General features: G+C 40.8%; 4 protein-coding genes across 12 annotated transcripts; 1 reads left to right on the top strand and 3 right to left on the bottom strand.

Annotated features, from left to right (window-relative positions):
• Positions 1 to 3810: 3810 nt before the first annotated feature.
• LOC309594506 (protein phosphatase 1 regulatory subunit 3E-like) lies at positions 3811 to 6880 on the bottom strand. 2 transcript variants are annotated; one of them, XM_082320483.1, is made up of 2 exons: positions 5910 to 6880; positions 3811 to 5698 (listed from the first exon to the last, which is right to left on the bottom strand). In XM_082320483.1, exons 1-2 carry the CDS (start codon positions 6489 to 6491, stop codon positions 5294 to 5296), a joined length of 987 nt encoding a protein of 328 aa, XP_082176609.1. In that variant the 5' UTR covers positions 6492 to 6880; the 3' UTR covers positions 3811 to 5293. The 2 variants fall into 2 exon arrangements, with proteins under 2 accessions (XP_082176609.1, XP_082176610.1); XM_082320484.1 differs by having other exon boundaries at positions 5417 to 6880.
• Positions 6881 to 17527: 10647 nt separating this feature from the next.
• Positions 17528 to 33974, bottom strand: ATMIN (ATM interactor). 5 transcript variants are annotated; one of them, XM_082320480.1, is made up of 5 exons: positions 33768 to 33918; positions 28148 to 28273; positions 26963 to 27162; positions 25646 to 25988; positions 17528 to 25387 (listed from the first exon to the last, which is right to left on the bottom strand). In XM_082320480.1, the coding sequence occupies exons 1-5, from the start codon at positions 33795 to 33797 to the stop codon at positions 24158 to 24160; spliced, it is 1929 nt and encodes a 642-aa protein (XP_082176606.1). In that variant the 5' UTR covers positions 33798 to 33918; the 3' UTR covers positions 17528 to 24157. The 5 variants fall into 5 exon arrangements, with proteins under 5 accessions (XP_082176606.1, XP_082176604.1, XP_082176608.1 ...); XM_082320478.1 differs by having other exon boundaries at positions 17528 to 25988; positions 33768 to 33974; XM_082320482.1 differs by having other exon boundaries at positions 17528 to 25988; positions 33728 to 33774.
• A 1220-nt stretch (positions 33975 to 35194) lies between these two features.
• On the bottom strand, positions 35195 to 44401 carry CENPN (centromere protein N). Its single transcript, XM_082319834.1, has 11 exons — positions 44189 to 44401; positions 43785 to 43966; positions 42584 to 42629; positions 41761 to 41817; positions 41264 to 41340; positions 39488 to 39664; positions 38644 to 38745; positions 38023 to 38080; positions 37480 to 37592; positions 36713 to 36836; positions 35195 to 36414 (listed from the first exon to the last, which is right to left on the bottom strand). The coding sequence occupies exons 2-11, from the start codon at positions 43953 to 43955 to the stop codon at positions 36299 to 36301; spliced, it is 1041 nt and encodes a 346-aa protein (XP_082175960.1). The 5' UTR covers positions 43956 to 43966; positions 44189 to 44401; the 3' UTR covers positions 35195 to 36298.
• Positions 42607 to 59685, top strand: CMC2 (C-X9-C motif containing 2). Of its 4 annotated transcripts, none has more exons than XM_082319837.1 (4): positions 42607 to 42692; positions 51544 to 51680; positions 55980 to 56051; positions 58168 to 59685. In XM_082319837.1, exons 2-4 carry the CDS (start codon positions 51600 to 51602, stop codon positions 58240 to 58242), a joined length of 228 nt encoding a protein of 75 aa, XP_082175963.1. In that variant the 5' UTR covers positions 42607 to 42692; positions 51544 to 51599; the 3' UTR covers positions 58243 to 59685. The 4 variants fall into 4 exon arrangements, with proteins under 4 accessions (XP_082175963.1, XP_082175961.1, XP_082175962.1 ...); XM_082319835.1 differs by lacking the exon at positions 42607 to 42692 and adding an exon at positions 44586 to 44690; XM_082319836.1 differs by lacking the exon at positions 42607 to 42692 and adding an exon at positions 44720 to 44777.
• Positions 59686 to 66434: the final 6749 nt, after the last annotated feature.

Raw genomic sequence — 66434 nt, 5'->3', positions numbered from 1 at the left:
AAGATATTCATACACGATGGGGAAATCCTGGGTCAAAAATACTCTCTGCAAAATGATTTAAAAGGTGTATTTATAAGTTGGAGAAAGCAAAGAGTCCAACCAATAGCCAATGGTTTTATAGCTCAGTATTCACTTTGATCATGGAAGACCTACGTTCAAGTCCATACACTGAGTTAAGGACGTACTCTTAGCACTTAACTATTCCGGGGCAATTCTCTCATATACGCTGAACTTGAGAAAACCTTCCTACTGAAACAGGTATGTTTCCCTGAACAGGTTTCACTTAGAAAAATGTCACCATCTTCCATCTAAAAAAAAAAAAAAATACTGATCAGCTCTACATAAGGCTTTTTTTTTTTTTTAATTTTACAGCAAAAATGACAATATTTACTTCCTACCTTAAACTATTTATGTTTGAAAAAACCTTAATTTCAGTGCTCAGAAATATTTTCATTTCAGTAAGTAATCCTTTCATATATTCAGAACTGTACACATGAAGTGCATAGAGGAAACGGAATTACTGATGATTTGCCAAAAAGCCATGCAGTCTAATTGGAAGGTAAAAGTAACTTTCTTCAGTGAGCACTTGAATCTCGTGACACAAACTGTGCAGAGAGATTAAATCCATCCAAAAGTTTTAACAATATGCATTATGCAGCATCAGATAAATAACAGTAAAAGCTGAAGAGACCATGTCTCCACAAATAGATTTCATAAAAAACTAGAACTTCTGGTTTCAGATAGAATATATTTATATATCTTTAGAATATCTGTGTCAGAGGTCAATATATACAATAAACATATTTTGTTACATTAACTATAGTCACAGGGTTTTGGTTTTGTTTTTTTTTTTTTTTTTTTTTTTAACTTAACTACATAATTGTAGATGTGTACCAGGAAGACATATTTCTGACTGTAATATGGGAAAATATGATCAGATTCTTCCGGCTGCTACAGATGCATTTTTAGCTGTGCCAGAAACTCTGTATCAGGAATTAGAATTGATTACTATATTTTTAGTATAAGTCTCATTGTAATGACAAAGCCATTATTGGACTTTTGGTGAGAGAGCTAAGGAACACACGAGATTTCTTCCTAGGAAATGTTGAAAGGCACATAAAAATTTCAATATATATTTAATATGTTAAAAAGCAGTTCTGAGTATTTTTGTAGGCTACTTTACATTAAAATACAGAATTAGCAGACGTTTGCCTGTTGGCGCTATGGAAGAACGTTTCATGTCTCTGTAAAGAGATCATGCTTATGCATGAACAGACATTTGTTCATTCAAGTGATACATTTTCCCCTCACATACGCTGAAACAAAGAGTGTGCACTTATTCTCTTGTTTACCGAGATACCGAGGCACACACGTTCACATCAAAAAGTTACTTGCAAATGGTAAAAGGAGAAAAAAGTTACTTTACCTGAAATAATGTACATGCATTGAAAATAAGTACGACAGTTTCAGTTACTGATTTTATGCTAGTAAACAGTAATATGTTTAGCTAGCTGAAATTCCATTTACAGTCACTTAATTGTTCTGATTCCTGTTAGGATTTCTAATAATTAGGGTAGATTTCAAAAATACTGCCACGAAAGGCATAGAAGCACATGCAAAAAAACTACCAGCTTAAGTGTGAAGCAGCAAACAGACATTTGACTCACTGTATAAAGTATCATTATATTGCACATAAAATAACATGGCACATTTCATAAAGCTACAACTTTGCACAATAAATGACAGACACAGTTTTACATCTGCAGAGACACAAGCGATGAATAATTCACTTAGAAGTGAAGTACATGACCTAAGGATTATTGCCTTGCCTAAACCATTCTAGTATCACTTGGAAAGGAAGCTGGCATGGGTTCTATTCATGCAAATAAAAATACAAAGAGCTGACATTTTTTTCCAGAAAATGGTTGGCTTGAAAATTTTCAAATACTTTACTTTGTCTGTGAAAGTTCATTTTGTGGAACTATACTCTTTAGAAATGTGATTTTAAAAAGTTGATTTGCTCCTGCTCCCATTAAAATGACTAATGTCCCACCAACTTCAAAATTATCCTCTTCAACACAGGTTCTTCTCCTCAAAGTTGTCATTTATATAAATACTATATAAGTGTTACTTGGGATTTTTATTTCATCTCCATTTACCACAATGCTTTTAGCAAGCCACACATAGATAGCATGAGACTGAAATCTAAAGGATTGGAAACTGTACATGAAGGCTGCCAGTGGAGAAAATACTCACGGTCATTGTAACTGAACATGGTTTTGGAAATCAGAATAAATCTTGCCTGGAAATAAAGTAATGCGACAGAAGTGAAACGTGTAATCAAAGCAGTGCAGCTTTGGCATATACTACTGATAAGTTCCTATTAAAACATCTCAAACTTCTTACACAGGCTTCTCCAATAGCATTCTCTAGTCAAAGCTGACTGGGGACAACCTTACTTTTCCAGGCTTTAACAAGAAGGTGTTTATAAATGCTGCTAGAAGACTTTGTCTCTTACTGGATTTGCATATATATCATTAATAATCTGTGATCAAGTTCAAGCCCATAAAGTCACCCATGAAATTTAGTGTTGAGGATGAGCTTCACTGCTTGAAATCTCAGGAGCCTGTTTTGTGAAACATCCTGCTGGTATGCTACCCCCTCAAAAGGTTTAACGTTCATATTTGACCAAACAGGGCCATAAATAAAAAGAAAAGAGCAGTAATATCTGAAGAGTATTATAAAGCCATATCCCAATTCTGCCTACAAAATTTCAACAAAGAGCAACAGTAATTTCACCTAAGTCAAGATTAAAAAAAAAAAAACGTAATACAATAACTTGCCAGTGTACTTGATGGGCGTACATCCATTTAGGTATTGCAAATTTAAAGAGTTTAAGCCACAGTTGCTATACAGAGATTTTTAAATGATTAGAGACCTGCAGATGCTGCATAAATCAAACCACAATGAAAACTGCCATTCACTGGAAAACAATTTTGAAGTTCTAGAATTACAGTTATTCACTGTTAAAAATGGTTTTAGCACCGTTTGTGTTTCTAAAGCCATTAAAACAGTGAACAGGAAATCTTGTTAAACCTTTATAAGCAAAGTTGCAGCATCAGTTAATCTAAAATGCATAGAAACTATTTTTTTTTTCTCCAAGTGTTTTCAATAATCTACCTAACAGTCATTGGTTCACTATTTGGGTAAAAAAGGCCAAGCAAGAAGTGTTTTAGAAAGCTATAACACATAAATAACAAGATGTTTGGCTGTATTTCCACCAGATTTCAAAGTGCTTTCAAATGGAGACAAGTCCTTTTCCTTCTCCCCAGTATTAAGGCTCTTATAAAAAAATAAGTTTAACTAAAAGACACTTGGGCTTTCTTTATCAAATACACCACTTACTATGCTTCAATTGTGAACATTTTAAGACACTACTTCTGCAATTCTAGCTTTACAAATGTGTCCTAGCACTATATAGGATTCCTTCATTACAAGATCGGGGCCTTAATATGCTAAAATATGAAATACTCGGTACACGTTGACAGTACTTTTTTTTTTATATTCTGTTTCTATTAAAAACACAGGGATTGGAAAACTGACTGGGAAATTAAAACCAAGTTACCAATACTACAGAAAGTAGTCTTGCTACTATTTCTATTAAATCATAAACAGTGATCTAGAGAAATTAAATTAAATACTCTGTTCCCATCAAGTTTCCAGACCTCCCCCCCCCCGCCCCCGAATTTGCAAGTTTGATTATTCTGACTGAACCAGACCCTCAAGAGACGAAAGTGCTCTCAATTGCCACCAAGGTCAAAAGGTTCTACGAGAACATTACTCAAGCTGTTTGGGACACTTAATCCTTTCGAGGAACACAAAAATGCAGTTAAAAAAAAAAAAAAAATCACATTTCATTCCTAAAAAAGCTACAGAAGATCCAAAACATTAAAGGCCTGATCTTACAGCCCTTCATAATCAGAAGATCACACTGACATCGGTTTACCACTCTCAGAAGCCATATTTGTAGAGGTCCCTTTCCTGCAAACGCAGACACGCCTAAATCCTGGCAAATTAGCACCCAGATTTGGCACCAGCACAACCTGTACTCAGCTGAACTCCTGAAAAAGCCAATCAAAAAAGGAAAATACTATGTTTACTGCTAATATAATTTAAAACATACCTTTGAAAGCAGATGCCAGCATGCTCTGTAATTTTTATTGATATATTTTATATGGTAAGATATGACTTTCTGCAATTTGTTTGACTAAATTTAGCCAGCTTTGTAAAATCTGCCACTTACTGAAATTATTATGAAAAAGTTGGAGCATTTTGTTTTTCAGAAAGGAGGGTCCTGCACTGATACCTTAGCGTAAGAAATTCAATTAAACTGTTAACAGAAATAAAACTGAAAGTGTTGCTTGGGATGCAGACTAAAATTATGGATTCAACTCTTGCCATCTCTAGTTCCTTTGGTGCGATTCCATGTCTTTCCTGCTGACCTGAACACAAGCAGCTTTACGGGACCAATCCTATCGAAACAAACATCGCATCCTGACAAACCTTTACAACAACATACCACGTGAATTTTAAAACAAAACACTTACTTTATAAAATCTCTCAGTGGGCTGCATTTCAATTAGTATGTGACATTGTTTTTCTTTTCCAAATATGCTTAAACACATCCAACACAGTTCAAAAATTAAGGAGAATATGTCTTCGCTTTAAACCAATTAATCATTTTTACAGCGTGATGAAACACAGCTACACCTGGGGGCACCCGTACTCTTCTCTTTTTGGGTTCAGAGGTGTAATCTGTCCCTCAACCCTGCCCTGAGAGCAGGCCCTTAACCCTGCAGGGCACTCAACACGAGCGGGTCAGAGAGGCTCTGAACATGGACCCAGCACCTCGCCGGAGCCAGGCTTTGCTTAAGCAGCATCAGGCAACCAGTGTGGCTGGATGGGTGCCCTGTGACCCTGCCCTCCGTGTTTCCACAGCCTCGCCCTGTTGAGGCGACAGCAGATGACCCTGACCTCCGGCACCGGGGAGCGTTCGTGTGCGCGGGCGGGTCCTGGTCCTGACTAGCCAACTCTGCAAATGGCAGCCTGGCTGGGCAGCGGCTTTGGTGGTAGCCGGTAGATTGAGGTGGAAACCGCCCGTCGGCCGCACACCCGGCCTCCCTGCCGACAGCCCTGTGACAGCCTGGAAGGCTTCCCCTCGACATCGGTAGCGAAATAGGAAACAGAAATGATCCATCCGTAAACAGAATTCAGGAAAATGCCTTCCAGCCACCTACAGAGAAGCGGCTGGAAAGGAGGCCTGCGCTGGGCCGCAGACCCCCGGGCGGGCAGGGCGGCCGCCGAGGCCGGGGCGTGCCGGGCCCTCCCGTGCGGGGGCCCCGCCGGGCGCCCGCCACAGCCCTGGGCCCTCAGCGGCGGCAGGACCGGCCCGCCGGCCCCGCGGGGCTCCGCGCTCCCGCCCTCCGCGCTGAGGCGGCGGCTCCCTCCGGAGGCGGCCGCCCCCCGCCTCAGATGAAGTGGATCCAGGCGGTGCTGTCGGGGTCCTGCGGCGGGCCGGGGGCGGGCGGGCCGCGCTGCCGACCCCGCAGCCGGTAGTTCGCGCCCTCGTTGTTGTCCCAGTACTCGGCGCCGGCGACGCGGTAGCGGACGGCGAACTCCAGCGCGGCCTCGGCGGCGGCTGCGGCGGGGCCCAGGGGCAGGAGGAAGGCGAAGCGGTCGGTGAGGCCGTCCGCCGGGCCGCCCGGCTGGTAGGCGGCGGGCACCTCGGCGCAGCTGGCCCAGCCGTTGAGGGTGTAGCGCACCGACACGGCCTTCTCGTAGGCCAGGTTGAGGACGCGGACGGCGCCGCGCAGCCCCGCCGGCTCGGCCCGCACCCACTCCAGCCTCACCTTGTGCTGCCGCACCCGCTCCGCGAAGCCGGGGCTGGCGCCGGGCTGCGGCGGGAAGAGCGGCTCCAGCGGCGGCGGCGGCGGCCCGAAGAGCACCGGCTCCAGGTCGCCCAGCGCCGGCGGCTTCCTGGTCTTGAAGAGGTCGGCGGTGCGCGGCGGCGGCGCGGCGGGCAGCGGCACCTGCGGCAGGTCGGCCTCGCAGAAGTGGCGCACGGAGGTGAGCTCCAGGCCGAGGGAGTCGGCGAACCGCACCGTCTTGCGGCGAGACGGGCTCTGCTGCAGCGCCGGCCGCAGGCTGCGGTCGCCGGGCGTGGGCAGCGACTTGGCGCGGCGGCGCTGCGTGGGGCTGGGCGGCACGGCGGGCAGCGAGGGCTCCCGGCCGCGGGGCGGCGGCGGCGGCTTCTCGCCCGCCGCTTCCCGCACCACGGGCGTGGGCGCGGCGTCGCCGTCGGGGCTGCAGCCCCCCCTGCACTGCTCGGCCAGGCTGCCATAGAGGCAAGCGCTGCAGCTGAAGTTGCGCGGCAGGTAGAGCCGGGGCGGCGGGGTGGGCACCGAGGTGTGCAGCGAGCCCGCCTTATCCATGGGGCGGCCGGCGGCAGCGGCGGCTGTGCCGCTGCCTAGCGCACGGCCCGGGGCCGCCCGCCCAGCTCTCTCCCTCCCTCCCGGCGCTCCTCCTCTCGGCGGATGGCGAGGCGGTCTAGCGCCCGGTCCGCGGGCTCTGCCCCTCGCCGGGGCCCGGCGGGATCACCTCGGCGCGGTCCCCGTCGCGGCCGGCCCCGGGGGATGCCGGCGGGCGCATGGGGCCGCGGGCGGCGGGGCCGCGGCGCTCCGGCTGCCGCTGCTGCCGCGCCCGGTCAGGCAGCGACACACGCCGCGGGCCGTCCTTCCTCCCCCATGGCTCCGCGCCGTCGCCCTCGCCACCTTCCCTGCTTACACGCCCGGCTCCCCCTTCCCCAGTACCGCGGCTACGCCGTCCCTCTCCTCCTCCTCCTCGCTGTGTTCTGGGTCTTTCCTCGCGGATCTCATCCAAAAAGAGGAGGCGGGAGGGATTCCCCGGTGGAAGCATTAAAATTCATCGCGGCGCTCTCCCTCGTCCGATCCGTTACAGAAATAGCTGCTAAAAAGAAGAGGCAAAGCCGGGCTCTGGAAGATTAAAGGGGCCGGTAAGAAACAGCTGGCTTGCAAGTTGGATCTCGCAGTGTACATTTAAAGGAAGAAATCCAGCTAATCTGCTGTAATGCGTTTACAGTACATCTGCTGAATAAAATACACCTGCCGCAGCCCCACTACAGATTTCCATCTGTAGTAAAAGCAGCTCCAGGCTAAACACGGAGGGCTGATTATGAAACATAAACCGCGTTTGTTCTTTTCAGAAGAGCCTTTAATAATTGCCGAGCAATATTCAAATGAATTACAGTTTAATGAAAAGCAGACTCTGGTGCAGGCAGTTCAAGGAACTAAGACACTATTTTAGCAAGCCGCTTCATTCCAGACTTTCCTGTAATCTGGTACTCATTTTTAATTAGTAAATTGCATTAAAAACAATGATCCTGCCAGAGACGGAGCCTGACCTGTGTTGACATGTGATTCTGATTTAGCTTCTGAGCAGGAGCTTTTCACACCTTCATCATTTTATCTGCAGCACTTGGTGTTCCTTTGAAAGTCTCGGCAGTGGAAATGCGGCTGATGAGATTAAGAATGGGGGAAGTAAACCCGATAAGGACCAAGAGTTACAAAAAAAAGCCACCAGAACACGGGGAAAAGCTCCCCACTGTTTCATATGAGAACTATCAGCTTTAATTCCTTTATTAATAAGTATGAAAATAATTCCTAGGTCATTGCCACTGGGTTCCAGATCTTTTAAAAGACAGATGGTTCATAAGTAGGGAATGAAAAAATACGCCCAGCAGTGTTCAATTTGACACCATTATGCTTCCCAATGATTTGCCGTGTCATTGTCCTGCATTCACAGGATGATCATAAGTTTTGAAAAATCAAATAGTAATAACATAAAGGATTACATCTGAATTCATGAGCCCAGGATCTTAAAATTGTCTGGCTTGTCCTTTAACGCACACTACAGGAAAGATTCATTAGGGCTCTTTCCCATGCCTCCCTCCCAAAAACAAATATTTCAGGAAAATAACATGAACTCATGTTTGGTTTTCATCTACTCATACTAATTTGGGGGAGGAAACATATAGACCCAAAGAATTGTTCAAACAGGCTTTAAGAGTACATCCTTTTAAATTTTTTTTTTTTAGTTATTTCTAACTGTTGTAATTAAAATTTTCTAAGGATTTAACACTCATTTTTGCTGACATTAATTTCACTTTAGAAGCAGCAAACAGTAAGAACTTTATTTTTTACATTAATCTGCAAAGACTTTGCCGTTTTTAAACTATGGTGAAACTATCAGAACTAAGAAACTAAATTGGCTTAAATGTGACTACACATTCAGTGAATTTTGGGTACATCTTTGTGCTATACGCAGGGAACACGACTGTTTGCAGTAATTTAGCTTCTGCTGTACTTCATACAATAGGGGTGCCTTAGCAGAGTTCGACTTCCCCTCTTCTGGTAATTTTAGTTGCTTAACTTCTTCTTATCATAAACTTGTGTAATACTTTTGCTTTTTGGCTTTTTCAGGCCTCCTCTTTCCTCCCCACAACCTTGGTAATATTTCACAGAACAAAAAAAACCCAATTCCTTTCTTCACTGGTGATTGTAGGTGATGTAGTTCATGTAACCGAGTTGAAAATACAGATTCCCCGAAGTTAGTAAACCAAAGACTGGCATAAAAAATGGGAAAATCCTGTGATAAGAAAGAAAAAAATGCCAACATGGTAAGCTTGGGGCTAGTCAGGTCAAGGTGAGATGAGATGCAGAGGGACACCCATATAAACTGATTGACGTGATGAGAACACAGTTGAGAAATTTCGGTTGAGTTCAGCTCTTGTCATCATCAGGTAAAACCTGATGGTTTGTTAGCCTTGCAAGAGAATGAGAATACTGTGTGGGCACGTGGATAGTGAAGAAGAGGGTAGAGCGAGCCTTGATATAAATGCATGCCCACTGTAAATCATTTCACAGGCGATCCTGTGGAGGAGAGTGGAAGAAAACCATTTACAGGCTTTTAAAAAATCAGAATTAAATGGTGCTTAAGTCATCAAAACATCAACTCACCTGAAGGTGTTCACATTTTCCCCTGCAATTTCCCCCAGACACGGGGACACCTCAGCCTTGTCTCTGTTGAGCACTGTCACCATGTAAACTCCACCAGAATCCATAACACAGGTATTTCTCACTTTTTTTTTTTCTCTTGATCTGAACATTCCCAACATGTCTCTCTGAATCTAACATGGGAGGGGTGCTGCTGCTTTGTTTTTGCCTTCTTGCTCACTTGCCAAGGGTGAAGCTGTGGGAACTCTTAGCCACATCTTTCACTTCTGAGGGTGTCCTTGTTACTAGGCTGGTCTTCCACCTCTGACGAATTTAAGGCAGACAGTAAATGAAAGTTTCGAGCACTGAAATTCAACAAATACACACAGACATTCCCTCAAATAGCCTGCAGCCTTGTGCATCCTTCTGGGATGTGGAAACTGTGGTATGAGTTCAAAATGGGAAGCATCAGACGCCATTTGTAAAAGGAAGTTCTCTCGGTTTTGCCGACTGTAAATATTTGTACACAGCAAATGCTTAAATCCTTAGAAGCGAGCAAGCACTACCACACATAGAGAAACTATGGCTTAATATATGCAGTGGTAGGCACCCATACGCCACCCCCTCTCTATCTTAATTTAGTTCACAAAATTTTGAACATGTGAGTTTGAAAGGCTAATCTGTCTGTTCGTTTATGGTGCTATATTAAGGACATTACCCAAGGCTCTTTTCTAAATAATACTGTTAATAACAAAGCTGATAAAGAAATCGTTAGTACTGACCTAGCTAGCCCCTTTAAAGAAATACCTATTATCTTTTCACTGGAAAATAGTATTTTTATGACAAGATAATTTTGAAGGTGCCAGCAGGAATAGAGCAGTCATAATGTCAATTCTAGAGCTATACAGTGTTGCTCTATTATAGGGTAAGAAAAGTAGAAGGTCTTACATTACAATTAGCATTAACAGACTTAGGAAATGGCACTCCGGCATTGTTTTCATTCCTACAGATTCCTCTTCCTTTGCAGATTTAAACAGAATGATCATAGGATAAAAGTTTGTCCTAATAACATTGTCCTAATAACTTTTTGTCCTAATAACTTCCAGCTGACATAAAAAATTTTTAAGACAGCCTCTTGTTGTGCCGATGTAGCACTGAGTGACCCTGACATTTCTGCCGTGCCAAACTGCATTTAAAATCCATCTGATGCCGGAGAATTTCCAGCTAACCAGAGACGTTTGGTCCCCTCTTTTCTTAAGATTTGAATGATTCGCAAAGAAAAAGGCAAAACCGATGCAGGCAACAAACTGGGAGCTTTCTTCTGCTGCATTTATCAATTGTCTTGACTCCAGGTAATCTAGGAGAAAGCCGATGCCGGCGCTGGGGAGCATTAGGCAGAACTACGACGGACCCATTAATAGAGAGGAGTGTCTGAGCGCTGGGGCTTATCCAAAGTGGCCACAGTCACATGTCCACTTTAACTTTCCAGAACAGGTTTATTTTTAGTAACGGGAATTGTAGGAAGATAAAATGGATGTAAAGGCGAAGTGCGCTACGATTACATCAGCTTTCGAGATGAAGTTGTGACTCAGGATGTGAATTGGAAAGGTCAGCTTCTACTCTCATTTGTATCTGTGCAGCTCTCCTGAAGCTGATGAGCTATGTAGGTGTTACGTTAGAATATCATCCGAGAGTTTAATAATCATATATGACTACACGAGTCTGACAATGGTATTTACACTGACGGTTTGTAAGCCTTGCATGATGCACTTGTTCCGCATGCATATACTTTAAAAATACCTTCCCACACTGTTTCACATGAATGATTAACTCAGACTTTATGTATTTCCCCAAGAAAATATCTTAGTCACATCTCAGAGAAATGCCAGATCAGAATTAGGTAATATGCCTGAAGTATGTATAAAAAAAATCAAGTATTCTGTTAAAGAACAATGGTATTGATCTTCTGTACCAAATATTATCTTCACCTAACCAGGATACGCAGTCTGTATCTATTAAGATGCAAGTTGTGTGATTCACAGAGTTGTATCAACGACATTTGATGTCAAACAGAGATCAGTGAATCATTTCTGAAGGGCTGCACGTTCTGCTAGACAGAGATGTGACGCTTGGAAAGGTTGCTTTGTGGTTGGTTTTTGGTTTGTAGTGTTTTGGGTTTGTTTTGTTTTAAATATCGGGATCCAAATGAAGATATGGTATTAACAAGAAAAATCCTAAGAGTTTACCTCAGTTCATGACCTTGTGAATCTGCCTTACTGTATGATGAAGCTCACACACAATTTTATTAGTTAAGCATTAACTATCTCTGTTGACTCTAAGTGATTGGCTTAAGACTTCTGGAGAGAGCGTAAGCTAAAGAAAGCCCCAATTAAGACAACAGTGGAAAAAAACCCCCAAACAGATATATCTCATTTTGCGGAGAAGACGATGAAGGGCATTTAAAGTATTTTTCTTATATAAATTGTTCTGCTGTTTTTAAAAGGGTTGAATGTTTTTAATAAGAATTAAGTAACAGCTAGCAGGACTAGGACTCTTTCAGGCCTAGAACTTTTAACATAGATTGTCATGCAAATACCTGACTAAATACACATCAAGATGTCCCCAAATCCCATCTTCTGGTAGAAGTGCTTGTGACTAGTCTTCATGCCATCCATGTTATAAAATAACCACAGGACTTTCTAGCATCTGCAGGCGGTCTCAGTAGTGCTAGTTAATGATTTTAGACATAAAAATATGCTTGCCGTATGCCTGATTTTAATTTTTATATTTTTTTCATACTTAAAAGATCCATGGATCAGGCAGTGATTTATTGTAAAAGATTATTTAGATTCCTTATATTGTAAGATCAGTTTGTCTCCTCATTTTTTATTTGTTCTTTTAATCACCTTCCTCACAGTTTTTCTTTCCTTTTCCTTCTATTTGGTCATTTCCCATCCATTTTTCTCATACGCACTACTCTCTTCCTATTCATGTTTTTAAACCTCTGTATAGGCTCTCTCCTTCCTTGTGCCGCTTTCAGCACTCTCCTCGGTTTTGCCTTCCAGGCTGCCCGGTTCTGCCATTTCTCCCATTCTTGGCCGACGTCCGCCGTCGTTAGGCTTCAGAGTCCTTCCCCACCGGCCATCTTCCAGCCGGCCGCCAGCTTCACGGACACCAGGCTCTGCCACATCCACGCACATCCCAGCACCCACGGGATAACTGGAGGTCGGGCGGGCCCTCCGGAGCTCCTCCGCAGCGTCCCGCTGCCCGGGCAGCTCTCCCGGGGCCAACATGGCGCTTTCCCCTCACGAAGAGGCCTCAGGGCGGAGCCCCCGCCATTTCCTCACAGAGCGCTGCGGCGCCGCGTTGCCCGGGCAACCGCTGGGCGCGGGAGGGCGCCCCCCGCCGCCTGAGGAGCGGGCGGGAGGAGGCGGCGGGTGGCTGATTCGGGGGTGGATTTTTATAATCACTTTTACACCCGTGGCGAAGGAAAGACGTGAAGAAAAGCGTCCTCTGCTTTACCTTTCGCAACTGGCTGCATCAGAGGTGAGATTCATCTGTTCTCTCGGGATAAAACTGAAAACCCCTGTGGAGGGACTACCAAACGCCTCCGTTCCTTCTTTCGGTTCAGGAGATCTTTCACTGTGCAGCATTACAAAGTAGGACAAGCGAGGAATGACAGCTACTCGTTATTTTCTACTCAGAAGAAAACACAAATAGCACGAGTGTTCAGTTACCTCAGCAAAGACTATTTCTTCTACATTTTTCTTCTTACAATGCTCTGGTTTGTCTTAAATTCAACGTGTTTCTTTATTACCAGGTGCAAGGCTGGGGTAAAACTGATCCGCTTGCCCGCTTCCAGCTGCAAAACCAAGCCAAGAAATGCAAGGCAAACGAAACTTCCAACAACTGCCAGTTTTGCTTAGACGTGTTGCCATCTATTGACAACGGTATAGGTCAAGAAGCCAAGACCACAAGAAATCAATCAAAATCGGAAGGCCAGTTAAGCGTAGGTGCCATCGCTGATACGCCTTCAGAAAAGGAAGAGATTTCAACGCATTCTAGTAAGCCTGTTGTCCTACAACATACGGCATTAAAATGGAAATACATAACAAGTTACACTGTTGAAACATTCCAAGGTGAAATGAAGAACCCGCCAATAAAAAGAATACTGTATGTGGAACCTGGAAGATGTGAAAAATCCAGAACCTGTAAGGCATAAAGAGATTAATGCACTTGATGTGCTCGATCCAAATGGCTCTGAATCATTAAGTCTTCACAAGTACTTCCACCTGTGAAAGCTGCTACTCCCGAGGACACTTCAAACCCTTCTTGGAAGAATACAAAAGCCATTATCTCTCAGAAGATGCTCAATGGTACTTCAGCCGAGATTGCTTCCTGTAGTCACCACGCTAAAGCAACAGAGCAGAGGGGTGATAAAGGAGCTGACATCATGAATGATAAAGTGAGGCGAAAAAAAAAAGAAATTAATGAATCTTCGTTTATCTCAAGCCATACAAGGTCTCACTCCCGCAAGAAGATCCTGAGCAGTTATACTGGCACTGTGCTCTTACATCAGACAAAAGTATTGCAACCATTTCTAATCCTATAGCTTTCAAAAAGAACAGTCGTCATGACTGTATGCAGATTCAACATACAAATCAAAAACAAAATACAAAATATGATGACTTCTGGGGCTCTTTAACCAGTAATGTCAGGAGCAGGTATGTTGAGGTCAAGGAAGGAAATGAATAAAAAAATGCAGGAGGTTCCACTGCTTTCTGGACTACCTCCCTTAACAGCCAGCCACGTTGTGGGAGCTGCAGTGCCCTCTGGACTCACCTAACATTTCTATATTGTGATCTCATGCTTTTTGTTAAGCTTGTTAGACTATGAGAAAAAAAAATAAAATTTCCTTGTGAGCAATGTGGATATTTGTAGTTTTTGTAGATGCTATTAATAGCATTATAAGCTGATGAACGCCAATTACTTTCACGTAGGTTTAGTTTCTTCCTGACTATAAGATAGATTCATTAGAGCCTTAAATAGCTTATTCTGGGATGAAGTGCAACCTCTTAATTTAGATTCGCTCTGAGTGCCTACTGTAGCCTAGCACGGTAATTGGGTATTTGATGCTGCTGAGCACTGAAGCAGTGCCTAACTTTAGGAACATTCTTAAATCCATGCCTACTCCGCAAGGCATTTAATGATATTCTTAACTTAAACAGTGCTAAATCCTAGTGAGCTTCACAGACAAACATTTGCATACGTTCCTTGCTAATTTGGCACTTAAAAGAAACAGAAATTACCTGGAAAGCAGTGGTGGGACTGAGAGTTATTTAAAACTATTTTTTCTTACTCGTCATAAGTAGATTGATTTTTTTAATCCTGTTAATGTGTTCTTTGCTTGTTTCTGTCTCATATGTATTCTGTGCATTCTGATATTCACTTACTCGTTTCATCTCATACTAAATGAGGGACTTTCAGATCAAGTTCTCTTTCGCTTTTGTGTTAAACAAAAGCCAAAGTAGAACAGCAGTCTTTCCACAGATACATAGGTAACTGCAGTTCGATTCAGCATTCAGGGCAGAGATGCATTGCAACTTACCCTTCCCCTCTTTTGATGCTTGGATAACATTTTGGAATAGGGAAAGATAATACCAGTGCAAGGCTCCCAGTAGCATATGGTTTCCACTTTAAAACAGATGGAGGAATTCAATGTCTTTTTAGATTTCTTTCTTTACTAATAAACACGTGCATAAATGTAGGTTTTAGTAGTTTTCTGGTACCAGTTTGTTAATTGTGTTCATCTTCAGGTATCTCAACATCAGAGCTAAAGAATAATCACCTTCTAGAGGCATAGTTTCAGTAAAGCAGGTGATACGTATTCTAAGCATCTAAATAATTATGTGGTTATGCCTTTCAAAAAATGGAAGGATGACATGGCTTCATCTCTTCACCCAATACTCACGTGAAGCAACCTCTAGAGAAGAACACAGGAGCTGAGTGCTAGTGTTAAATAACAGCTCCAAGAAGTTTGCTTTGGCTCCCAATGCACATTTTTCTGGTAATTGCATAGGGAAATCTGGAAATCTTTTAGAACACTAATTTGTATAGAAAGTACGTTACGATTCTTTAAGAAGCGTATCTTTAAGTTGAGTGGCGTATCAGCTTGAGGTGCAGAGTATGAGCGTTGTCGCACTGGAGGTTACAACAGGTCCAACCGTTTTCTGGCAGCAAATCTGATTTTTCAGGCGACGGTACCTCTGTGTTGGAGGGAGGAGTGCCACCTACTGAACGGCGAACGAAACAAGCACCTATGCCAGAATCGGCGCCAGGCTGCTGGCAGGATTACCGTCTTCTGCGTTCCTTCACTCTACCTGAAGAACAAAAGCTAAGCATTTCAATCTGACACGGCGGTAATTTTTTGTACGGGTTTGGTATTTTGTTGCAAGTCAAGAGGGAAAGTTAAAAGGAACCTACTAGGAAGTTATAAAGATCTATTAAAAAATAGGTCATTATAGCTGATACTATGATCTATATGCATCTTTTCTCTCTATACTCTGGATATCTGAAAATCTCAGCCAGCGACTATCTGGAGTCAAGCTCTATCTTGGTCGTTAATTTTCAGGAAACAGGTTTTTTTGTCGTAGTAACTCGTCCTCACTGCTGCTGAATTGTGGTGCTACAGTTACACAAGCGCAGTGCCATTCCGACAGAACAGAGACACCCTCTAACACACCATTTTCTTCCCTTCTTTGTAACCCTTCCCCCTGTGGCGGTATCTTTCCTAATCCCGTGCTTCCTATTTACATATAAAATGCAAGCTCTACAAAAGAAGCGTCCTTCACAAGTAGCCCCAAGATAAATAAATCCATATATACTTGTTTCAGTCCTGTTTACCACTAACCAGAAAATTCAAAGATATATGTGTCTGTGAAAGTAGTAACATTTTCCATAGTCTAGGAGGAGAGAAGATAGTCTCTCCCATTCAGACAACTGAAAATACTGCTGCTTCAGTGAGAAAACTGAAAAATGAACTGCATTACCAAGTAACAGCAAGTAAAGCCAAACATGTTCGTTATAGTAATTGTAAGTTGCAGCTATTGCAGCCAGGTAGTAAATTCTTTAGAAAAAAAAAAGTTTAAATTTGCAGGAAAAACGATAAACTTGATTTCCACGTTTTCCAGTGTTTCATGCCAGATGAGATTTTTGCTGCCGTTTTTGAAACTGTCAAATCAGACAGATTAGACAGAGGTTTTACTACAACCCGATACAAGATAATCTTTCTAAGAACCACACTCGCAGATTATTGCCACAAGACCTGTAGCAGAAGACCAGAAAAGCTGCTAAGTAGAGGCCTGGCACCTAAAGAAACGAATACACAACACTTAAGCCATCGTAAGCTCAATCAAGTTATGTGCCCTTGAACACACTGGGTTCTCCTAGCACAGGAAACGGCAGCTGCTTGTTTACGTGTAAATTCTCTCAAGAATAAAGCCATTCCCGTTCAAGGAGAGGAAATAAACTTAAGGGCTAGATCAGCTAGAAGTGCTTCCCGTATTCAAGGTGCCAAAACAAAACAAGCGAAAAGAGAATTGTTGACAACAATGCAAAAATACCACGATGGAACACCTGAAAGTTAAATCAACATTTTTTCCCCTTTTGTTTTAGGTCCAAACTTCCAAAGGACTGATTCCAGAGGATGCACTGTCAAATCCTGGAGCCAGAAAGAAAATCTGCCTCCAATTCCATTGTTTTGACAGACAACAATCAGCTTGCCAGCATGCAATTTCTTTAAGTGAAGGAAATTCAGGAAGTAAGCACAAACCGGTCAGGGATGCTTTCGCTGCCAGCAGAAGACATAAGTGAATTCCCAGCAACAGCAAGCAAGAAAGTAGATAAAAAATACATGAGGCTTCCCAGATCTCTAAACAGAATTATCTTCTCCTCGATCAAGAGTTAAAGTTTGTCCTGCCTTTCTGACTGTCTACCATTTGTGAAAGTTTCATGAGGATCAGTCTGTTAAAGTATCTGACTTTTGTCCATGGGCCAGATCTGTTCTGAATAATGAAAAGCCCGGAACAGCAGCCTAAGCTAAGCCGAATCATTCCTACAACAGGAGCAGGGCCGTTATTCCTAAAAGGACAGTCAGCATCGTAGATGTTTGACTCTCTCATAATTTTAAGTGCTCTGAACAGGAATTCATTTTCTAGATTCTTACGACATACTCCCCTCTGGAAATACCTTCCATGTTGTGGTACCACTAGGGCTGAACGCTGCCTTGTGCGAATACTTACCTCGGAGCACGACGGGACTGGAAGCAGCGGCCTGCCGCGTGTCAGAGAACGCTCCCTTCGCGGCTGCAGCCGGTGTAAGGGTACAGATGAACTTTGAGTCAAGGAGCATCTGCTCGCTCACCTACGCTGAGTTCTATACACAAGATACACGGGTAACAGTAGCAATCAGCGTTTTATATCCTGCAACTAACAGAAAATGGTGGGATCATGACCAAGCCACTGTACATGGAACTGTACAGGAAGGAAAGGGACAAAGTATGATCCATACCCCACATCAACCTACTCTAGCTTTTTTTTTTTTTTAAATATTCATAGTGGCAAAAATTTTCTCAGTTATATAAAATACATTGCAAAATAATATTAGCTGTTAGAGAGGACTAATTTTCTAGTAGGATACTTTGAAAACTAATCATCATAAGGCAGCCGGATTTCTACTTGACCTTACTTATGACTCTGGAGAGCTTGAAAATTACAGGAGGGGTGGATGTTAAGGTAGAGGAAGAATACAAAGTAATCCTTCTGTCCCGAGTCTGTTCTGGAAGAAAGGCATCTTTCAGTGAGCTGCAACGGTGGAGGTATTCCATTGTGCATGCAAGGTAATTAAAGATTATCGTTTGCATGCACGGCCGAGAGGTTTGAGATGGGGCACCGCGAGCGCAGCCAGCCTGGATGCTGCCGGTCAGAAGAACCCAGCCCCGCCTGCGTGCAGCGGATTCCGCACAGAAGCCCAGGCGCAGGCTCGCTCACAGCAGAGAACCTCTCGGATGGATTTGTTTCGGGTTTAGGAAGTGCAGCATCTTGACATGCCGATTACATTGGTGTTGCGAGTTTAAACTTCCTAGGATTCACTGAGAAGTGGGACTACACAGGAGAACTTTTGCCACCTCCGGAGATGAAGGACTGACATTGTAAGATAGTTTTAATTTACAAAATCTCTACCAATTCAGAGGACACCTCGCTGTCAAAAGGAAAGATGTTACGGAGCAATGGGTGGTGCTTGCCAATAGGCACTGAATACCCCACCCACGCCTCTGTAGGCGGGAGATCACAGCCATTAAAACAGAAGGCAAAAATTGACTGAAGTTAACTTTATTCCAAAATATGAATAATTTACAGAACTAAATAAGTGCTTCATTTGTGAACAAAACGTTTCAGTACTTGTGAATAACTTACTAGTAGCTTTGTATAACACTTCAGTTTCCAACAGAGGAAAATATGAAACAGTATTTTGGCACAAGGTTTTCTCTGCATGCATTAATACACTTAGAAGTTTCACAATTACTAGGACAACATTCCTTCTTTGGGATTGTCACTTGTAGAATAGGTTTAAGAAATGAATGCTTGCTTTTGTCTGCTCATTGCAAGTTTACTGGCTTAAATAGCAAGAATTAAACACGGACATCCTTTGAAAACTAAATTTGTCCACTAGATCAAAACCCCACCAGTGATGAGAAAAAAAAATATTTTAAGGACGTTTCTCAGCCTTAATGAGATGAACTCACACATGCTTTGGGAAAGACTCACCCATGAGATTTATTACTCATCCATTCCAAATAATTACAAGTTTAAATTAGATCATAATCAGGTGTTGAATTCTGTAAACTGAAAAAAATATGGCTATCTTTCATATCTTGCTTTATCACAGATGCACTTGCAAGTATCTGTTGATAAAGTACTGTCAATCTAGCTCTGCATGCAAGTGCTTGAGGCATGCATGTAAAGCAGTAGTAGTTGTGAAACGCACAGTTTACATCATCACAAGTCATCTATTATACCCCATTGCTAGTTATGCTGAATATACTGCTGTAAAGGCAGCATATGAAAAAGAATCAGAAGTAAAGGACTTCTGTTACGTAGCTCAGCAGTTCCTGCAGGAGTCTCCACCGTTTCAGGCTGTCCCATTACATTTTCGGTGAAGTGGAAGAGTCACGAACACGAACACACCCCACCCTGACCGCAAGGCGACGCAGAGCTGACCAGTGCAGTCCCTGGGTTCTGTTCATTGCATAGCAATGGCATTTTAAACAAGACAATTCCGTCATGCTCTAAGCAGCAAATCCTTCTAGCACACGTTTAAGTTGACATCAACTGGTAAAAACCAACAAGAAATGGAAGATGCATGTTTGCAGCATGCGTTGAAGCTGGCTACCGTTGAACAACCCTATCCTCATGGTCTTCATATACAGTTATTAACGGAAGTCTGTTTACAGTGGTCCTATTCTGCTAGGAACACAAGCATAGCAGCACCTTAAACCAAACATGAATGAAAAAGCTTGCAAGGCCCAGAACGATAACAACATTTTGGTGTGAATGTATTTGGAACAGTAAATTGTACATTAAGATCACGTTTAAAAAACCCAACAGGTCAGAAATAGATTAAAGCAAAGGAAGCTGTACAACCTCAATGACAGAAGCACGTACATTTGGTTCACCTCTGAGTTGTCATTTCAGGAACATATTCTTTTTGCAAGTTGAGCACCCTATGTTGATTCAGTATGTATTAGTCCTATTGACTTAGTCTCTATTTGAAAGGCTATTAAAAACCCCTAACACCCTAAGATCCCAAGCCTGCCAACACTTATATCTCTAGCCAGCCTGACAAAAAACTCAATTCAGATCTGACTAAGCCCATGAGCATGTGTTAGCAGGGTGAGGATTTGAAACAGTGGAAGGCAGTCATCTTTTTTCTTTGTTCTGTTGCCTCTACGCAATCGAGGTACGTGTGACTAACGGGGAAATTCAGCTGCTTGTTTGCAACACAAAAAAAATGACTGCGTGCGCGCCTTGGAATAAAAATTTGTAAGGAGCGTTAGTTACATACATTAACTTACAGACACTGATCGAATTGTCCAAAACTAGACACGATCTCACAAACCTTGTTTTACAGCTGTTTAATTTACAACTGCAAGTATATATATATATATATTTTAAGATTTCATATCCTTTGGAAGTGAACAGTTTCTAGACACAAGCACTTTGCATAGCTAAGAATACGTAGCGTTAGTAAACTCTGACTTGAAACTACCAATTTCTCTATGCTGCCGTGAAGAGTTGGGGGAGGACTCCCTCCCTACCCAAAGCAGAAGGAAGTATTTCCAAGGGTATTAGCAGAAAGAGATGCAAATACAGCCAAAAGAAGAAGAAACATACATCTGCTGTCATACAAACTTCTAGCGTTGTGACAAACAGACATGGAAGGCAACAACACAGACCTCTCATTTTTCAGCTGTTTTGTGCTTATGTCCTCATAGAACTCGTGTCCCGAATTTGCTATGTTTCATTTCTTTGATTGTTTATTTTTTTTACATACTAAAGAAAAGCTCAAGTGAAACTACAAAACTACTAATTCAATTTGAGAGTAGCATTACACAGGCATCCAGATCAAGATCCAGCAATTACAGCGTAACAGAATTAAGCAGGAAATGCAAAGAGTAAGTACAAGTACCATTAGTATCACTTCCAGATAAAAATTTGTGCTAAGAGGCTACGGAGAATCTGATGTCATGTTTTGTGTAGCAGCTCGAATGGCAGTAGAGGATACAAAAGAGAATAAGCAAAGTAGTAAGTCACTGCTGAGCAATACTTACAATAGAGACAGTGCCTTGAAAATCAAACCAGAGAAACTGCAGAAAAAGGGAGATAAGTATCATTTTAGTACTACCATGAAATAGTTCTGACTGAAGTTTATTTTTAAAGCACCATCCAAAACAGAAAATTAACCGTTTTAAAGAACTTGTTCAAATTTCCAAGAATTCGTAATAGTCAGCGACAGTGTTTCAGATCAGGTTTCATTAGGTTTACTGTGGGATTCAGCAAATGATGAACTCTGGTTGCAGTCTTCACATTTTCACAAAAATACATAATAAATCCAAAGCGAGTAACATATGCCAGCAACACAGGATCCAAACCTGTTTCTAACTTTTATGAATAATTTACAGAGAACCACATTTGTGAAGAAAGAAGTTAATTTTGGTAAGAATGAGCCACTTCCCTAAGACAGGCAGGCGTATTTAATAACTTCTTAACACTGCACTTCCAGTAAATAATTTCATGTTGTAGTACTGTGTTCACCTAATTAAAGTTCAAATCATTTTAAACCCATAGGATGAGGGAAGGGAATGGTATTTGCATGTTCTAATAAATCACACAACGCTCATAAATACTTTTAATTACAAAGTACACTAAATGAGCAACGATTACATTCTAAGATTGCATCCACACAAACCTTAGGTTTTTTTCTGATAGTCACTGATATTAAGAGCTTTGGCTTACACCATACGAAGGTGACAATTCTCATTCTGATCTGTAAACGAGTTTCAAAGTTCTTTAAATGCTAGCTGCTCTCTCAGATGGCTACAATTCAAAGCCTTCTGTAATTCTGCTCCTCATCACCTCAGATTCCCTCTCTTGCAGAAAAAAAAAAAAAAAAAGACCAACTTTCTAAATTCAGAGGTAATGAACAGTTTCTCACTTCTGCCTTCTACAGCTGTGGAAAACGCAGTTTTCCCCAACCAGATTTATAGTAACAGCTTCTCTTTCATGCGTCGGTACAAACAACTTGCACATGGGAAACACAGAAACCTACGTAGGAAGAAATGTTCGCTGGTGTTCCAGCCAGGGGAAGAAAGGAAAAGGAAAACCACTTTAAAACCTAAAGATGCAACATTCCTAGAAAAATACTGCACTAGAATACATTAACCTGATTTTGTCATTTATCTTGTTTCCCAATGTCAAAGTAGGCAGGTCAGTATGAATCAGTCATATCTTCAGAAGAAACAGAATTACAACCGATGCCTGCCTTTTTGTACTATATCCCACCTTTAAGATCAGAACTCTAGGCGTTGTGAAACCTGGGGGGCCATGCCCAAAGCAGAATTACTGTACTCCGCGGGGAACCGCGAGGTTCCTTTCTGCAGGTTCTTCAGGCAAAGACTGCAAGTGGCTGAACTCACACCTAGAACTGTTGAAAAATTAAACAGGCAGCACAGCTGTAGTTTCAGCAGTTTCTCAGGAGGAAAATACGAGTTTCAGGGTTAATCTACAGAGATTATTCCTAGTAAAACAGAGCCGCTTACCATATTAGCGTGTTAACTATGGCAATTTGAAGAGTGGTAGGAAGAGACAAAAAAAAAGGTATTGCTCATTTTCGTCAAAACAAGCTGGCTGCAATGGATGAGTAACTTAACTCCCACGTCCTTCAGCTGAGCATCTGAAGCATAAAGCATAGCGAGTCTTCAAGAGCTAAGGCTTGGACACACGTTTACTGACGGGCTGCCTAGCAAATACGCAGCCAATACCTCTCCTCTCACAACAGAGGAGGAAAGTCTGTTACAGGCCCAGGAACTTGACACGAAGAGGCTTCTCTTTTCATTTACAGTAACAGAAACTAAAACTTGTCCAGGACAAAACCAGAGGCCTCCGTTTTGCAGGTAATAAGAGATAAAAATTAGTTAAGGCCAAATTCCAACATACATTCACAACTGGCTTAATTTTTTTTTTCATGCAAATGAAAAATACTATAAACAATGGTACGAGGGGCAAGATGAACATTAAAAAAAATTCCAAGAAGTCCCATGTTTCTTCTCTGAAAAATCAGTTTGTTTGAATTTGACTATACTCAGAAAAAACTCTCTAAGAGCTGCAGGAACTGAGGGCTGCAGATCAATGTGCAAAAGCAAGGTACAGCTGTCCCGAAAGGGCTGGAGCTGATCTCCCAGCTCTGTTGTACTGATTCCAATTGTTTTTAGAAGCATGGAGTCCAAAACCAGAAGTCTAGGTGAGCAAGTAGTTTAGAGAATTTAATTTCCCATTTCATTTCTAAAGATTTCTGCTAAGGTAATAGAGGTATATAAACCACTGTGACATTTCTCAACTTATAGCTTAATAAAGCTAGGAGAATTTCAGTGAAAACAAATTATTCCAGTCTTCGAGGCACACACATTGTAACATTTGCATCTTACAGACAGAAATGATTTAAGCAAATCCCTCCTGAAGAGTCTAAAAATGTTAGTCCCATTCATTACACTAGCTAAAAGGAAGACATACTAATTTCCCTACAATTATGTATTCCAAGTGCTCTTCCTACCCTTCAAAGGTCATCAGTGCCACTCAGGAGGGGGGGGGGGGAAAAAAAAAAAGTACTGCTTTCTACATATTTTTAATAAATATATTAAAAAATTCAAGAGTCCATATGTGTCTAGTGTGTTGGACAGGTATTTGGAAAATACCAGCTTATGCAGGAGAAAGAGCCGTGAAGGCATAAAGTAAAAGAAGACAATACCGCTTATTATGTTCATGCGGATTTAAAGTACAAGCTACTAAAAAAAGTAAACAGAAGTAGCTTACACTAACAGAATCCTCCCCCGTAAGTTCAGGGAAGCATCTGAATTCGACAGGTCAGGGTTTTGGTCCAGCACGTTGGAACCCTATATGTAAGCCAGGAATAGAGAGAGATATATATAGAACAACTTTCAAAGTTCTTCCATTTCAATGAAAGCAGTATCAGCTTTGTAAAGAAGTTTGAGGAAAAAAACATAGGCACCACATAATTTTTTTAAGGTTCAAATGTACATTAACATGTTACAGCTCCCCTTCCCCCCATTTATACACACATAGCTTATGTAAAGTTACATATTCGATAGAGTACCTTCAGCATGAAAAGTCTCTTAGGCCAACTGCTCACAATAACTACATTCAGTAATGCAAAGCGGATAACTTGGTCAAGCCCTCTCTCCCACCCCAATAACTTAATTTCAAACCACAGGCGACAGTTCTGTTACGCAGTACTCAATGGCTGGGCTTGTCAGAGCTCTGAAACAAGGAGCACAGCTCTTCACAGGTCTGTGTTTCTACTGAACTGAACTGGGACTCCATTGTATTCCAGGCTAAGTCAGCCAGAAGAAAGTCATCCATTGCTGTCTGTGTCTCGTTGCTGGTAAGGAATAAACTCCCTAGGTTCTCAAAGCAGCTATCCATAGTCTGTGTTTCAGCGCTACTGAGCTGGACTTTGCTTTCAATATTCTGAGCAGGTATGTTTTTAGTAGCCGGATATACTTCGGTCTGGGTTTCCGTATCAGATGAGTCAGTACTCATGGAGAAACTAGACTGCTTCAGAATACTTCCTAAAGGCAGATGGGTATTGCTGTCCAAAAAGAAATTCAAGTCCGTCTGCGTCTGTGTATCAAACATCTCCAAACCTAAGAAGTTAGAACTGCCTCGGCAGCTATATGATTGAGTGGCACTATCGGAAAATAAGAAATCAGTCTGAGTTTCAATGTCCAATGACTCCAAAACTGGCTCAGAGTTTAGGGTACCAAGCTCGCTCTCTTCGGTCTGAGTTTGGATATTGGATGCTGAAAAGAACTCTTCAATGTCAAAGTCTATTCCCGTGCTCTGTGACGGACCAGAGGGCAGATGCGTGTCAGCATTAGAACTCGTTTCAGACAAAAGGCCACGATTATCCAGTGTCTGGCCAGACATGTTTCCCGAAAAGATGTTTTCCAGATCACTTAGTAGGTCCATTGTCTGGGTTTGATTATCCATCGTATTTTGAGGTGGAAGTATATTAGTCTGTGTATTGAAGCTGATAAGAGACTCAGACTTCACCGTATCTTGATTCAGGCTCTTGCAATTACTCCTTTGCAGCAAGGTTTGATGTATATTTGCAGGCATTAAATTGTTCTCTGGAAGTTCGATGTGAGTAGAAACATTATATGATGAATGAACACCGTCAAAGATGTCACTGCACATTACAGCCTGGTCCATTTGCACTCTTCCGTCAATACAGTCCTGTGTCCTACTGGTTTGAGTCTCTCTAGAAACGCCACCCGTTGGAAAACAAACCTGACTAAAAGCATCAGTCTGAGCAGCTATGGACGAAGTCAGTTTGGAAGCCGGCAGCAGCGTTTGCGTTTGTACGCTGATAGGTAACGAAACCTGCGAACTGAAGGACAGATCTGTCTGAGAGCAAGAGGACACAGAAGAATGGGGAGTCCAGGCTGCAGCCGGTACAAAGTTCTGGGAAATGTAAGATAAGTCAGTCTGTATATTTATTGAAGAAATTTTATTCTTGTGACAAACATTCCCCAGCTCCTGCCCTGTGTTATTCGATGTAACCTTATCCCACTCAACTTGTACACCAGTACTTACTGGCTCACGATCGCCAGAATTTGTCACTTTTGAAACAGGCATACTATCTTTAAATACAAGTGTTTCTGCCTCCAGTGCCGGAATCAGAATTCCTATAGATTGAGGCAATAAATGAACAGTACTTACAACTGAACCTTGATTATCAACAGCCACTACAGCAGGTTTGACAGAAGAGTCTGTTGCAGATACATATACAGGCAAGTGAGCAAGCTGCATCACTGGAAGTTTAACCAAAGCCACCTTGGGCTTTGGTAGAAGCATCTTCGGTGTACATTTTGGCTGCATTTGGTTCGTGAAGTTAGAACTGCAGGAGCCTTCAAGAGAAGCCACGAGTTTCACTTCGGAGGACTCCAGTTCCTGAGTGCCAGGATTATTATTGTGTGTATTGATGAATGCTTCTTTTGCTTTCTCTGCCAACTGCTGATTATGTACGGAGGTTTCCATTTTCCTTTTCTTACTAGGAGGATCCCTGTGAACATGAGAGCAATAATTTATACTCCTTTCAAGCACAAAACATCTGCCTTCCATTCTTTTGAGTCATTGCACCAAAAATATAAACTGAAGTCACAGATGAGGTTGGGTGTGAGAAGACAACTAAGCCGGATTAAAACAAAAAGATTTCATGAACTTCAGTTTTGTAAAATTTCATTCCTCGCTCTCCCTTTAAAGAAAAAAAAGGTTACCTCTTTTACGGAGGCCTATTTCTAAATGGAGGTGGAAGTTGAGATGGTTTCCTCCCCTTTGTACATTAAGCACTCTGATTTGAAGACGTTTAATTTGTTACTCTGATGCTAACTCAGACTGAGTGTTGAAGGGACAGCGCTTTTAAAATTAGTGTACAGGTAAAGGTCTGTCATGGAAACTGAAGACACAATTAACACTCCTTCACACAAAACTTAATTTTGCAGCAGTTTTCCCAGACAGACAGGCTAGGCCTCAGGAAACAGATTCCCCTCTATGAAATATATGTACACACTAAGACAACTATAAATCTAAACATGCATATACAGGCATTAAAAAAAAAAAAGAATCCACTAATACTTGCAAAGATGACTAGACTACAAAAGAACATAAACTGAACTGCATTCCACACCACAGTTACCAGCTATAAACATTTCCAAATTATCTCTGCTCTCACAGAACCGTAAAAGCAGATGCAACAAGAACCACTAGCATTTACGCCATGCAGTGCAGTCTCATCAGGACTTTTTGTTTTATATGTCCAGAAACCTGATCTTATTCATTAGACAATCATCATTGCCTTCAACAAAACAGAAACTACTAAAAGCAACAGAACAAAGAAACTGCAAACTGCTTTACAGCTAAAACAACGTGAGCCTATTTCCAATTTAATCAACAGAAAGGAGACAAAAAGCCAGTACATGGGAGACAGAGGACTTGGTGATGAATATAAGTCTCATTACTTAACTGCTTCACTTTTACCTGTGTTCTGCAGGAATTTCATGGCCAGTTCTGTAAATATGAGACAGTAATGCTGTTCTGCTGGCGTAAGGGCACCCACAAGTACACTGGAAAGTCTTGCCACAGACCTCTATATGCCGTTTCAAATACCATTCTGTACCATAGGAGTTACTACATTTATCACATTTGTGCTTCTTTTCAGCATGCATTTTCATAAAGTGCTAGAATACACAATGAAAAGCAAACATTAGCCTTCAGCTAAGATAAAAAAAAAGAAAATCATGTTTAGGGGAGACATCAATATTTGCATTTTTTTAGTTGTTAAATAGCATTGAAGAGTAGAATTAAAATTTTTTAAAAAGTCTCATTAGGAATAAGTTACAAGCTTAAAGAAAACAACAGAAAGAATCTAAAGTTTGCAAATCTGCTTGTGCTATGTGCAACTTAAAACACAGAAAAACATTTATGTGTCCTGATGCTATTGGAGATTTCCTATGGACATTAATAAATCTATAGATTTGCCAAAGACCATACCAAGTATATGTTGCAACACGGGCACAGTCCTGAAGATCTACAACTGAGCAAATAAACGGTCTCAAGTCAAACAGGTCAAGGTCAGAGCAAACACTATAATTTTTCCTTTTCATTTACGGCACCAAGTACTAGCCACTCATCTCCTATGGTCTCCCCAGCTTATCACTGGCAACCAACAGCAGAAGAGTGCTTTTTTTACTCACTGATACAAAAACCAGCCTTACGTGTTTTCTTAAACAGGTAACTAGTAAACAAATGCGTTTTGGTACTAAAGCAGAGAAAAACTCTTAATTCTTGACCACTTGAAAAAGCAGTTTAAAAGCATCAGCCACATTTTAAACCTTTATTGGTTGCTACTGTGATCCCCCCCCCCCCCCCCCCCGCTTTGATCTTTCTCCATCTTTTTGATTTGTGGAGAGGGGCTGTCTTCTAGTTTAGCAGAACCTACTCGCATCTGCCTGCTCAAAAGGTTCAAGTCCTCTAATATCAAGACGCAGACACGCAAATTCATTAACCATATGCCCATATGGAGTTTCTGCATACAATTCTCCAACTTCTGGATACATGCTGAGAGGCTTTGCTCATATCTGAATGAAAAAGTGTACGCTCTCTGGAGTAGAGACAGTCAGGACTAAATCAGTATGAAAATAATACTTTAGGAAATAGGAATACCTGTTTTACAAGAGAAAATTGGGAAAATGGTCTGTTTGGTCCTCTAGGGCAGCCTTCAATAGGACAGCAATAGAATTTCTGTGAAGTTTTCAAACCCTTCCTTATTGGTGCATTAAGTTTTCCACCCTGAAAAAGAACCAGTTGAGAAGTTGACAATTCTACAGATTTGCACATTAGAGACAACATTCAGAATACACATCAACTTTGGCTCACTGAGTTTACACACCTCGATGAGTTGAAGGCACTTTCCTAAGTGATTTGGAAGTTCAAATGGAGTTTTTCCACCTTTGTGGATGCTACTTCGCAAATATACCATCAAAATTACCAAGTGAAATTACAACAAGCTCTACAGAGTGGTGGTACTGTACTATTTGCTTGTACCAAGATACTCACTGCCCCAAGCCAATTATAACCGCCTTTTGTGTTATTTGAGCCAAAAAGCTTTCCGTACAGACACTACACTACACTGCCAATTCACTGTGGTTTTACATGTTAGTAGTAGAGTCTACTCGAAGCTCCATTGAAATTAGTTACACACTGTGTAACACAACACTCCGCTGACGTTGGAATTCTGTTGGCACTATTTAGAGTTTACTTATAATAAAATGAAAAATGCAGAGTACACTCTGCCACTTAATTCAGATCATAAACCAAATCTTACTTAAGTCTGTGAAACCAAATCTTACTTAAGTCTGTGAAACTAACAACTGGTATGCTAATTCTGAACCTCCAAACATTAAGCAACTGGTACACCTGTGCTTCCCATGTGATCTGCCTCAGCGACCACCACATCTACACTATAGAAAAAAACAACATAGCTTGCTCAAAGAGGACCTCAAAAATACATATAAAAAGGACACACTAGTGGGATTGTCCAGATCGTTCAACCACATAGAACCTATTCCTATTGACACAGCCATGGAAACCAGACAAGACATACCTCTCTAGACATGTCCTATCTGAAAGAATCTCAGTGGAAATGTCAGGCATCTGCGTCTAAGCAAAAAATTACAAATGAAGAATTAAAAATCTGATGCTCAGAGTAGCTTTGAGTCTCCTTACACCCCGAGACCGAGTAGGAGGCCAACCAAGTCCCCAGAGCCAGTTACAGGAGTCCGCGATGGCATCCCCAAGATGATTATGCAGGGAAGAACTACCGGAGCATGCCCTGTTTGAGCTCTGCACCTGATTCTCCTTAGCGTGAGGACAGTGACAGCAAGCAGCAGAATGTTGATTTTACACCAGTCACTCCCTAACTACCTTCTTTAGGCAGATCTCCAACCGCTTCGTGTTTACACAGGTTAGACCAAACAACGCACAAAGCGCAACAGTGGTCCCATGTGAGGCAAACAGAAAGTATGTACTGCCGCTGCCAGAACACGAAGGGGTTCACTGCTCACACCCCCGCTTCTTACCTAGCTACAGTTAGTCACAACCCAACAACTCTGTTCTGAGCTACTCGTGCCTTGCTTCTGAAGTAGTCGTTTCGTTTGCACTTCAGGACTACCACGAAGCAGATGAGTGGGGCACTTCAATGATTCTGTTTTTCCTCAAATCACCTCTCAATCTAAGATAGTCTTGTGTAAAATGTAATCCCTTCAAGCAATATTTCAGTTATATTTCCACATACTCTACGCTGCTACTCGCTGACATTGCCGCAAGTTAATTTTTATTAATGACATACCATACTCAAGGAAGCAAAGTTTAGAGCCTCTCAACCAAAATGATCAGCTGCCATTTCATCAAGAAAACCTGGAATAATCCTCTAAAAAGGGAGTTTTCAGGTAATGTTTTAGCTTTCCAAGCATCTTTATGTACAGCAGTTTTCCCCATGGACAGACCATTCATAAGCAGGTCTGTTTTATCTCTGCTGAATAATTACTGTGATTATTTTTGCACCTCCTAGAGCCACTGCCCAAAACAGGAACATGACTCAGAGAAATCTAGTTGTTCCAGCCCCACTACCCCTAATTACACTTTTTAACCCTGAGTTTACCCGGAAAGACTTTGACCAGAGGCCAGTTTCAAAGTCTTCGGGAGAAAAAAAAATGTGCCTGTAAGTCAAAACTATGTTTGGTCCCCCCCACTACAGACAAAACCAATATGCCTAGTAAGCAGGAATGGGAGTTACTTATTCCCAAGTAAGGAGTTATTCAAGTGTGTTACATTTAATGTCACAACCCAACAAATGACAGGGCAATATGGGAAATATGTTCAGGCACTTAACAGGTAAAACACAGTCAGGTTATTTAAAACTACTTAAGTACGAAGGTATAGAATAACACCAAGTGTTTAAAAACTACATAAACACAAGGAAGATGCTTTTTTAACAGCTGGAACATAGACTTCCCAGGCACAAATCACAACCAATTTGTTGTGACAAGTTGGGAGATATTCTACACATATAAGTAACCCTATCCAGACAGTAATCTTGTTTTGACCATCTTCAGAGCCCTCCTGTCTCTAAATGGTTAATCTTACATCTTCTCAAAAACCCGCCTGGCCAGTCACATTTCAGACATTCTCACAAGTCCTTTCCTTGTATGTCTGATTTTATCTTCCCCTGTTTCTACAACAGCCACCCACCACAATTACTGGTAGAAATTTGTTCAATTAACTTCTCACAACGCAGACGCTTGCATTGTGAGGAATACTGACACTGGGACAGGGCTTGTGGCAACCCCACAGAAAACGGAAGGCAACAACCCTTGCTGCTGCTTTAGTCAAGGTGAACTTAGGGACGTCTTGCTTTCCTGCAACAGAAAGGCTTACTCCAACGCATTACTTTAAAACAGTAAGTTACAGTAGACTGTAGCCAACTACTTAAAAACATTTTTTCCAGCAGGAGATCATGCATTTCTTTACTAAATAGCACGGAGAGAAGTGCATTTATTCTTATTATAAGAACTATTGTGGTAGTGTGACATTTGCATTTGGGTAAGCTACCCCAGGGGGAAGCTACCCCTTCCAGGCCACCACCAACTACAGCCTCCCTGCTATCATAGGAAGCCACAGAATCCTCTCCTTTACGTGAACTCCTCTAGCTTCATTTTTAAACTACACAGAAGGCTTCCCCTTCTCCCCATAAAATAATACAGACAAAAGACCAAAGAATTAAAAAAAAAAAATTCCAGCCTAATATATTAAGTGCCAGTTTATATGCACTGTTCTCATTTTTTATTGGCTTAGCTAAGCTAAGGAGCCAGAAAACAAACATTTATGTATCAACACTTCATCATATCTTCTTTTGTTAGGCCAAACAAGCCAAATTCTTCTAATTTCCCTTTGTCAGACACACTTGCCATTCATCACCCTTAGCAGCCCCTTTTCTACACCTCTTCTGGGTTCATTTTAGCTTATTTGAATCAGACTCCTACCCTACAGCAGTGACAGAGAATATCCTCTCGACATGTTGTAGGATCACCCTCCTCTCAGCAGCATTTCCCTAAATGCTCATACATGCATGACCGAATAGCTTCTGCAAGTGTTTCCCATCTCAGCGATGTCTGTTACAAACCAGGCCTGATCAAATTTTTTGTTATCACTTCACAAGCCTATAGCCTTGTACTACTGCACTTGACTCTGTACAGCGTGAGCTTGCTTTCCTACGTACATGTCCTTCCTCCGCAGCGACAACACCTCGTAGTTTTTGGTATCAAATGATCCTACTGGTGCTACTTTTATTAATGAAAATTAAGCAAGTCAACCTCTCTTCAGCACTGCTATGTTCTCTCCTTCCCCAATAGCTTCTTACATCTCATTTGCAAAGTTGCCTCTTCACTAATTCCTCACATTTCCCTAACAAATGCAATCTACTAAATTCTTTTTGTCTTGGGAATCAGTTATCTCTTAAAGGGAAATACTAATACTAAAATATTAGTCCAAGTCCATTTCTTTATGAAGAAACAGAGTAACACACACCTAGATTTATATCTTTTAACCTTCATATCTTTATCCTTTCATTCAAGATGCATTCTCAAGCAGTGCATAATACTGAAGATATTTTATCTAAGACTTTGTACAGAAAAATTAGCCTCCCTTAAGCCTCAATAACATTTTACTCTCAATTACAATGTCCTCGGAATAAGTCAGATGTTCCTGAAAATCTGCATCCATCCATGTTTCAGTATTTATTCCAGCTATCACAAGATTTAATAATTAGGTGTATGAAAGGTGTTATAATTCTACAAGGCACCAATAGTTAATAGCTGGCTAGGCAGCTGGCGCGAAAGCAGCGTTTCCTCACCCATCACACCCCGAACAGGAGTGATACAACCCTCTAGCTGCAGCCCTCGCGGGCTGCTGCGTACGCTCCGCGGACAAGCTCGCACCGAAACGACTGCCTGCTGAACCCGAGCGAACGTCTTCAACTTCTGTTGTACCGCCACTCACACCTACGCGCGAGGTATAACACACACCACAGTTGTTAGTGCATATTAGGAAATGAAATAAAACAGAGATATGAGATTGCAAATATGCTGCAGACTATTTCTTTTTGTTCATCACAAATGATCCCCCGTAACACACGCTTGATTCTGTAATGAGCCATTTCACACAAGTACGTTTATTGTTTGCCCACTGGGGCTGCATTTTCAGCATGCAGCTATGAATGCTGCGCCTGAAGTTTTCCAGGAATAGGATTTGTCCTCACACACTTGGCATTACGATTTTGAGAAGAGTAAGGACGTCTTTCCGAAAGGCCCACACTCAAATATACGCTTGCTGAACTGTGGCTCTCCTCCCCCCCAGTACATGCTGCGTTTTCTCAGGAGTACTATGGTAATGAGGGCTTGTTTCCAAAATGGCATCCATCTAGGGTTTTTTTTGGCTCACAGACATTTTTAAAAAACAAACAAAAACCCCAGCATAACAGCACTCAGCGTTTGGATTACGACGGCTTGCCAACTGCTAAGGGTAGGAATCGCAGTATGTTTGCATAGCACCTCACAAGCGGGGCTATACTGTCTTACTGCAGAAAGACAAGCAATAAGCAAATGGAATAACAGAGACTGAGTCCCGAAGAACTTTAAGCCGCCTTAGTTACGTTTAACGCCGGTACAAAATTGGTTATTTTCTGTAAGCGATTTTAGTGCCATTCTCAGTACAACCGGTCAGACCGCGCACACGCACGCACCCGCGTGTGTGCACAGGCACCCGCACAGGCTTTTCACGTGGGGGAGATTTAAAGAGGAGACCAGGAGCAAGGCTTCGGCGCTCCCGCCTGCCACACCGCCACCGCCCGCCCCTCAAGGCCAGCCCACCACGGCCAGACCCTGCCGTCACCCCGCGGGCCGCCCCCCGGCCCGCCCACGGCCGCGGGCCCCCGAGGGGCCTCGCCTCACCGCCGAGCAGGAGCGGACCCCCTCACCCGCCGCGGCGGGCGGGGGCCGGCGGCCCGCGGCGACTCCTCGCAGCGGGGCGGGGGCGGGGAGGAGACCCCCGGCGGGGCGAGGCCAGAGCCCCGGCGGGGAAGAAGGAGCTGCGCCATTACAGAGCCCCGCAGACCCAGGTGAGGGGCGGGCCCCCCGCGGGGCTGAGCGGGAGGAGGCGCCCGGCCGCGCCGGCCTCGCCTCGCCTCACCTCACCGCGCGGCGGGCCCGCGGCGGGGCGGCGGCGGTACCTGGAGCGGGTGGGCCTTGCTCAGGTGCATGTTGAGGGCCGGGCTGTTGGGCAGGACCTTGCCGCAGCCGGGCACCGTGCACAGGATGTTGGTCCGCACTTGGGACAGCTCGGTCACCGAGGGCCGCACCAGCTCGCCGGCGGGCGGCAGATCCCCCACGGGCACGGGCGCCGGCGCCGGGGGCCGCCCCAGCCCCCCGCCACGCCGCCCGGCCGCCGCCGCCGCCATGTTGCTGTCAGCTGCTCGGCCCCCCCACTTCCGGGGGCGGCCGCCAATAGTCACGGCCGCTGATGAATATTCAGCAGGGGCGTGGCCCGGCCCCGCCCCCCACGCCAGCGTGCCGCCGGGAGGAGCGGGGCGGCCCCGCCGCCGCCTCAGCGGCCGAGCGGGGGCAGGGGAGCGCTTGCACGGCAAAGAAAAAGGGAATAATGGCGTAGACGTGAGAGCACACGGAGGCAGAGCGTGTGAGAGCGCTTGTGCCAGCCTTGCCCCGTTACCCGCCCCTGGGTACCTGGGACCTCTCCACAGAGCGGGGATTCTGCGTTTATTTACTGAGGCAGACTTGCCTTTTACAGAACCAGTGGTAACACACGGGAGTTTTTCCCCTAGAGCTTGGCCAGTTAAAGGAAAAAATGTACGTTACCGATGCGGAGCCCACCCGTAACTGGGGAAGAGCCATGCGATGGCGTGCGGCTGCCGGCATGGGCCAAGGCCTCGAGTTCCTCATCCGCATGCGTTCTGCTGATGGTGATTAATGAGTACGTGCCTGCTTGCCTGGAACTGCTGCATAGTTCCTGTAAGAGCCTTGGTTACAGGAGGTTAGACATGAAATGTGTGCCTGAAAATCAGACACCAACTTATGGGTTGCTCAAGAGGGAATGGAGACTGCCTTTCCTAGAACCAAGAGGCAGAAACAGGCACTAGGCCAGGTATTTGCCATGTTTTGGAGTATTTTGGAACTTCACGTTTATGGTAAATCATTATCATCTCAGGCATTTAAGTTTTTTGGAAGAGAGCATTAGGAAGAATAAGTTGCAGAACGCAAAATGCATACTGGAGTCTGAACGGGGCTGACTCCTAGAAGGGGGGGGAGACGTTCAGAGCCAACCCTTAATGTCTATCGCACGTTTTGTGTATCACACAAAACCTGGAATTGTTTCAGAACCCTAACATTATGTGAAGTGTTTTGTCAAACTAACATTTAAATCGCACAGGTGGAAGTTGTAAAAATACATCGCTAGCAGATAGTCCTAAACTAACTTCTTTTTATGTGTGAGTTACACAGAGATGCTGAAAACCAAAACAAACCAAAAATCAGAACATGGTAAGTCATGTATCCAAGTCAGGCCAAACAAACTTCTATGAGAAGACTTAATTTACACATTTATTTACAGTTTGAAACCCAAAAACATTCCCATACAGCCTCTCAAAATATTTACACAAAGTACATACACAAAGTTTCCATGTAATAGAATTGAAGAAACACTCGTACACTATAACTGAATCTTCAGATGAAATCCATCTCAAATTAGAAATGATGCAGCAAGTTACATTAAAAAACCCTATGTAATTACCAATTACAATTTACCAACTCTAAAGAACTCCAATGCAAAGCTGCTGTTTCCATTAGTGAATGTTGCCATCTTGATTCTGCACTCTTTATGTCCCCAAGTACAAAAATGTGGTAATGTGCAAGGACTGCAGAAGGATCAAATCTTAACTGGAATATTGTAAAACATGGACTTCCTCAAAAGAAAATAATTGTCTGTTTTACTGTATTCCTCTAAGATAAGTTTTTTTTTTAAAGATATTAATACCAGCAGGCAGATTTTTCTTTTTTTTTTTTTTTTTTAAATTTAAGTATTTGTTGTTAGCTGTTGCCCTTGGTGAGTAAAAATTCTGGATCTGAATTAATATCCGTTAAAGCTGGATGGAAACTTCTTACTGACACCTGTATTCCAAGAGTCCCTTCTTCCCCATGCCCTGTAATAGTCTTTGAATATAATCTTCATCTACTAAGATAAAAACACGCCTGACCTGCAGAGGGGTAGTCCCACTTATTTGAATGGGACTATTCACGTGTTTAAAATGGGGCACATACTCTGTTACGCTGCTGAACTGGAGCTGAAATAAGGTGGCCACCTAGAATATCTTAGCCATCTACAGCTGTGATGGGACACTGAATAGCTGCAGCTGTCTTACTGCATCTTTATTGAGCTTCAGCTAGCTTTAACTTCACAAATACTATTAAAGATACAGCTAAGAGCAGTCATCACATTTAAATTTAACATAAGCACTATCTCTGTTTACAACTTTGCAGCTAATGGGTTTTTATTACTTAAGGAAAGGGCTAAATCTTCTGTTAAAGACCAATGTGGAGAACTAATTCAAAGAAGGCATAACTTGGTAAAAACTTTAAGATATTATCAAAGAATAAGTTATTTTTTAAAAATCTGTTTTAAAGTTTATGTTCATTTAGGGTAATACCAGTAATAAATGAGTTGCATGTTTCTCTATGAATCAGTTTTAAATTAAGGGCTTACAAAGCTTCCTGGAAAGACACCTTTTTTCTCTCGAATTTTAAAGTAATTTCTAGCTTTTTGTGGTATACATGTAAGTAGTGGTGAAAGTGGTGCATCAGCCATACCTGGAGAGAGAGACAGATAATTATAGCTTAACTCCACCAATGTTTACTGTTCATAACTGTTATAAAACTAAAACCACAGCTTGAGTATCTCTGTACAAACTAGTAATTCTAAGAACAAACCGGTATGTATTTAGACATTAAGTTTTTATAGTGGAAACATTTTTATTCTGCTAAATTTCTACGTACTTCTAAACAAACTGGGAAGGTTCTCCCTTATGCAAGATAGAAGCAGAATGTAAGATGACAAAAATATTTAACTGCGGATTTTTCCTCCATTGTATAGAGTTGGAACACTTACCTGCTGGTGCCAAGGATTTCAGCGATTCTAAAAGGTGTGGACTAGAAAACTTGACCAGACATCTGAATGGTTCTTTTTTATCCAAAACATCCATTTCAGGATCACTTTTAAACATCGTCTCAAGCTGTTAATACAAAATTTAACCAGGGAGTATAAGCAATGAATATATTTTATTTATATGTTATTATTTAATCATTACATTAAAAATGTAATAGGTAACAAGACTATCTTATTTGTCTATTGTTTGTAATGTTAACATGATTCCAGCTGGAGGAATATTTTAGTAAAAATCAGAGGGTGCCACCATGTGGTAAACAGTTTTCTACTGAAAGAGGCAGCTTGTTCAGAAATATTGTAACACATTAAGTAGCTCTTAGAATTTCCAATATATCTGTTCATCAAATAAAATCTGTGCATCATCCAAGAAGTTAAATTATGGTGTTATATATAGCGTGAGCTTTGTATGCACTTCAGATAACCCTAATTTCTCATGCTTCACCACACTGCCGGTGTAAGTCTACCTTTATTACAAAAACAAGTCAAAATGCTTAGTTCACAAGGCTGAAAGACTGAAACATGATCTAGTAGTCTGACCAAATCTCAATGCAAATCTGTTTCTTAAAGATACTTTAAAATTATTTATTTTAAAAATGCCCTCTCTAAAGTTTTTTAAAAAAATCTAACATTTCTTCAATTTGCAATTTAATGCAGCTACCACTACACTAAAAAAATTATTAAGACAAAACAAAATTTATTGCTTTTACTACCTTATATTGTGCAAATTCGAGTTTTGGTTGGGGACCATCACCAAAAACTTCCCGATTCACTCTCTCTATTCTTTCTTTCTCATTTTTGTTTTCTTGAACTATCCTTACATCTGCTGCAGGGGAAAAGAGTAGGGAAGAGAAGAGAAAAAACAGAAAGACAACTTTGTCAGGTGATACAATACTGTTTTTCTGATCAGGTGCTTACTCCAGTGAAAATCTGAAAATAATAAAGAATTCATCATGATCTTTTTTTCATAAACTAGTTGTCTCCATCTTTTATACTTTCAGTTCTTACCAAGAGAAGAGCCCAAGCTTATATGAAAGGAGATACTGGGCATTGGGTATTTTTGGTTTCATAACTGTGTCTAGTGACAGTCGTGGGGAAACACTGACCTCTCCTAGCGACAGCCAGTGTTACGGCACCCCACCAGGGATGGATAACAGAATGGGAATGTAACATACGGACATTTCCTGATATGAGTCTCATTTCAGAAGCCAGCAGTAATGACATTCAAACTGCTGTTTAATTTAAAATATACATACCACTTTCTGGTGCTACATTCCTTTCTTGTAGAGGTCTCGGATAATAAGTTTGGAAGTTCTAAATTGAGAGAGAAAGAAAAAAAGATTTGAGTTCACTTTCACTTTTAGAGGCTGTAGCTGAAAAGAACTTCCCAGATTTTTTTTTTACTTCCATTCTGAAAGTGAGTATTCTTCCAATTTTTAACAATTACTAGAGGTCAGAAAGCCCAGCTTTATTTTGAGAAAAGAATGCCCATCCTATGATATTTGTGAACATTTCCCTATATACAAGTTTTACTTGGACGAGCAGAGGAAGTGCCCATTCTAATAGCCTTCAAGCCATTGCTCTAGGAAGCCTAGTGAAACGATGCTAAAAAATCCTAGGACTGCATTGTTCATACAATATTTAGACTGAGTTTAACCATCAGGAATAACAATAATAAAGAGTAGGTGGTATACCAAGTAATTACATCCCCATTGTCATGTTACCTTAATGAAAGGCTGTCCACCTCAGTAGCTCAATATTATTTTAACTTGATGGTCTCTTGGAAGAGGTGAATTTTCCCCCCCGCTAGGGCGTGAGAACTAGGCCTGAAACAAAAAGCAAGACTTATCTTAGGGTGTACTGGCAAAGTGGCTCACCTGGCTATATCTCTTAAACACAATATCTTTAAGGGAGTTTAAAGAATGACTTCGAAGCTCCATTTCACGGATGTCGTGGTAATTGGAAGCAACAACCAGGGCCTTTAAATAAAAAATTGAAATTGTTTTAACATCAGTCTTAATCATCACTGTGTTTATAATCTGGAAAAAAAATTAGTATTTCTAGACATTGCAATGTTTTTGTTCCAAGGTAAGCAACTGCCCTTTAACTAGCAGGATTCTCATGTCTGAAAAAATGTTGAGTAGACTGTTAATTGAGCTTAGGTTAACATTTAAAAGCATTCACATGATTAACCAGATAAGCCCTATAGCCTTATCAGCTGTAAAATAAATAAATAAAATAAATAGATTCATAAAAGAATTAAATTACTGGTGCAGAAGTCTGCTAAATAGAGGAAAAAAAAAAAAAGACAGACTACCAACACTGATCACGAGTTGACAGAAAATGTCTTTTAAAACTAATTAATGGCATTCCCTGATGAGCTCATACATTTAGTTCTTGAAATTAACTGTGTTGATGTAACATTCTTCAACTTCAATGAGACAATTTAACTGAATGCTGCCTAACACTTGGTTAAGAAATTAGAACAATTCAAGGTCAGCAAAATCTCAATAAACTGAATTTATTCACAATGCACCATTCCAGAGGTCACAAAGATTCGTTTTTGCCCCGTTTTTATCACGAGCCAAAGGAAAAATATGACTACGTAAATTAGTAAATTACATTAAGCGACGAATCTTTACCTATCCTCTTAAAAGCTATCACAATTATAGCTCTACGTAACTGTGGTGAAGTCAGGGTCTACACAGTTTTATTCTGTACCTGACATAGCAGAGGCAAGTTGCTCTTAAGCACTGAGACAGAAACAAAGACGTAGGGAGTCTGTGAATGGTATACAACATAGCTGGTTTTGTACTGGTTTGGTTTTCTATATGGTGTTCCCCAGGCAATTCTAATCCAGATTGCATTATCTTCATATTCTCTAAAGTTGATGGTGACCTAATAGAAAAAGAAAAGCTTTTGATTTACCAGCACATTCAGGAGTCCAGAAAGATTTTGTAATCTCTTAACCCTGTGTTCACAAGACCCAAACATAATTTAGTACCCCACTGCTTGAATAAGAAACAAATCCCACTAGTGTGGTTAGGATTGCATTTAAATCAAATTTCCACAGAAAAACAATAACCTTACAAATGGGAAAAAAAAACCAAAAACCAACAAAACATCACCTTTCAAACTCTAATATGACTTTCGTTCCTGTTGATGTACATTTTCTTCTGAAGGGTGAAAATAAAAAAATCAGCTTATTACAAAAGCCTTGATTCTCTCTTTTGGGAAAATAACAACACAACAAAAAAGTGTCTGTTTAGACGGAGGGCTAGAGGCAGTATTTCCAATATGTCCAATTTTTGAGAGACTAAGCTTTGGATCAACTTGTCATTTTAGATCTGACTATAATATTTATCACTGCTGAAGAATAGACGATCAGAAATTTGAAGAAGATTCCCTTTCCTGTTCTTGTAGATTTGCTTCTCGGTTACTTCTTTTTACCTTGACTCAATCTGGGTGACTTTAAGAGTGGGAAAACTTCCTTTAGGAGAAAAAAAACAACAACAAAACAAAACAACAACTCCCTTTGACTGAGGCACCTGTAGTCAAGCTTTTAGTGCGACTGGGCCATAAACGGTTTAAATTGCTGGACCAGCATCACTTCTCAAAGTTTTTGTGGATTTTTTTTTAAAAAATGAAAATATTGCAAAACTTTTTTATAATAGTTATATGAACTGCAGCTAATTATCTGTTAGTCTAGTTTGTATTTGTTGCCCTCTATTGTTGTCAGCGGGAATCCTTTGTGCGTCAAGAAGTGATACAGCTAACTAGCCAGAGGCATTTTCTGTTACCTTGCTTAAATGAAGCTGGTGAGCTAAAGCAAGAAAAGGCTTCTGCAAATTGCTTAGTAAAAGAGTGAGATGATAGTACCTCCTTCCCATTTTTTTCCTACCATGCTCATTTCTATAGCCTAGAAACTGCTTCTTGCTATTGACAGTGGTTTTTCAGTCATTATAATGTACTGAAATACCAGGGCCAAGTTCTCACAGCCATCTCAAAATATCATTTCACAACCAGAACCAAAAGGAAATGGATACAATTTTGCTACTAATCTAAGTCATAGGAACTGAACTTCCTTGTCCTGCTTACTGGCTACTTCAGATTCCCTCTATACTCTGTTTGATCTGATTTTTGTTGTTTGTGTATTGTTATTGAGTAATAGGACAGAGCAATATCAACTTACCTAGGCAACATATACACTCAAATAGGGCAAAGATTGGATAGAAAACATGAACATACTGTTTTTCTTGAAGCCTGTCATATTTTAAGGCAAACTTACATTTTATTTCACCTAGCATAATTGTAAAGTTGCTAGAACAGATAAGCAATACATTTTTCCTGTTTCACATGCAGTTCCTACCATTCCCAAATGAATAATTCCATTTAATTTTTGATGCAGACTATAAGAAAAAAAACCTCACTAGAGTTACGAAAACAATCTACTGACACCAGAGCTGCATAACAAATTTAGAATGGATTTATTCTTACATTTTTCAAGGCTGACCGAAGTCGTCTTTTGAATTTTTTTTTGAAGTCTGTTAAGTCAAAAAATTCCGTTTCTTCTCCTGTTGCACAAGAAAAAAAAAAAAAAAGGAACTGGAGTTGTTTTTATAAGAACTAGTTCGGAGATGTTTTTACAGTTTTGCTGAAGCAAAATTAGGCAGAAAAAGCTGAAGTTGCATAGCCTTATACGAAAAGCTGTATATTAAGTTTGAGCCGCATTATTGCTATATAGAGAAAAGGTTAATATTTAATTAGTAGTTACTAATTTCTAATAATTGCTTGAGAAGTTAACCGAAAGTATTCTAAAAACATTAAAGATATCTCTATTGAAAAATCCATACTAGACTAGAGTTAAATGTTAAAGATCTCTCTGCTGAAAAAATCTATACTAGACACTATTTGTGTTTAAAATGTATGATATGAGGCAGCGCTGCAGTAAGTTCCTGAGAACTGTGAGATTACAGCAAGGAAAGACATTTTACCTGTTTTGCTCATCTGGTAAACACTCCACACTCTTTTGTTTGGGTAGATGTGGTTGTCTAAGAAAAACAGGAATTGGTCAATAACATAGTGTATCATCAAACGGTAATTAAAGGGACGAATAATTTTACAATACTTTTATGACCAGGTTATTTCAAAAAGATAACTTCTGATAATGCAATATAATATATTCAGCATTCTTAAACTACCACTCATAATAAAGCTACAAGCAAAATAGTTTTTTATTAGAAGAGATGGGAAGATCTTTTTTAATTCAGTTAAGCAACTAATAAAGGGTATCTCTGAGGTTCAATGTTTAAAGAAGGATTTTACCTAAAATGACCGAAACTTAGTCTAAACTCAAACTAAGAAGTGCAGACTGTTAAAAGAAACCTTGAGATTTAAACTATTATATAATCAAGTTGTGAATTAATATTGGAGTTAAGAGTTCTACCTGGAGTATTTGCCCATAATTTGCCCTATGGCATTCCCTGTTGGAGCATGATAGTACTGATTTTAGGGTTTGGTGCATACTGGAGACAAACATCTCTCTCTACATTTATAACTGTGTGCTGGATGTGGCTTACCACAGTTTACATCTATTTAGACTTCAGAAGAAGCAAACACGCTTTTGTTGATTTTGAGCTTTTGATTTTTTTTTTTTTTTAAAAAGGTCAGATCCACTAAGATTCATCATCTAAAATGTAATCTGTTTACACCAAATGCATCTGTACATCACTAGGGCAATTGCTATGTAATTAAGGGTGTTACCAAGTCACTCAGAAAAAAATATAAATATGCCATTTTTATTAATTTTTTACTTACAAATTATGTCTAGGACAGCTGCTTGCTTTATGTCAGCAGAGTTTTCCTGGAAAGAAGAATAACAGCGCATGGTGAACTGCAAGTCCAGAATGCTCTACCACACTGTTCAGTAAGTAAAAAAAATCTCAGTATTGGTAGCTTAAATTACATTGCACTGAAGTCCACAGCATGTACACTCTCCTCAAAGACACCACACCTGGTCCTAACGTGCACACAATACAGTTTTAAGAGATCAATAACAAAAGCTATTTCAGCAAGGTTTAAGTGTTTCTGCAGAGGCAGCAAGAAGAACATTGTCCTTATAATATGATGTACAGACAATTAGAAAGTAAAATTAATGGGTATTCATGACATTATGCAACAGTGACTAGAATTTCACTGTCAGGAATTCTAACATGCTTGGGTTCCTCCTTATTTAACCTTTACAGCATGAAAAGATTTTTAAGAAACTTTGTAACACTACTTATTACAGATAAGAACGTTTCAGAAACAAATGCTATTTTAAAATGTAACGTTTGCTATTTTACAAGAATCTTGTAAACGTAACAGTTTCTTGCCTGCAGTTTGATCTATACCCCATGTAATTCGTCTTTGAGTATGAAATTCAAAGGGAATGATACAAAAAGCTATAGAATTTAAGAGATAACAGTAATAACTGTATCTATCTGGGTTATGATACTATATATAAAGACTCTTAGTACACCAAAATCAGAGTACATAAGGAAATCAGAAAACTTTTTTTGATTACAGTACACAGAATGGAAGTAGTTCTGGCCAAGGAAATTTTTTTAAAAAAATCTGAAAAGTCTGAAAGATATAAACTACTGCTATCATTACCAATGCTAAATAGATTTTAAATTAGCACTATGTAATGAGTAGATATCTCAATCAGTGCCTTTAGTTTACAATTTAGAAATACACCCATTTCTTAAAGGTTTAACATGCTGAGCTTTTATCTACCTTGTGCAACTTAGAGCTCAAAACATTTACTTCCATACTCAGTAAGGGTCAGTCCTGCACTCCTATCAATCAGACAAAATTGATGGTATTACCAACTCAGCTTTACATTTTTAAGACTACAAACTCCTGTTTGATGCTGTGTTATGGCCAAAGAAAATTCATTTCTTTATAAGAATGTTTTTTGATGGTGCTTCAACATGCATCCTGTGCGTCCAGGCAGTTTCCCAAAGGAAAGTATTACCTCACAAAGTTGAACAACATCTTGAGAAATGTTTTCCTTTATCTGATGGAAGTTTATGGTTTGCAGCTGTGTCTCGGAGAGAAAGCCCCATTTCTGTAGCATTGTCTTGATTTCATCTCGTGGGATTTTTAGTACAGTTCTTCGGATATACTCAGCAACAGTTTCATCCATGATGAAGCCACCTGAAAAGTTGAAACGTTAAAGAAGACCAAGCCACAGGCAGGCTCAGGAGACTTGATTCTTTTGTAAGGTATACAAAACTGCAACTAGGCACGATTAGCAGAACACTGGCATCAGTCCTAAGCGTAGCACTGCCACAGATTCCAGCGGACACCGACGACAGCGAGTTAAAACGCTTTCTACAATAATTTTTCCCCAAGCCCTGAGTAGTTTCCCTCACTGACCCGAGGCTTGGTGCGAGCTTCTGTAGAGAGATGGGGCGCTGGCCCTCACCCAGGGCTGTTACTGCCTCTCCGGTCCGATGGGTGTCCAGGGGGCCTCAGACAGCGGGCAGGAAGGCGAAGGGAGCCGCGTAGCCGAGCGGAGCGCCGCGGCCCTACCTGCCCGCCGCACGACGTGGCAGCGGCCCCCTCCCCAGCCGCCCGCCGAGCCGCACACCAGCCCTGCCCGCCCGCCGCGCGCCCCGACAACCGCCGCCCGCCTTTCGAAGCGCCCAATCAGGCTCCGCACGGTGCCAGAGCCGCCCAATCACAAGGCGCCCCGCCTCCCGCCCCGCCCCGCCGCGCGCCGGCGCCGTGAGGGCTCTTGCGGCGGCTGCCGGGTGCGCTGAGGCGGCTTCCGGTGGGGCCTGCCCCGGTCACCCGCGCCTCCTCCCGGCCCTGCGCGGCCGGCGTGTCGCGCCCGCTGCCTGCCTCGCCTGGCTGGGCTCGTCCTCTGGCGACTGGAGTAAGTGCGAGGATGGCTGAGAGGGGAGGCTTTGGCCAGACCCGAGTGGGCAGTATTGCTCCTTTCTATCCCTAAAGGAAAAGAGGGGTACGTGGGGAGATGCCCTCCCCGCCTCACCCCACCGCCTGCCCTGGGGGAGCCGTGCCCTGCCCTGCCCTGCCCTGCCCTGCCCTAGCTCGGGGCCGGCTTCCGGGACCCTCTGTTCCCCTCGCATCCTCCTTCAGGGCTCAAGGAGGGCTTTTAAAAGGGCTGTTCTGAGTGGGAACGTGGGGCTCTCCATTACGACTGTCGTGAGCTTGCTTTTCCTTCTGGCTGTGTGTATCCCATCGCTGTTTTAAGGACACCTGGGAGCACTGAGGAACTATAGACTGAAAACAGTATGGGTTAGTTCAGTGGGCCTCTTCTCCTGCCATAACTGTTGATAACAGTGTAGCCGCCACTTTCACCTGATAGCAAAGCTGTACTATGCTAACAGTATTTACTGTTTGCCAAGTCCTACGTGCCTTTCTTGAGGAGGTCTTGCTGCTCAAGGGATGAGGTTCTGTCTTTTCCATCAGGGGAGCACGATCCTTTTGATCCCCTTCTCTCAGAAGTGGAAAAGCAGTTCTATAGTAAGCAAGAAAATTCTGCTAGCAGTACTAAATTTATAGTGTTCTTATCTGCTAGATTGGGAAATTTAATGCAATAGTAATGAAACAAAGCCTGGTCTGGTGGATGCAGTTGAAGTACAAGAGCAGCTTGCAAAATGGGAATTTAGCGACAGCACCTCATCTTCAGTGTGCTTTACTTTTATACTGCCTGGGTCTTGTCATTCTTGGCTGTATATTCACCATAGACAGAGCAGGAATAGAAAGAGATCGCTTCAGTAATCTTTTGTGATAGAATGCTACACTGTGCAGTGTGACTTGCTGCATATTATAATAAAAATATTCCACTAATTGTTCCATAACTATGCTGATGCTTGTTCTATGAATATGACCTTAAGTAATTGCCAGAAGGTGAAAGTGCCCTATTGTGCTTTACTTGATCATTTATTTTAGCCAGAAATAAAACTGTAGAAATTATTTGATATTCAAGCTGGTGTTCAACTTGCTTTATTCATTAGCACTAACGCCTTCTTAACTTGCTTTACTAACTATGAAATCAGGTATGATGTAGTTTTATCAGATGCTTACTACTAAAAGCAGCAGGTGAGCGCTCCTGCTGATGGGAGGGATGTTGAATTGTTGGCAGAAAGTGGTCATGTAAAAAGACAGTTAAAATCAGTATGAATCTTATCAAAGGGGTTTTTTTAATTATTATTCTTTAGATTCAGGGAAAGTAAATGCCATCTACATAATATAAAAACATTTTAATAGTAGACATAATTCCCTCCCCCTTTTTTGTTTCCTTACTCTTTACTAGTCTTCATAGATACGTATCTAAATTATTCTCCCCCCCCTTCTAATATGTAATATTGGAAAACTAGTGCATAGTTTTCAAGACTGAAATTCAAGAGGTTGTGACTAATTTTTATAAGATTTAGCTAAACTTGGTTTATTAAAGTGAAGGTGTCTGGCTAAATTTCTTGGAAACGTTGGACAGTTAGGGGTCATTCTCAGTGTGCCTAATCACAACCTTAAGGATAGCAGCATAGAATGATACTTGAATATCCCAATCTGGAAGATGTCAACCATGTTATTATAAGCTAGAAACAGAGTCCTTAGTTCAGAGTTCCCTAGGCTTTTTGAAATGGTGTTCATCACCTGTGATTTCTCATTTCACTGTATGACTGATCTTGTGGGTATTCTAAGCTGTTATCATAAAAAAAAATTATAAATTGTGTATGAAAGATAATACTAGGAATGCAGAAGTTCTGTTGAAGTGACATGAATGATATCTTCAGGTAACACCAACCAGTAAGGTGTGGAGCTGAATCCTTCTTTATGCTAAAACGTTGTATAATCTTACAGGAAACACCCATGATTTAAGTAAACAAAGAGCTGTTTGGTTTGTTAAGTATTTTTCTCCAAAGCCAAATAGAACAATACTGTGTAACTGAGAACTTATAACCAAAATGTCTGGTCTTACCTAAATTAGACAGTGAAATGAAGTGCAAAAGTAAATGTTACACATGGTGAGTGAGCTTTATAGGAATTTGCAGATCTGTTCGCCCTTCCCTCTGTTAGTACATGTTCTCATTTGCATGGTCATGCTGCCGCCTTGTGGGTGTTACTGGAGAGTATGCAGCAAATGTCTGCGTTTTGTAGTACTGCAGAAAGCAAGCTCTCTCTTTCTGGTTAAGGAGCCTAACAATTAGTCAATGTAGGTGTTCCGATGCAATTTTTCATCTTCAGGATTGGTAAACAAGGATTTGCATTTTGCTTTGAGAAGTCATTTTTTCTGAGCAATATGTGAATTCATGGGTTTCTTTTTCCTGCTGACTTTAGAAACTTGAAAAAAATTAAATTACTTTTGTGTGCAACTTTTTAAATGGAAAAATGAGCAAAACTTGGTTTAGAAATACTCTAATGTGTTTTAATGAAATATAGAAGCATCGTCTTAGGCAAACAATTATCTAGATTTAAACCTTTTCTTTCATTGTTGTCCCCCAAACATGGAAATATTAAGCATTAAGCTAATCAGTGAGACTACAGCAAGCTAATTTAGTTTTCTTCCTGCATCAAGTAACTTGTTAGTTCATATTTATAGGAGATCCTAGAAAAGAAGGAAGGAACTTCCCTGGACTCCTGACATGCTGATCTCCTGCTTCATTTGGGAAAGAAGTGGGAACATATCAAACCCCTTATTTCTCCACATGGCTAGGTCCTTTTACTGCTATTTCCCTTAGGGAGGTCAGGAGGAGAAATTAGCACGTGGAGAGAAACAAGCACTTCACCCTGGATTTTGGTGTCTAACAGGAGTGTGAATGAAATGCATACAGTGCTCTTGCCTGCTCTTTTGGGACAGCCTTTTGGTTTCTGCCTACTTGCTAGGTTTCTACAGTTTTATTGTGAATTCCGTAATACATGTAGGTTCCTTTTGCACATTAATATTAAATATTTAATGCACTGAATGGGTGTATAGATAGGCTTTCAGATTAGGGATGAGTGTCACTTCTTGATAACTTATATATTGATTCCTGTTAGGACATCTTTAGCAATTTGAAATGCTTAGTGTCCAGGATTGCTTATGCAAGGAATTATAAGTATAATTTTTCTAAACAAAAATACTAGCGGTGGAAATTCAGTATCATTGTCAGAGAATTTCTAAGTTTAGGCTTTTGATTTAAAAAAAAAAAAAAAATCTGGTTTATGTTGGAAACCATAAAGCCAGAACATCCCCTGTTTTCCCCACTTTAAGATAAACTACACAGAACATGATACTGAAACCAGACCATTTCTGAATTCTATTTTTTTCCCTGAAGGATAGTGTAGATTTAGAAACTGGTTAAGGAAATTGAAAGATCAATCATCTTTATCCATGTCCTCTACCTTTGGAGGCTAATAATTTATAGAAATTTGCAGTTAGTTCTTAAGGCATTTCAACCAAATTATTTAGATACATATGTAGTGTAATTTTTAACATGGAAGGAAAAACTGCGCAGAATTCAAAATCTCATATAAAATACATTAAAGGGCAGACCATTTTTGTGCAACCCAGTGAAATATGTCAGTGCCTTTACATTAAGAGTTCATCTAAATGCTTCTCTCCAAATAGTCACTTCAGATATTAATGTTTGCTTAGCATTTTGCAGTCCATTTTCCTCCTAAAGTAATTCCTGTATTTTCTTAATATTGTTCTTCTACTTTACTGCTAATATTTCTTCTACCGCAATTGCACGTTTGCCTTGACATTTTTTATCCAGCATTTGTTAGTAGTTTCCTCAGAGAAATTTATATTGCTTATTCCCAATCTTTTTCTGCAATTTTTTTTTTTTTCAGTATTTTTTCATACTTGGATTCCTTACAGCTACTACCTATATAAAATTTTGTCCATGAGGACTTAAATTCTGCTAAGATGGCAACCTCTTATCTTTATTTTAGGTTAGAACATTATTAAAAGGAAACTCAGGAAACAAATAGCTCATCCTGTCCTTTTTTCATACATGTTTTTGTTACTCTTGAAACTCTTTCATCTGTCAGAGTCATTCCTCTCCAGCAAAAATATTTTAGCCTTCTCTGATCATTTATAAATCACTGTCTAATCTGACACTCCTAAACATAAATGTATTATTGAGCACTGATAACACTGTTCAGTCATGAACTTCAAAAGTACTTAAAGGCTCCAGTTAAGCCTTCCGTGACGACTGTAAGATGTTTTGTTACTTTAATCCATCGTAGCCTACATGAGCTAAGTACCATATCTGGTAATTGAACTTGAAAGATTTTAAGATTGAATGTTATTTGAAAATGAATTTCAGGGGTACTGATCTATGAACTGGTGTGACAGTTAGGACCTCTGATTTGTAGCATCGGTCCTGCAAGAGGTGCCACTGGAAAATTTATTCGAGTCGTTAGGAGGCTTTTAATTGATGAAATACACTGTCACCTATCTATTTGTGGCATTGATAGCTTTCATCTACTTTCTCTGAGAATAATTTTGTAAACAATGGCAGTGATTTAGTAATCTTGGTTTAGAAATAACGACTCTTCCCTTGAAATGCTTTCTGTGACTTTCTGGCCTGTGCTGATGTGCATGCTACGTATTTCACTAGGGCACTGGTCTTGCTTTCTCCTTCTGAGACAGCCAGCTCAGATGACAGTTTCAGGAAGAGCAGTCGGAGGCTGAATGATGAAGAGATTTAATAATCAGCTGGGTTCACACATGTTAAAGTAATGCACAGTCATTGAGCAGGTCACCCTCTCAAGGGAATGCTAACTCTAGTGCTATCAAAAAATATCTACTGATAAATTTAAAACATATTGACTTTGTGTGGCATGCAATCAAAAGCTGGTGGCAATAACACAGCAGGGTTCTTAATCACTTTGCTGTTACAGTCGTGCTCCTGCTGTCATATTTCTCAAGGTTCATTTGTTAATTTGTTGAATAGAATGCTTAAGCAACTTGTACGGTTTCCAACTTCTTCTGCGCTAAGAGTATATATAGTGTAATATTAGACTTCCAGATAGTACGGGGGAAGATTTTTGAAAGAAATTACTACATGGGTTTGCAATACTATGTGGAACATACTCTCATGGCTTTCAAGAGGCTTTTAAATCTGTTTAGATTTTTAAAATTTAGTTTGCTTACGGGAATGTAACTGAACATGATGGGAAGTATTGGGTAAATTAGTGTACGTACCTCTTCAAGCCAAATATATTACTTGAGTATTCTAGGAGTAGCAGTGTAGATTGTAGCTACCAGCACTGCAGCTGAATATTGGGATTTTGCAATTGTAAAATCTGACCGCTGGCTACTGGTATTTAGCCTGTCTATTTAGCTGGAGCGTTAAAACAGTGATGGCTACTTAGTAGAAGTTGTAGTGGTATTTGCCTGATGTATTGCAGCTAGAAAGGTGATCTCTTTGGGAAGAGGGGAATGACAAAATGCTAAGTAAGCAAACAAACAAAAGCATCTCTTTAATTCAGTGGCAGTATGGGTCACACAAGTAGAATTTTGTCAAGATGAGCCCATTTGTCCTGGTATGAACTGGACTTTTCTTCTTCCTTCCCTGCTTAAGTGATCTTCCACAACAAAGATGTCATCTTATTTCAGCCAGTATCATATGACACTTTTATTCTTTTCAACGAAAGATCTTGAAAATTACTTATGGGAATATTTTTTTTTAAATGGAAAGTAATATAAAAATTTATTTCTAGAATGAAGTTTGCTCCTGCCCCACAGAACCCTGTAGAAAAGAACCCGGGGGTCCTGGTTGACATGCAGTTCCAATGTGATTTAGCAGTGCGCCCTTGCGGCAGCAAAGGCTAACAGCATACTGGGCTGTGTTAGGAGTGTAGCTAGCAGGTCAAGGGGAGTTGTTATCATTATTCCCCTCTTCTTGGCAGTCTTGAGGCCACATCTGAAATACTGTGTTCATCTTTGGGTCCCACAGTCTAACAGAGATGATAAAAAACCAAGTCCAGCAAAGGGGAAACTAAGAGGGTCAGGAGGGTGGAACAGCTGGCATATGCAGCAAGGTGAAGGGAGCTAGGCTGCTTTAGCGTTCAAAAGAGAAGACTTGAGGGAAACCTAAATGCTGTCTTCCACTATCTGAAGGAGTGGGGGATTCATGCAGAAGACAGATCCAGCTGTTTTTCACAGTGAAAGGGCAAGAGGCAACAACGTGAAGTTGCAAGAAGGGATATTCCAATTGGGCATAATTAACAAAAATCATTACTGTTTTGATTTAAGTGATTAAGTACTGGTTTTTAAAGCATCATCAATGTTTTGGATCAAGATTTTTTAAAAAGCATGTAGATAACTAAAAAAGATGCCAGTTCTCAGAGTGCTGTAATGAAATATCACTGTGCTTCCTGTTCTGATCCATCTTTGTAGAAGGGAGAAAGAAAATGACATATACTTAGCTTTTTTAAAGCTAGAAAGAAGAAAACTGAACTAGGAAAGTGAAAAGATAATCTGCAGTTCAAGAAAGATTAATGCTACTAGGGAGTCCCTGAAAATTAAAATCCCACATCCATGCTTATGTCCATGATAGCAAAGAATATAAACTTCTAGTTAACTTTTAACATTTAGGCTGTGTAGAAGAACAGACATACTGGTTTTAAATACTTTAACTGTGTAGTATAAATTATACATATTAAGCTGCATTTTGGTCTAAAATATTTTTGTTAAAATATTACTGTGCGATAATATCTTAAGTGGTTAACTCAAACTTTCTAGTTATACTTTCATATTTTAATGTTGGCAGGTGGAAGTTTTCTCAGATTCTTGTCCTTGTACTACTAAAATTATCCCTAACTAAAGATGCATCCAGACCTGTCTCCTCATCTGCACACTGAGGAATGTAACCTAGTTATCAGTCTGCTCAAGAAATGTCACAAGGAGGTAAGGAGTTTAGAGCAGAGAAAAGAGTGGGTGGGTTGGGGAGATGAGTGTCAGATAAATTAGTGAGAATATTGTATGATCATAGAGAGAAAAACCTCCTCTAGGCAGAACAGCCATGAAATGTAGCTAGTACGTTTTCACTGAAGAGGTATCTGCCAATTGTGTGTAAAATTTTGCCAGTGATTTCTTTAGGAAATAAAACATGCCTTAAAATTTCCTGTGCTACAGCTTGACAAGTATGGACCAATTTTAGGAACTGCAATAAGTTCTGCACCTTTTAGTACTGTGTGCCCCTCAAAAAACAATAATAAAAGCAACCTCAAATGCCCTCTTTTTGTATGCTCACAGCATTTCCATATTCCAGCTGTCCACTGGACAGATGCTTCAGTCTATTTATAAGCAGATGTGTTGACAGGGATCCGGACATGCAGCATGCCTTACATTCAGTGCCTGGAGAGCTAAATGCGAATTACTGTTTGACTTCCATCTTCTTAATAGGCACCTACCCAAGGATGTAAAATGCCAAATTGTCTTCAGGCTTCTCAAGGCTCTTCATTGCTTCAAGAAGATAGAATCATCTCCCTCGTTTAAGAGCCCTTTTTTTAATTTCCTCTGTAGTGAACCTCTATATGTAGAAGAGCCAGCCCCTGCAATGAAAGCTATCTGCAGCATTGTTGCAATATTGTTAATTATTTTCCCAGTTCCCTTGTGTACTCTAAGTAGATGTTCAGTACAGATACATTTCTGTATTAGTGCATAAAAAGTTCAATTTCATAGTTTCCACTCAAACAAAAATATATTGAAATGTTGAATATGAATGTGAAATCAATTGTTTACACCATTATGTGCAATCTACAATATTTTCACCTTTGTGTTCAGATGTGATGTTTATACTTTTTTTGTAATGCAGTTATCCATAAATTCTAAGACAATACATATGTTAGCTTTACTGTTATGAGCAGAATTCTTATTTTTTTCTTTGCAAAAGTCATTACAGAAAGAAAAACAAGGTTGATAATACATGAAATGTGAGAGAAGACGTCTTGCATGAAAGCGGGATAACAACATTTTTGCAGATTTTAAAGTAGCTAAACTAACATTAAAAAAAACTTTTGCAGTACCACACTTTCTTATGATTTCTAAATTACAACAATGGAGGGAGCAGAGTTTTAACACTAAAGTTTACTTGCAGTGAGTATACTGTACCGAGTTTGTTCAGCAACATTTAGTTGGTTTTTGTTGACGCTTGTAGTGCAATATCTTGAAATGTAGGCACACTGGAATCTGTTGGTGCCGTCTCATAGGTGGTACTTCCCGCACCATTGCCTGTCTGTTCCTATGCACTGTCTAAATTTTTTTAAACCTAGGATACAAAGTTCTTGTACAGAACATCCCCAAGCTTTAAAACTAAAAGTTGTAAAGTTGTATTAAGTGTAAGAGTTATGCTTTTCTTCAGATTTCTAAAATTTTAATTTGCCTAAAAGTGCTTTAGGTAATTTGAGAGATTGTAGAGACTTTTTTCTTTTTTAGTTTTTTATTGGTTTTTTTTTTTTTAAACAACTTTAGTGTTGTAATGTAGCTAAAAGTGTTCAGTAGCTGGAATTAAGTGAGAAGACTCTCCTTGTATGTTAAGTACTATAGTATCAAAAGGATTGCCAAATAAAATGATTGTCAGTTAAGAGGAGAATAAAACTTCTATAGGCAATATAAAATTAAAATGTTGTCATTAATTTTTCATAATTGTGAAAGCAAATCCTATCAGGAAAGAAAATACACTCAGATTTGTCCTGCTTTTTGGTACGTACATGGTTGGGCTTTCTATGCTTTGACTAGAGAATCCAGAAATATTAATTTACTACTTCAAAGTAATGGTTGACTGTTTTTTGGCTTTGTTGGTTTGGTTTTGTTTTTTTAATAAAAATGAATGTGAATATACAAGTATCATAGGCTTTTTGTATAATGTAGCTTATTAGACGGCCTTGAATTTAAGAGGGAACTGGAACTAAAAGGTGTACTTGAATTCCTTGGCAGCAAGTGATTCGAAGGAATCTGTTGCCAATTTGACTTATGAAGGGACTCGGAGCAGCAATAATAAAGTCATGCACAGGATTATATTCTCTTGGTTTTGTTTCAAGTTGATCTTTACATGAAGAGGAATTACTTTTGTCAGGTTTGTGCTCAACTATGAGAGGGTATTTGTGCCAGCAGTCTTGCAACAGAAAGGGTGAAGATGGCTTCTTTCACACCTAGTTGAAAGGAAGCAATACCTTTTTGTTGAAAATTCAAGGGGAATGTACTGAAATATTCTTTTAAAATGGAAGTTACTGAAATCTGAAAAGTCAGTGATCTTAATCAGTTATCAGTGACTACCTGCTGTTTTGTTATAATGCCAAAATATGCTAAGAACCTTCATCTACAATTTAAATTAATATTCCTGAGGGATGAAAAGCATTATTTTTTAATTGGGTGTCCTGTGTGTGCATTTTCACAAAAGTCAGTTTGATTTACTTTATTCCTAATCTAGAACCTACACACTATATCAAGTTCTGCATCTAGTGAGGGGAGGTTAATGGAATTCCTATTTGATGTCATTATTTTGATTTTTTTTCTTTTTTTTTAAAAACTCCTCTCTGGTGCCAAGTGCGTGCTTTAAAGAGACTTATTTATACGTGGCAGCTGAAAGAAATGCATATTGTCTTGCAATCGTGTTGCTGTAATAGAAGTAATAACTATTTTTGAGAAACTTTTTTCCTCATAATCTGAGCCAAAAAATTGTCAGCTTAGGAATCTGGCTAAATAAACGTAGATTCAACTGACTGTATGCACTAGTAAGAGTGGAGTTAGCTTGAAATGTGAGCGCTCACCTTGAAATTTAACATGCAGGTATGGGAATAGAATACAAAATTAAATCTGTATTAGCTAAAATCAAAATGTTGGAAAAGCGAGATCAGCTTGCAGTAAAGTGACCATTTATCACATGCAACTGCTTCAGAGTGTCATCTGATGCCCTTTATAAAGCAGAGAGGTATAAACAAGCTAATTATAGCACTGCTATAGTTAAGTGTTTGTCATAATCTTTATTAACCCCGTCCTACTTTCAGTCATGTTCTATTGGCTGAAATCTTGTATACTGTTTGAATTCTTAATAGTGTTCCTGTATTACTTGTATAAATCCATCTAGTTGCTCATCAGCTACAGAAACGTGCATACGTTTCCCTCTGAATTATGGAAGTGGCTTCATTCTCATCTGTTTTGTTCTTCATGGTCTTTTTTTTTTTTTTTTTTAATTCATTAGTTCTCTAAAAGATTGGTCCAATTGTCTCTGTTGATCATATAGCTGTAAATATCTACTAAAATCTCCACTCCTTCAGGTCTTCTGAATTGCTTGGATGCTCTGCTGTGAGATTCTGTGGCACGTTAGCAAACATCGCTCTGAAAAAGTAGTCCTTTTAGAAGGATGCATCCTGAGAGTGATTTGATGGCTGATAATATGAAAACACTTCAGGAAATCCTGGCTAAGAGGACAGATTTTTATGGTGAATATTATCAGGTTACCTGGGGAATGCCTTCATGAGGACAATGCCTGCAGTTTTTCAGAAACTAAGTAACACTTAAGTATGCATAAAGCCCACAGTTTAGCTGTGTCATAAAGATGGTAAATGCATCTTATTTGTTAACCTTGAGATCCGGAGAAACTCAATCCCCCATTTTTTTATACCGGTTCTAACAGTTCAGTCATTTAAGCCTAGTGCCTGCACCTTTTGGACCAACAACATATTCTTCACGTGGCTGGGATGATGTAGCATCAAGTCCTTTACCTCTCTAGGTCATGAAGAAATAATGAAAACTAAAGCACAGAGGATGTTGCTTCCAGGATGCCTGTAGATCTCCCTACACCTTTCTATATCACAAACTGGAGTTCAGAATGTTTATTTTTTTAACATTATTGAAGCTAGCGTGAGTGAAAGTTGTAAGACTGATTCCTAGATCAATAAAATGTATGTTCTACATTTAGACTTCATAGCTTCAGCTTACGTATCCTATTTTAGTCTGCTTATACAACATGGTGAGTACCTTCAACTTTCAGCAAGATGGGGGTGGCTCAAATGAGGTTCAGGAGTAGCTCTAACTTGTAGCTACTCAGTAAAAAAGTTACAAAGCATTATTTTTCACAGAAAGAGAAAAGGAGAAGACAACCAGGATACGTTGCAAAATGCAAGTGACTTCTAAGAAATTTAGAGCTTCAGAGGAAGAAACCTTTGAATTGTAATTTTTTTTTCTCTCTCCCTGATTTATCAGCACAACATTTTGAAATTTTTTGGCCATTGCAATGATATTGACCGTGAGATGCGGAAGTGCTTAAAGAAAGAGGTAAGAAACAAATTTACTACAAGTTAAATGCTTAATAAAAAAAAAAGTCCAGGGGATAGAAATACAGTTGCTTTTTACTAAGTAGTACAAATCAATAAATAGCCCTTGAAATGTAAGCACATTCTGGAGTGGGCATTTGAGACCAAATTTAAACTTTTTTTGATAAATTTGTCAGATAAAATCTGGCTTTAACAAATGCCATGGTCTGTTTTTGGATATACAAAAATAGGCCAACACACATCTTAACCAAACAAATATTGCAAATAGGAACTGACACTTCACAGGTTGCTTCTGATTTTTTCTTAATTTTTTTTAATAGTGGTATTTTCACAGAATAGAATATAAAGCAGCAATGGTCACTTCTGCATGAGTAACGCTTATTACTGAAGTCAGTTATGCTGACTGAAACTACTTGATGAGTTGCCGAGTTAGGCCCTAAATGAAAATATTGCTGCTTAGGACCTACTCGTTGCCATACTACATCTGCTGATACAAAGGAGTGGAAGACTCTAGGAGTTTAAGTAGATTAACTAACTAGCTCATGGGCACATTTTCAGAAGAGTATCAACTGGTCTTTACATTTGTGGTTGTCATGCCTACATGACAGGACACACAAATGAACTTTTCACACAGTTGAAATTGTACTTACTAATTCTGGCATAATTTTCACAATCGTGTCTAAAAAAGGAGACTTCAAGTGCATGACAGCCAGGACAGTTTGGGCCCCCTCTTTTCCCTCTGTCAGTCTATGGGAATTAATTTCATCTGCTTGTGTCAAATACCATTCCCCCCACTGCCCTCTGTAAAAACTGTAGCACAGATCTGGAAAATAATGAAGTAAAGTTTCTTTCCATGTAATCTTCTTTGTTCCATTGAAGCCTTTACATTAAAAGGAGTTCTTGATGGCTATATTTGTCTGCCTTCTTAAAATATGGTTACATTGATATGCCATTACTGGGAAGCCCCTGGAAGGCTGTTCACAAGTATAGAATAGATACAGATGTAGCTTTTAAAGATCCATTGTTCTCATTCTATGTAAAAACATGGATGGGTTATTGAAAAATTAAATATTGGCACAGGAAAAAGTTAAGCATTCTGTAAATGTTAAGTAATGTTTCAGGCCATTATTTCAGTTATAAACCAATCAGTATAATGAGTGAAAAACTGAAAATCCTTTCCAATATCAATCAACTTAGTAGTTTATTACATTCCATAGAGAATTGAGTATTTGGGGTTTCTTGGGTTTTATTCTTGATACCAATTATTAAAAAATTGAACAAATATATGCTTTAACTTAAGGCCAAGAATGATTTGCTTCTCATTAAATATATACCAAATCATGCATTGATTTTTAATTTTTCATTTCTTTTAGCTGTGAAAAGGTTTCCTTTTTGGCTGCAATGAAAGAAAGTTAGGCTCTTCAGTCTTCAGGCTTTTGCTAGTGCAGGGGCATATTTGAAAGCATGATCTTCTTATGCATGTATCTAAACTGTGAAGGCTTTCTTGATTCCCTTTTATGCTGGAGTCCCATCTCTGTTGTGTTTCTTTTTTAAACCATAAAAAAAACCCCAAACACCTTACCCTCGTTCAACCCAAATTTGCCTTTGTTCCTTTCATCTTGTGATACTACTTTATCTGTGCATATAATTAATGACAAGGATCAAAAATAGACCAAGTCTGTGATGACAAATTCATGTTTCAGAAGGCACACACTTGCATTAATCAGTATCTTTTAAAAGGAAAAGAGCCTGACCTGTGCTCTAGAATAGCACCGATGCAACTTTTTTCCTACTTCATGTGTGAAGCGTAGCTGTCGTACATAAGATGGCTGTATAATTAAGTTTCTCCATAAGATTAACTGAATCTTCTTTATTAGAATGTTCTAATACTCAACTTAATAACCTCAAACTTAGAAACATGTATTTTAATCAAATAAATGTTAATTTCAAAGTAAAAATGAAACAATATGTAGATATTAACAAGAACTGCATTTCTACTGCATCTGTCAAAGACACTGTTTCTGTTCCTGAGTAATAAATGCTTGCTACACTTTTAAATTTGACTTTTCTGTTTAATGATAACAGCTGATCTATTAATTTCCGTATCTGTCTTCCAGTATGAAGAAAACAGGGCCAGGAACCGGGCGATACGACGGAGGCTAATTGATGCTCACAAAAACGCAGAGAAGTGAGCTGTACTGTAGCTGGACAGCTGCCTCTCCATAGGGACACTCGGTTGAAAGTTAACAGAGTATTTCTTTCACATCACCAATGCTCAGCCTGTGGTTTGTGAAATGGTGAAAAAATAAACGCACCTAAACCATATTCATTCCCAGCAAGGCAAACAATGTGGAAAAAAATAAATATAATAAATCGTCACTCACAAGTTAATTTTTGACTCTAAAAGAAATCTATTACGACCAGTCTTTGTTCTGGCATAGTTTTGTTATGATTGTTAAGTAATGAGGAATCGGTGTGTGTGGAGTATTATGTGTTCAAGGCTGCTATATTCCCTACTTTGTGTTGAGTTGCATTTATTTCTTTGAGTTTAGCAGTTTTTCTTTCATCCTGTTTTTTTTTTTTTCTTCTTGCAAAACGCTGACTGACTTTTCCATCACTCTCTGTAATGTTGTGATAACACTGCTTAAATGAAGTAGCAAAAAGAAATTTTAAACAGATGTGGCTTGAAATTGCAAATTGCCGATCAAGTAATAATTGGAGTTCTAGTATGTTTATTGGAGCTAAAATGATGAAACTACCATTTTCCACTGAGAAGATTAAAAATCCTCCTGCCAACCATACGTACAGTGTAGACTGTTGTAAGACAATTTGTTCGTCATACCCAAAGCAAGCGGCTTTAGAAATTCAGAATGGAACATTTCCAGGGATTTACACAGCACTGCCTTGATTTTTGTTGAGTACAATCACTGTGTGCTGAGTGATTTTTGAAGAGGAGTGCTGCCAAAAATAGAAGCTAAATAGTTCTTCCACCTACTCTGGTACAAAGGTGAAGTTATGACAATTGCTGTTGAAGGAAAACTCACACTGAAGTGAAAGAAAGTGTAACTTGCCTTTCTGTTAGGCAAGTCAACTAGTACTGTGTTAACCAAGTTGCCTCGTTAGCCTACAAGAGCTGTTTATTTGCTATCAAACTGCAGAAAGTCCTCAACAAGTCTGTGAATTCAGAAGACTTGATATTAAAATATACGTTGGTTCGTGCAGTGATGAAGCTGCTTCTCTGGGTGTCTGCTGGATTCACCTTATTTTTAAATAACTTTTCTGCCTAGCAACACAAGACTATTTAAAAAAATTATTGAGCCACATTTACTAAGTGTCTTGAAATGTTTTGAAGGAAGGGTGCCTATTCTACTACGAATTCTGTTGTTTGTTGTATGAACCATTGTTGACGCTCAATCTTTAAATTAGTACATGTATCTGGTTTTGGATGAAAGCTGTATTTTGTGGTCTATTTTGAAAGATTAATTAGAATAATTTTACTTATTTTTCAATACCTGGATGGACCCAGTTAAATTGGTAAAACTTAACCACAAACATTTTCAGTGAAAGTTCTGAGAAAAACTGAAGCAATTGTTTCTGTGTCTTTTGACATGCTGTCTGCTTTCTTAAAACAAGTAAATGACGCATTATTTGAATTAAATACTTGAGTGGTTGGAAGTGGTGCAGTCTTTTGATTGGTGCTCCTCAGAATACTTTCTGAAGAGTACTTTATAGTGAAGCTCCTAACTGGGAGCTCTGCATCCTTGATCCTTCTTCCATTGGTGATGGCAAAAATCTACTTCAGGCAAGCTCTTAAATAGGATTTGGTGATGCTTGTAATCTTTAAGTAAATAAATAAATTGAGAATTGTCTTAGAGATTAGGTTGAGAAGCTGATATCTTGAGTGCAGAAGCACTGAAGCTTTTCTTTCTTTCATCAGCTTCTGTGAGTCCAGATCTTTCACTAGAATAGCAACAAAATAAGAATCTAAGAGCCACTTAACACAGCTCATTAGTCAGAATCATGTTTTCAAAGATCAATGTGCTTAATGAATGAAAGACCAAATGGCACGCACAATTACTATTGATACTTTGGACTACATTTAGCAATAAATCTATTTACAGATAAACTTTGTTTACCTAGTGAAAGTATGACTATATTCATCCTTCTGTTTCTCTTTGCTAATTGCCCACTAGTAGTGTGGTATGAGATCACCCATTGATTCCTGAGGTTTTGTTCCTTTTTTTTTGAGAGGGGTTATGTTGCTAATTTGATCTTGAAGCTGCAAAACACTAGTGTAATAATACTTACGATTTATCTGACAGAGAAAGAGGGTAAGGGTGAAATGGTAAATGCATTATTTTTGTTTCCTGAAGTGAGCTGAGTGGCGAGTAGGGGACACGTTGGGTGAAATAAACCTTATCTGTAAGGACTTTGAAGACACTTTTATTTAACGTCATTTGTTTATAGGAGCATTTTCCCCATTGTTCATTCTGAAAGAGCAAGTTTGACAGAAGGAAAAAGGAAATTTGATGGAATTTTCTGTTGCGTCAGAAAAGACAACAGAAAGCGAAAAGCTCTTAGGCACTTCACGTGGGAAAGTGAAGGAGAGAGAAATATAAACAGAAAGGGCAAATGGCAGCTATAATACAGACCTGGCCAGAGCAGTGAGGATTTTCCACGTTCAAGCGCAACAACAATCTGTAGAATACAGGGACAGGAGTGCAGAGCAAGGGAGTGATAACTACCCAGGAAAATCCCTCCAGCTCTACCAGAAACACCTGGTAACGCTATCGGTAGCTACTTTCTCTTGCTGGGAAATGAAATGCTAACATCTTGTTTTCTTCCCCCCCCCCCCCCCCCCTTTTTTTTTTTCAGTAGAAGGAAAGACATTCTGCTGACGAGCAGCAGTATGATGTGCATACAGCAGTGCTAGTTCTTGCTGTGGTGTTAAGCTCTGCCTGCAAAGATCACTGTACTGGTCCTCAATTCTACTAGGAATAGTTTGAAACATTAGTTGTCTATCCGGGGAAATTAATGTGAGAGAGATTCCAGTGAGCTGGCTAGCTTGCCATAAATTAACTTAGGACACCCTTAATCCGCAGTGAGTGCCCTGGCGCTGCACAGCTTTGCCTCACAAGCACCATACCGGAGCGTAAGCAGCCCCTACTGCGTACGTGTTTGTGGGCTCCATGCTGACGGGGAGATAAGAATTCAGGACATCACCATCAAGTCTTTATCCAATTTAACCTTCACCTGTGTTTTCTTGCAGTTAATTTAATAATTACGTTGATAAAGAGCTATAATACTGGCTTACATATGCTATTTTATATACCATTTTACATCTCATCTCATGTACGGCCTGCATCTCTTTTGCCTAGTTTTTGGACTTTTTGGCAGCAAGGGGCCAACACGTGCCATATCTGCATGGTTCTTCGTACACCAGGATTTGAATCTGGTATTACTGTTAAACTGCAGTGCCGAGTGTTAATATATTATGAATATACTGTTTGGCTTTCCCTGTTTCACTCTAGTTGGTAACACCCTCCAGGAATTATGGCAGAGGCATGTGTTGCAGATAAAGACTACGTGTAGTTTGTAGACTCTGCAGTAAAACCTCGATTCAGTTGAGCTGACCATTTGTACAGTTTGGGTGAGGACTGCAGTCCTGTGAGTGGTCCAGCTGCTTGCTTTTTCCCGTCCGATTCCTGGCTGATACGCTGGTTATTCAAACAGTTGGGGCAATTGCTCTCAAACACAGGGATGAACCGATTGTGAATTTTATAGGCGTGCGTAACTTCCTGAAAATGAGGCTGTACTGAAAAAGCCCTGTAAGAAATACGGTCTTGGTACGCACTCCACAGGAACGATTAATATGAATAACTATTACTAAAATATGCAGCTGAAAAGTTAGTTGTGCCTACTGTAATTGTGAATCGTTGTAATGAATATTTCCAATGTGTTACACACTTTGCTAAAGCTCTACACCACCTGAATAAAGTGTCCTCAACAGTCAGGCATTTCTTAATGTTGGTACTGCCTGTGCTTTAAAAGAATGCGTGACATCTAATATAAAATCTGATAGAAATGAAAACACATTTCTGTGGAATACCTAAAATGACATGAACAACAGGAAAACTATGATACCGGAATCTGACAGTTTAATTAAAAATGAATTATTAACACTTGTGCTTAAGCAAAGGGGATTCTCTGCCTGGACAACATAATGGATTTTAGGCTTGTAGACTTAAGTTAGACATTTAATTTTATTAACATTCACTAAAACGGAGTATCATAGCAAATTTCAGTGGTCCCAGTAGATTCTCTGTTTATTTTGCAGAGCCTTTCACTTATAATTTGCTAATACTAATTCTGCTTGGCTAACAGGAGGAACCTGATGTTAATAGTCTGTCCTCTTTCACAGAGGTGCTTGCATCGATCAAGGTAAGCAGGTATTTGGTATCACTGAGGCTCAGAGGTAACCATGCTGCTAATCAACAGGACCTGCTTCCCGGTAAATGAAGGTCTACTAAAAAAACCCTTTAACTGAATACTAAATTCACATTGGTTCCCCAAACCTATTTAAATTGCTGTGTATGAAAAAATGTATCAATGGGAACAAAATATGTATTTAGCCTAAAAATGGTTTTTGTGAACTGTCATGCTTTAAAATTATTCTTTTGAACTATTTGGTGACATTTTAAAGGCTGGGAACTTTGTGGAGATATCACTTTAACCAGGGAGAGTTTTTTTATGCCGGTTATGGCGGTTTTTTTACCCCCTAGGTAAAACAAGCTGCATTTCAGAAAGGCGACTGTGCTGAAAGATCTTGTGGGGCATTCATTACCTGGAAAAGCTCTTTCTGATGGCCTGACAAAACTCATCCCTAGCACAAACATCAGCCATCCGGAATCTGGTGACTTGTTTTGGCTTGGGAAAAACGTTGAATGCCTTAAAGAATACAGATGCCTGTAACTCGGTTCCACCACAGGAACCCAGGTACCACCATCTCGTCCCCAGCATGAAGGTGCTGAAAGCACAGGTTGCAGAGGGTGTGTTTCGGTAGCGGGAAGTCGGTGGTCTAATGGCGGTACTGTTTTTTACAAAACCTTGATTAAAAACTGTTCTTGACCTTTGCGGCCAGCAACCTAGGGCTAGCCTATTTTGAGTTGAAGTATGTATGTGAAACATCAGGCTAATTTCTCCTCCAGCACTAGGCCGGAATGGTTATCCCCACGCCGGGATCACTGCGCTTTTTGGTTTTTTTAAGTTTTGCAGTTATTTCCAAGGCGATGTTTGGCATTGCGAGCCCCACTGATGACTGCAGTCCCTTCCAGGCGGTCTGCTGCAGACGGCGACGCCAGAATATTGGGAGTTTTGGGGTGTCTTCCCCGACCCCTCGAGGAGCTGCTCGCCGCCACCGGACGGTGTCTCCCAGCGGCAGCCGCTCCCCGACCGGGCCCAGCGGCGGGGAGGGCGGCCGGTGCAGAGCCCCGCAGGGCGGCCTTCGCTGCCTCCTGGGCGAGCCCGCCGGTGCTCGGCGCTGCTCGCTCACCGCCTACGGCCGGCAGCGCCGTCTCCCTTCGCCGCGGGGCCGCCGGGGCCGCCGCCAGGCTCTGCGGCCACGGCCCGGCCCGGCCCGGCCCGGCCCGGCCTCCTGCGGCCTCCCCGCGCCGCGGCAGCCGCCAGCGCCGCCCAGCGGCCGCGCCGTCCCGCCGGGAGGCAGCGACCTCCCCGCCGCGCGCGGGAGGGGCTCCCTGCGGACGGGCCGCCATCTTGGAGGCGCCCTGTGGTGGGTGCTGGCCCCCTCCCGCCTCTCCCGGGCCTTGGCCGCCGTCGCAGCCTGGCGGTGGCCAGGTGCTGGGCGCTGTGCTGGGGAACGGCCTCGGGCCCCCGCAGGGCTGTGCGCTGGGTGCCGTCGCCCCCGAGGCTGTGTGGTCCAACCACCGGCTCTGCCTCAGGTAAAACAACACCCACGCTCTTCCCTCAGTGGGTCCTTCGGGCCAAAAAACGTCCCCTGTGCCCTGAAATACTCTAGGGGTGTTATCGATCACCTGTTGATGCCAAATTCTCTTGCACAATCCTACTTTATTTATCGCCTGCCCTTTTTTTTTTTTTTTAAATTAAGTCAGTGTGCTCAGAACAGCACTGTTGAAATAAGCAAACTTGGTTGGACTTTGCTGTGCTCATCTTGAGCAGGGCCCTAGCGCAGGGCCTCACGCGTGATGACAAATCGCAGCGGGGAACGATTCTGATTTTGTAAACAACCCTCTCTACGTTGTTCGGTAGGAATAGAGGACTGCACTTCATTCCCCCCACCCCACCCCGCCGGATTTGTAGTTATAGCTGTAATAGGCATTTTAGGAACAGCAATGATGTTCCCTAATACAGGCATTCCCCTTTTCCGAAGTTTAGCAGGATATTTGGGCTGGCTCTGGAAGCGGCCAGCAATATAAGGTCATCCTCAAAAACAAGTGGCATTGTTGCAGTTTGTTTTATTAGTGATTCATTTTGGGTAGCTGAGTGGTTGGTTTGTCGCTTGTTTTGTATATTCTATAATACTGTGATTATTTATCCAGTGACACCTTAGACTTTGTGTGTGATTCACGAAACAATCAACCTGAGCTGTCCTTGTGAATTGAAAATTCCAGCTTTTAATTCTTACACTTTTCTGTAGCTTTCAGAGCTAAATATTTCTGTGTATTATTTTGCTTTATTTTGGTTTGCTTCAAATTCTAACGGTACTGCTAATGAATATCTAAAGTACTTGTGTATAAGTGGTGTTAGTTAGACAGCTGCAGTTACAAGCAGCCCACGTAATCATATTAAATCAATATGAAATGTGTGCTACTGAATAGTTGTCTTTGGGATGCTGATGGTCCCAGTTTAATTTAAACTTCATCCCACTAGTGCTTCCAAAAATCCTCAGAGGAAAACAAATCAAAAATCAAATCCCCAGATGAGTAATTCCAAATGGAACAACAGATTTTTCCTAATTGGTCCACGGTGGCTTCATTTCGGTGGATATACAAGTGTGTGGTACGTGACAGCAAACAGTCCAAAACCTGGTCGCTGTTCACTGTCGTACAGGTAGCAGATGGCAACCGTGGAGAATGGGTTTTCAGATACAAGACTTTTTTGTGATAAAAGAGTTTGCTTATTTTAACTAGGAAAATAGGAGAGGCTGGTTGGAGTTACAGTATTCGGAGTGAGAAAAAGATTTAAATACTAGAAGTTTCTTCAGAAGGCCACTTTGCCCTTACTGTGATGCAGCTGTGCTGCTGTTGGTTCTGATTTGCAGGATGGCCAAGAATAGATAGCATGAAGTCTAAAGAGGGGTAGCAACAAGGAAACCTGAAACTTTCCTCTGGAGCTTCTCGGTATTCAAAATGGAAACTCTTAAATCATCTTCTAGTTATAACAAGAGCAAAACGTTCTCCCTTGAATTTTTCTATGCTGGGCTTGTGTTCAAGGGCTTCTCTTTCTATGCTTGGGGCTGTGTTCAAGGTGAGGGGGAAAATGACGTAGTTGGACTAAATCTCCGAGTTGGGAAGTTGCATATTATTGCAGGGAGTGGTGCATCAAGTGGAAACCAATTCCAGTGTCCAGTACTCACTGGAGATGTTGTAACGTTATCTCTAATAGTTTATTAGGTCTTACCATGTGTTAGAAGATACTGCATACAGCAGCTGCATGCTGCGCGTTATACTGGGGAAGCATAGAAAAGCCATACCCGCACGTGAAGTGAGGATTCTCCCTTTGAGCAGAATGGCAGGCAGGGAACCTTGTCAACATGGGGACCTTGATCAACACGCCAGTTTTAGTGTATCGTGGTGCTGCTAAGTTGAAGTTTCTTCACGTCCTTACACCAAAAATGGTGCTTAGAGTTGTAGGTCGTGCCTGGCAAGGGCAGGTCACGTGAACCTAGGTTTCTGTGCGTCCGTTCCTTAGTTGTTGTGTTGCCTTGCATTTGCAGCCACGAGGGTTCCAGAGGTTGCACAGCAATTCTTGTCTGTTTTATGTGAGTGGGTTATTAGGGAAGGGGAAGAGGAAAAAGTAAAGGCAGCAATGTAGGTTTATTGAAATTATTAGTAGGATCCAAAGCTACATTTGAAGCGGTGTTGTGTGCGTATTTATACGTATGAATGTATAAAAATTAGTACAATACTGAAAGAAAGAAAATGGCAAATTTAGCCGACATTTCAAATATGGAAGGTGTGTGGTTCTTGTTTTCCTCTGAAGCTGCCTGCTGTATTGAAACCTAGCAGTAATACAACAGTGCAACCTTAGTGATGGCGTTTTACTTTTATTTTGGGGTTTTGATTCAGCATGTGAAAAGTGAAAAAATATTACCTAAAATCAAGAGAGAAAACAAAATACATTAATC

This window comes from Platalea leucorodia, assembly GCF_965183815.1.
Source record: "Platalea leucorodia genome assembly, chromosome: 8".
NCBI lineage: Eukaryota > Metazoa > Chordata > Aves > Pelecaniformes > Threskiornithidae > Platalea > Platalea leucorodia.
Note: the sequence above shows the minus strand (reverse complement) of the source record. Positions and strands in the feature narration are given on the sequence as shown.

Bases quoted from the DNA above. Each gene is read 5' to 3' on its own strand.
- CENPN (XM_082319834.1), bottom strand. From the start codon at position 43,955: ATGGATGAAACTGTTGCTGAGTATATCCGAAGAACTGTACTAAAAATC. The intron at 42,630-43,784 runs GTAATACTTTCC...TCTTCTTTCCAG, and splicing joins ATGTTGTTCAACTTTGTGAG to GAAAACTCTGCTGACATAAA. The intron at 41,818-42,583 runs GTAAGTAAAAAA...TGTTTTTCTTAG, and splicing joins AGCTGTCCTAGACATAATTT to ACAACCACATCTACCCAAAC.
- CMC2 (XM_082319837.1), top strand. From the start codon at position 51,600: ATGCATCCAGACCTGTCTCCTCATCTGCACACTGAGGAATGTAACCTA. The intron at 51,681-55,979 runs GTAAGGAGTTTA...CTGATTTATCAG, and splicing joins TCAAGAAATGTCACAAGGAG to CACAACATTTTGAAATTTTT. The intron at 56,052-58,167 runs GTAAGAAACAAA...TCTGTCTTCCAG, and splicing joins GGAAGTGCTTAAAGAAAGAG to TATGAAGAAAACAGGGCCAG.
- ATMIN (XM_082320478.1), bottom strand. From the start codon at position 33,797: ATGCACCTGAGCAAGGCCCACCCGCTCCAG. The intron at 27,163-28,147 runs GTATTCCTATTT...TGTGTATTCTAG, and splicing joins AATTTTCTCTTGTAAAACAG to CACTTTATGAAAATGCATGC. The intron at 25,989-26,962 runs GTAAAAGTGAAG...TCATGTTCACAG, and splicing joins GAAATTCCTGCAGAACACAG to GGATCCTCCTAGTAAGAAAA.
- LOC309594506 (XM_082320483.1), bottom strand. From the start codon at position 6,491: ATGGATAAGGCGGGCTCGCTGCACACCTCGGTGCCCACCCCGCCGCCC. The intron at 5,699-5,909 runs GTGAGGCTGGAG...GCCCCGCCGCAG, and splicing joins AGCGGGTGCGGCAGCACAAG to CCGCCGCCGAGGCCGCGCTG.